Consider the following 71674-nt stretch of genomic DNA (forward strand, 5'->3'; position numbering starts at 1 on the left):
AAATAAGGGGTGTGAAGGAGTGTGTGTGTGTGTGTGTGTGTGTGTGTGTGTGTATAGGTGACGATAATTATGGGGCTTATTGGTGGGTAGGTGACAGTTGGTGGTGGGTGTGCTTGTATGAAAGGCTGATCAGTTCTGAGCAATGATGAAAAGATTTTACTGCGGAACTTTATATAACTATGAAGGTTTCTACACTTGATCTGAGCTCAGAATTTTAAAAAAAAGGTCAACAAACATTCACTGCAGTCAGTTCTTGTAGAGAATGATGTACCCAGAATATATATTACATATAAACAATTTTTCAAATCGTATAAGTAATAAAGTACTAGTTCACAACTAGCACGACAGAAGTCTTGGTGCACTGCGCCATGAAGAGTTGCTTCAGGGACTATTATTCACTCTCTCTCTCTCTCTCTCTCTCTCTCTCTCTATATATATATATATATATATATATAAATATATAAACTAAGATCCCGCATGCCACGAGGTGCAGCCAAAAAGTTAAAAAAAAAAAATGTTGACTCGCGGGATCTTAGTTCCCCCTGGAGGGGTTGAACCCCTGGGCCATCGCAATGAAAGTGTCAAGTCCTAACCACTGGTCCACCAGGGAATTCCCATCAAAATATATTTATCGCCTCCTATTTATCACTGTTCCAAGCATTTGTGACTGAATCATAAAGTTCAATTACTATAATTTAGACCTAAAGTCTGGGGAAAGTAGCACAGTAAAAATGGGTTTCCCTTCTGAAAAATAAAAGAAAAAATAAGTGTGAGAGCTAGTGACTCACAACAGTTCCACTTGCTATTACATACACACTCAAAAGAACTGGAAACAGATATTCAAACAGAAACATGTACACAGAAGTTCCTGGCAACACCATTCACAGCAGCCGAAAGGCGGAAACACCCCAGACACCTATCAAAGGATGGAAGATAAGCAGGTGTGCTCTATCCTTTCAATGGGATATTATTCAGCTGTAAACAGGAAGGAAGCACTGATTCCTGCTGCCACATGGATAAACCTTCAAAACGTGATGCTGAGACTTCCCTGGTGGTCCAGGGCTCCCGATGCAGGGGGCCCAGGTTCAATCCCTGATCAGGGCACTTGATCCCACGTGCTGCCACTAAGACCCTGTGCAGTCAAATAAATAAAATAATTACTTTTTTATAATAAAACTTTTTTTAAAAAAAGGTAATGGTGAGTGAAAGAAGCCAGACAAGAAGGTCTCATATCATATGATTCCACTTGTATGAAGTATCCAGAAGAGGAAAATGCATAGACACATATGTAGAGTTATTACTACTGATTTTCAGCATTTGGGATCAAGCTAAATAAGGATGGGGGGCTTCCAGGTGGCTCAGTGGTGAAACTCTGCCTGCCAACACAGAAGACACAGGTTCGACCCCTGGGTCAGGAAAATTCCCTGAAGTAGGAAATGGCAACCCACTCCAGTATTCTTGCCTGAAGAATCCCGTGGACAGAGGAGCCTGGTGGGCTACAGTCCATGGGGTCACAAAGAGACACGACTTAGTGAGTAAACAACAAATAAGGATGGACAGTGTTCTTACGGTTCCAAAGCCAAGATTAAGTGTCGCCAGTTTTGAACATGGAACAGAAACCATACAAATGGCATAAACTGAGAAGCGGAAGTGAGAGATGGGATGCGACAGACGGGGGAGCAGCATCTCATTATCGTCATGTTACAAAGAAGGGAGGCAAGAAAAACCACGTGTGAGGAAATAAAAACGAGACATCATCACTACTCGGGGTTCTGAAGGTCCAAGGAGAGTCGCTCTTCTCAACGGAAGCAGGTGCCGCCCCCGCGCATGGCCACATGGCGGCCATGTCCGAAGTGGGGAACCGGCTATGACATAGGGCATGCTATCAGCTACTTTCACTTGAATTTTTACCATTTTCTAATGCCACATGGCCTTCAGTTTCAAAGGCAAATTCAGCTTGGAACGACAGAGCAGCTGCCTGCTTTCCATGGGAAGAAAACGCATCATCTGAAGCCACATAATTCACGTCTCATCCCAACAAAGGAGCACCCACGTTTCCGCTTACCTGAGGACGGGCGCCACCTTGTGGCAATGTTTCCCTGACTGTCCATCCGTGCCGCCCTGAGATGGTAGAATTTCTGCTTCTGCAGGATTCACACTATTGGAAACTTGGTGTGTACAAGGGAACGCTTAACATGTATCCAAATCACAATGTTGGATTTGCATGATTCAAATTTGCATAAAATAAGACCTAGCCGTGTCTGCTGGGGTCCAGCTAGGAGGATGCTACTTCAGAAAATCTGTAAACTTCTCAAGCCCTGGCGTGGTTTATATTGCAGATGGAAGGAGGCCAATGAGCTGGCTGTGATTTATGATTATTTGTTTTATATTAAGGATCAGCAAAAAGCAATAAAAAGAGTCATTAAAGGATTCCATTTTCCAAATCGCTACACTCGCCTGCTCACCTTCAAAATCTAACCGATGATAGTAAGAGAGAGTTAACACAAGTTCAGCCAAAAGTTCAAGTCTTGCTGTCGATTCCTGACATCGCCTTTCAGCTTCCGGTTGATAAAACCATGGATCTTGTCGTGTTGCAGCTTTGTGCCCCGCGTCTGTCGGTCACATGATGATGGAAACTCCTTAACTAGCTAAGCAGCACCTCTGCAGCCTCTTCAGTCCCTGCCCTGGCAGAAAATTCTCCTAGTCAAGCGGATCCCACCTAATGATGGTGCCTGAAATGGGTCCTGCTGCCTTCAACCTCCAGAAGGTAGCTGGAAGGTAACACCAGGTGCAAACCCTCTGAGCTCCATGTACGAGTCTCAGATTGGATGACCCTTCTTCCAGGAAGCACCCCCCACCCCCCCCCCCCGCCCCGCACCCTCCTCACGGGGCTCAGATGCGCCAGTAAGTGAGGTCTTCCAGGAATTGGGACTCAAGTTCAACACAGCGGCATGAGCCGCCCCACAGAGTCTTAACTCACGCGGAGGCACATAGGTGCGTGCTCAGTCGTATCTGACCCTTTGTGACCCTCTTCAGGACTGTAGCCCGCCAGGCTCCTCTGTCCATGGGAATTTCCAGGCAAGAATCCTGGAGTGGGTCATTTCCTCCTCCAGAAGATCTTCCCCACCCTGGGATTGAACCCGAATCTCTGCATGGGCAGGCGGATTCTTTACCACTGAGCCACCCGGAAAGACACACTAGGAGGTCGCATCAGTGACTCAGTGACCAAGCGCCGGGATGGCCAGACGTCGAGTTCGGAGCTGAGGGTGTGACGTGAACATCAGTCCAAGCAGGCCAATCCTCTGCTCAGAGCCCCCAGTGACTCCCCATCGCGCTCAGAGCGGAAGCCGGATCCTTCCAGAGCCCAGCTGCCGGGCCCGCCCGCCGCCCGCGCCTCCTCCCTGTTCTGGAGGAACCCAGGGCCTTTGCACAGGCCACACTAGGCCAGATCTACCTCCGGAGGTTGCTGGCGGAGTCACCTGAGAAGGCGGGGTTCGGGGAGGAGGAGTGGGGAGGCGGGAGGACAGGAGACGGAGGCTCCCTGCATGGAGGACTGACCCCCCACCCCCTTGCCGAGATGACGGACGACCCTGGACCCTCCTGCCCACACCCTCGCGTAACCCGGGAGGCAGAGGCGCTCCTGTGCCGGTTCTCAGAAGCCAGCTCTGAGGCAAAGTGAGGAGACGATGCGGACCCGTCTCTTTCTTACTTTTTTAAAAATTAAACTGAGTTTGGCATTCCTGGAAAAAACAAACATTAAAACAGAAGCGTTGTCATTCTGCTCCCGGGTTACAGTCAGTAACTAATGAACGTAAAGCCCAGCTCATGGGGTGTTGGACTACAGAAATGTTAAGTATTTCAATTAAATCCCATTAATAGAGTCTCAGAGTTGCTACAGCATTTGCAATAACACAGATCATTATTGTTCTTAGAAATTTTGTTCCAAATAGTTGAATAGCAAAGCTGGTTAGCCGAGTAAATGAAGTTTGTTTACAAACAGCGCCACCTGATGGCGTAGCTTATTTAACACTTTCCAGTGTCGTCTGGTGGGCTTCCCTGGTGGTTCAGTGGGTAAAGCGTCTGCCTACAATGCGGGAGTCCCGGGTTCGATCCCTGGGTCAGGAATATTCCCCTGGAGAAGGAAATGGTCAACCCACTCCAGTAGGCTTGCCTGGAAAATCCCATGCACGGAGAAGCCTGGTATGGGGTCACAAAGAGTCGGACACGACTGAGCGACTTTCCCTTCACTTCAGTGTTAAGATATCTGGGGTTTGGCCAGTTCCACTGGGAGAACAATCTGTAATTATTCAAAGTGTTCAGTCATTGACTGTCTTTAAGAATGCACCTGTCACATACAATTTGACAAAATGTGCTCATCACCTTCCTCAGACTAGAGCCTGGTTTGGCTGTAAATATACTCAAATTCCAGGAATGGCATTAGCTTAATTCACAGAAACATTGACATTTCACAAAACTCTGTATAAACTGTAGCCAGCTACCTAGTTTTCTGTTAAAAGCACAGACCTGGCTCAGTCCCTTTACCAGCCAAGAGCAACTTACTGACTTCTCTGCACCTCAGCCTCACCATCCACACCACTGTTAAGATAATGCATGTAAAGTCCCTTAATTTGTTTTCTTTTCAAATGGTTTTTGACTCAGCAATCCCACTCCTAGATATACACTCAAGGAATCCTCTTATGTATTAATATATGTATTTTTTAATATTTATTTGATTGTTTGGGGTCTTAGCTTTCAGCATGTGGGATCTTCCTTGCGGCACATGGCTTTCACTTTCTACACTGTATGTAGATGGAGCTGTGCCGCGCTCAGTCACCCCGTCATGTCTGACTCTGTGGCCCCATGGACTGCAGCCCGCCAGGCTCCTCTGTTCCTAGAATTTCCCAGGCAAGAATACTGGAGTGGGTGGCCATTCCCTACTCCAGGGAATCTTCCTGACCCAGGGATCGAGCCCCCGTCTCTTGCATTGGCAGGTGGGTTCTTTACGATGTGAAAGTGAAAGCCGCTCAGTCATATCCAATTCTTTGGGACCCCAAGGACTGTCCATGGAATTCTCCAGGCCAGAATACTGGAGTGGGTTGCCTTTCTCCCTTCTGCGGGGGATCTTCCCAACCCAGGGATAGAAGCCAGGTCTCTCGCATTGCAGGCGGATTCCTTACCACAGAAATGACCATATGATGTCAACCTTTCCTACAACAAAGGATGCTTGGATTGGCAGCTTTTTCTGCACATGTTCTCAGTGACTTGTGAATCGCTAAGCCTCTCTATGTGAATATCCTTTTCCAAGCATATTCTTTTCTCTATAATCTCCTATAATCTGTTTATCAAATTCTTGCCCTCCGGCTATCTTCACGCCCTCCACCCCCACCCACATGCACACCCAGTAAAAGAAACAATCATTTAAGTTCAGTTCAGTCGCTCAGTTGTGTCCGACTCTTTGCGACCCCATGAATCACAGCACACCAGGCCTCCCTGTCCATCACCAACTCCCGGAGTTCACTCAGACTCACGTCCATCGAGTCGGTGATGCCATCCAGCCATATCATCCTCTGTCGTCCCCTCTTCCTTCTGCCCCCAATCCCTCCCAGCTTCAGAGTCTTTTCCAAGTCTTTTCAACTCTTTGCATCAGGTGGCCAAAGTACTGGAGTTTCAGCTTTAGCATCATTCCTTCCAAAGAAATCCCAGGGCTGATCTCCTTCAGAATGGACTGGTTGGATCTCCTTGCAGTCCAAGGGACTCTCAAGAGTCTTCTCCAACACCACACTTCAAAAGCATCAATTCTTTGGCGCTCAGCTTTCTTCACACTCCAACTCTCACATCCACACATGACCACTGGAAAAACCATAGCCTTGACTAGACAGACCTTTGTTGGCAAAGTAATGTCTCTGCTTTTCAATATGCTGTCTAGGTTGGTCATAACTTTTCTTCCAAGGAGTAAGCCTCTTTTAATTTCATGGCTGCAGTCACCACCTGCAGTGATTTTGGAGCCCCCCAAAATAAAGTCTGACACTGTTTCCCCATCTATTTGCCATGAAGTGATGGGACCAGATGCCATGATCTTCGTTTTCTGAATGTTGAGCTTTAAGCCCACTTTTTCCCTCTCCTCTTTCACTTTCATCATTTAAGTAGTCCATACCAAACCTCTCTCAATCCTGACTACCTTTTATTCCTCTAAAGTACCTGTGAATGAAGTGAGTGAGTGAAGTCAAGTCACTCAGTCGTGTCTGACTCTTTGCGACCCCATGGACTGTAGCCTAAGCAGGTTCCTCCGTCCGTGGGATTTTCCAGGCAAGAATACTGGAGTGGGTTGCCATTTCCTTCTCCAAAAGTACCTGTCCACCCACAATTATCCTCTATGTAAAACTCCTCTCACTCAATATATTGTATATAAGGAAGATAAGGGGGCGGGGAGCTTCCCTGGTGCTCAGCAGTAAAGAATCCCCTGCAATACGGGAGACCCGGGTTCAAATCCTGGGTCAGGAAAATCCCCTGGAGAAAGAAAAGGCAACCCACTCCAGGATTCTGGCCTGGAGAATCCCATGGACAGAGGAGGCTCATGGGCTACAGTCCATGGGGTCACAGAGAGTGGGACACGACTGAGCAACTAAGCACACACATAAGGAAAAGGAAACTAGCCAGCAGTGAGTGCGCAGCACATTTGTCGCCATGGAAATGCTTACGTTGAGAAAGTCCAAATAATTTCAAAGGCATAAGGTTATTGAGATAATTCCAAACACCTACCTGTCTTTCATGACTTGCTGGGTTAGAATAAACCACATATATTATTCATCCATCCATCCTACCAAAAAATATCCCAAGCTCTGCAGAAGCCCAGGGGATACACCGATAACAAATCTCTGCCCTCCCGGGGTTCACCTTCAGATGGGGAAGACCTATCAAACATGCACAGTGAGATGGGAGGCAGTGCTGAGTGCTGCGAAGAAAACCAGCACCAGATCCAGAGACGGAGGGGCTGGAGACCTGGGGGTCAGGGACGTATGAGCAGGTGAGTGTGGACTACCCGGACCACTGCGGAGTCTGCGAGGCTCCAGAAGGGAACCCGAGTCCCCTGTGGCTGCCGTAACCAACGGGAAGGGCTGGGAAAGCCGCTCAGGAAGAGAGCAGAGCGGCGGGCAGGCTTGGGTTTCATTCTGAGTCATGTGAGGTCACTGGTGGTTCGAGCAAGGACAGAGGCAGCACTGTCTCTCTTGGGAAAAGACGGGTGTGGCGGCACAGGGAGGCGAGGCTGAAGGGGAGAAGTTAAAGCGGGGAGGGGGCGGCTGGAAGGATGGCTTCGTCCGGGTGCGGCGGTGATGGGGGTGCCTGGAGCCGGCCCCGCGTCCGGTGTGTTCTGAAGGCAACAGAAGGAGCAGGTTTGCTCTTCGATTGGACGGGGAATGAAAGAGGGGCACAGGGGGACTGGGGGGACATCCCTGGGGGGCGGGGGGGCGGGGGGGACACAGGCCGCGACGGGCCGCCATCATGGGGTGCGTGCTGCGCTCAGATGCCAGCTGGGGGCTCCGGTGCAGACGTGCAGAGGCGGTGGGGACGGACACACCGGGGCCGGGGCGGGGCCGGGGCGGGGCCGGGGGCGGGGCCGGGGCGGGGCCGGGGCCGGGGCCGGGGGCGGGGCCGGGGCCAGCGTGGGGGCGGGGGCCAGCGTGGGGCGGGGCCAGCGTGGGGCGGGGCCAGCGTGGGCCGAGGCCTGAACCCGGGGATCCTGCTGCCTCCTACCGGGTCGGAGGCATGGAACTAGAAGATCCACCTGCTCTTGCTGGGGGTCCAAGTAAAAAGCCCTGGGATGCTGAGAATGTAATCAGTCCACTGGGCATGCCGCCTGTGAAGCAGGAAGCTCAGAGCTTTCTAACAATCGTCATGATGGGATCATGGCGTTGTCTCAGTTAGCGACAAGGTCAAGCGTTCGACCCCCATGTGGGCCACTCTTTGGTCACCTATGCAAGGAGGCTGCCCAGTTTTAGGGCTTCCCAGGTAGCTCTGCGGTTAAGAATCCGCCTGCCAATGCAGGAGCCGTGGGTTCCATCCCCGGGTCCTAAGATCCCCTGGAGTAGGAAACGGCAACCCACTCCAGTGTTCCTGCCTGGAAAATTCCACCGACAGAGGAGCCTGGTGGGCTGTGGTCCACGGGGTCACAGATTCGGACACGACTGAGGAGCCTGTGATGGGATCCCTGCTGCCCTTTCGAGGCTCTTTTTGGTCCCTCAGAATTCCAAACAGAGTGTCTAGGAGCCTTAGCTGACTTCTCGCTCTTTCAAGAGTCACCTGGTGTACTCAGGAGGCACTCACCTTTCTCCCTTCTTCTCCAGACTGCCCACCGAGCCTGCGGGACAGGGGCCTGGGGCCGTGTCAGACGATTCTGCCTGCTACAGCCTGTGGGGGCCACAGTCGTGCGGGAGTTTGATGTGTATACAAAGGTCACGAAATTTCGGTGACAAATAAGGCTAAACGGCAGAAAAGAGATGTGAATTTTTTTTTCCTTCTTTGGTATGACTTTTCACAAACTCAAGAGGTTGGAAATCTTTTGTCACATGAGTATGTCCCATTCATACTGAGAAGTAGGGACCTTCCCTGGAGGTCCAGTGGTTAAGACTTTGCCTTTCAATGCCATCTCTTCATGGCAAATAGATGGGGAAACAGTGGAAACAGTGGCTGACTTTATTTTGGGGGGCTCCAAAATCACTGCAGGTGGTGACTGCAGCCATGAAATTAAAAGACTCTTGCTCCTTGGAAGAAAAGCTATGACCAACCTAGACAGCATATTAAAAAGCAGAGACATTACTTTGCCAACAAAGGTCTGTCTAGTCAAAGCTATGGTTTTTCCAGTAGTCATGTGTGGATATAAGAGTTGGACTGTGAAGAAAGCTGAGTGCCGAAGAATTGATGCTTTTGAAGTGTGGTGTTGGAGAAGACTCTTGAGAGTCCCTTGGACTGCAAGGAGATCCAACCAGTCCATCCAAAAGGAAATCAGTCCTGAATATTCATTGGAAGGACTGATGCTGAGGCTGAAACTCCAATCCTTTGGCCACCTGATGCGAAGAACTGACTCACTGGAGAAGACCCTGATGCTGGGAAAGATTGAGGGCAGGAGGAAAAGGGGACGACAGAGGATGAGATGGTTGGATGGCATCACTGATGCTCAATGGACATTAAGTTTGAGTAAACTCCAGGAGTTGGTGAAGGACAGGGAGGCCTGGTGTGCTGCAGTCCACGGAGTCGAAGTCAGACACGACTGAGAGACTGAACTGAACTTCAATGCAGGGAGTGTGGATTCAAACCCTGGTCAGGGAGCCAAGATCCCACATGCCTTAAGGCCAAAAAACCAAAACATAAAACCGAAACAGTACTGCAACAAATTCAAAAAACAAAAACAAATCCAACAAATTCAACAAGCCCACATCCAATTAAAAACAGAAATCTAAGCATATATATATGCATATAACTGATAAGCAGAGTCTCACTAAATGGCCATACAATTGGATCGCCACCAGGGGCCCCAATCCCAGACACTGGCACAGACGTCAACCCCCCGGGCACCACAGTCTGCCCAGTGCTGAGCAAGGAGCAGACTCAGGTCTTGCCAAATCTGAAAACGCACCCAAGATGCTGTGCTTCTCTCCGACCCTGAGAAGGAGCGCAGACTGGGACAGGAGACCCAGCTGCTCCCTCTAACGCCCGGCAGAGCTGTCTGGCCTTGGGGACGCACATGGCCTTCTGGGGACCTTGGGCTCCTCTTCTGTCCAAGGAGAGGGTGCAGTCGCTGCGAAGTTCGGCTCTCTCACCCTCTTGACATTTCACAGCCATGGGGTGGGGAGGGCCCTTGCCTTATTTCTTTTTCAGCACTTGTCTGAGCTGGGGTAAAATATGGTCACTCTACCCACACTAAAAATTCTGAACTCTAGCCCACTGAGAAACTGTACAGAAAAAAAGGCTTGAATACACGGAGTAGCTACAGTCACACACTGTACGTGTCCAGGGGAGATGGGGGAGGAGGAAGCCCCCATCTCCCCAAACTGAGCTCAAAACCAGACCTCCGACCATTTACCCGCTTATAGGACCACATACAGAGGATGGAAAAACAGGTTAGATGAAACCGCAAGATCCAATAAACCCAAACACGAAGTGAGAATTTCTACAGGACAAATGACCCAGTTTCTTCAATAAATAAAACGCATGGCACCCCACTCCAGTATTCTTGCCTGGAGAATCCCAGGGACGGGGGAGCCTGGTGGGCTGCAGTCCATGGGGTCACTGAGAATCAGACATGACTGAGCGACTTCACTTTCACTTTTCACTTTCATGCACTGGAGAAGGAAATGGCAACCCACTCCAGTGTTCTTGCCTGGAGAATCCCAGGGACGAGGGAGCCTGGTGGGCTGCCGTCTATGGGATCGCACAGAGTCAGACATGACTGAAGTGACTTAGCAGCAGCAGCAAGTGTGCATGTGGGTGTCTAGGGGGAGGAGGTTAGGACTGAAGTGGATCTGAGTGAGTGGGTCTTGTTTGGATCCTGACTGCAACTTCACAGTCTTTAGAAGGCGTTTCTGACACCGGAAATGCAGCAATGGAGACCAGTTATGAGAAATCCTTGTCCGTTTAGTTAGATGTGATCGGAAAAAGCCCCTATCCGTTACAGATAGTCGCTGAAGCATTTGAGGAACGAAATTAAAACATGTTGAAGATTTGCTTTAAAAAGGAAGGAGGGCTGGGGAGTCACAGAGAGCCTGACAAAGTGCTGCTGGCGGGCCCACGGGGATCCAGTACGTGCATCTCTCTGTCACTGCGTATGTTTACAAACAGTTAACGTCAGAAACCAGGGACACAATGAAGACCAGAGCCCGAGACTGCAAAACACCAAATCTATATTTACATCCACATATAATAACATAACTTCAAGCTGAAATACATCATAAATAAAACAAGTAATGTCTACTGTTGGACAACTTAAGTATCAACAATTAAAATAAATCAAACTGGAATGAAATAAATACATAAACAAAAATCCAACAGATTGTACCTCTAGTATATGTACTGTTGTCTCAAAGGGAAAAAACATACAAAACCAGTAGTATCCCAATAATTAATACTGATGGACAAAAAAAGGAAAAAAACACAACATTCTGGAGTACAAGGGCTGTGGAAAGGAAAACAAAACTGTATTTTTAAGGGTTCAGAAATGTGGTTAAAAAGGAGAAATCTGAAAGGCCCCCAGATTTCAGCATAACATGAATTGACTTGTTTTCAAATAGATTTGGTGATTTTTTTTTAAATACAGATTTAAATTTCAGCCCTCTATCATCGTGTATATCCCCTTTTAAGATTTATATTTATCGTCACAGCAAGCTTTCTGTAACACTCATTGGATTAGGTAAGGATCAGGTCAATCATCTTTGTCAATGTGTTAATCTTCAAAAATAGGCTATAAAAGTGCAAAACTAGGAAAACAAAACTCTAGATTATGTACATATGGCTCAGCTTGTGAACAGAAAGAAAGGTCAATAGTGTACACTTTCCTGATACAAAGCACTTCATCACGATGCCAGCAGAGTCAGCTCAGAGAGGTCTCCCTTTCCACCTGGGAGTTAAGACTTTTCTATCAAGTCAGCGTCGTGTTGCATAATGAGAACAAACAAAAAAATCAGGATTCTTTGAGGACGCTACCCTTGTTCTAATGGAGAAGGGCAAGGCAAAAAAAATTAACAGTGCAAATTTATTTCTGAAACAGTTTTCTTAATAAAGTGTGTTGTGGTCACTAAACCTAGGTACTGCTGAAAACAATCAGCCATGGACAGTGGATTAAGGGAACACAAGTGTAATAAAACATTTAGTAAGCCAGCTGGTGGCTAGTCTCTCTTTAAAACCCAACTTGTCATGTACACTGAGAAAATGGTGCTGCCTCCAAACCACCAAAAACGGGAAGACAACCAAGGTCTCAAGACCAGTGACGTCCCCGGAGCACCAGGAGCCTCAGTCGGCACTCCTGCACAATTCGTGTGTCTGTAATTAACCTGAGTGTGTCCACAGTTAACCCAAGCGAAGCACCAGACACACCAAGACTACCAGAGGCAAACCTAAACTTTACCCCTCAACTTTCATTTCTTTTAAAAACTGCTTCCAATATATGTAATTCACATGTGTAATTTAGCCTTTGTGTTTTTATATAAATAATTCAGGAAACGCCAGAATTTCCCAACAAAAACGATTCACTGGGTAGAAAACTAAGTCACTCCGCAATTTGGTGTGTTTACTGAGTGTGTGGCTGGCCTAGAGGAAATGCTTCTCTATAGATAAACACACTTCAAAATCCCCCCACCAATCCCCTGAGAAGAGGATTATATGGGTCTGGGTCTTCCTCAGACGACCTACGAAAATTTGCAATAAAAGGGTACCAACTACAGAAAGGCTGATCTTGGTACACGCAGCACATATTCATAAAGGGTCAATATTTCCGTTAACAATTCCATTAAGACAATAGACTGCGGAAGATTTAACATAATACAAATCATTGAAATTAAAAAAAAAAAACCGTACATTTTAGATGAAAGAGGACAAATAGCAGAAAAGAGCTCAAAGTGATGAGCAACATGAGAGGAAAAGAATACACACAGTATTTAAACAAGCAGGTTTACAACATGTATTTACAAATTTTTTACCTGAGGTGCAAGCGTTATAGACTTTCTCCCCACCCCACCCCCCAACCCAAATGATTTCTTTTCAGCAGCGCTCAAGTATGCAAAAAAAAAAAAAAAAAAAAAAAAACCCTCCATTTGTTATTTGGTCAATTCTAAAAATCGTATTATTCGGGGCAAAATAGAGATGATGTCCAGTCTCCATTTGTGCACAACCCAAATCTTGCAACTGTAGTTTTTATTGCTATTTGGTACAAAAGTTAACAACTTTACAAAACCGTAGTGTTCCTCTGTTATATACACAGTACAATCACAGCTTATTTCAGTAGCTTTCAACATTTGCTTTTTCAAAGGATGAACTAATTTAATTTCATGGAGAGTACACATTTATATCCATCAAGACCTAAGGGGGGAAAAAAAGGTTTAAAACATGATTAGAATAAAACTAAATAGTTTACAAAATTTTTTAAAAGTGTAATAAATACACAGAACTAAAAGGGTCTAGAAATGCAATGGATTCCACTTAAGCTTAAATTTTTAACCAAGTCTCGGGAGTCTGAATAAATAAGCTGCACCATTTAGGAGATGCTCATGTACAATGAACAGTGATTTAATGAAGATGATTTAACCAACAACCAGAATTTACATCAGATACAGGTGTCAAGTCAACTGCCACCTATAGGAAACTCTGGAAATTTATACCTAATGAAAGGAAAATATATGGCACAAGACCATGGGTATTTAAGATAAGACTCAGAATAGAATAACCTCCTCCACGAGAAAGGACAGGGCATAAAACACGGCTAACACTGTTTGGCCAACGTCTATGGAGTTTTACAGCTGAAATTCCCAGCCCTGGGCCAGGCACCACGTTAGCACCGCTCAGGGTGGAAGTTGGGTGCAGAGCTCAGGTGGGCATAAAGGCATGAGCCACAGGGCAGCGAAGGCCCAGCTCCCCGCAAACGTGCTGCAGAATACATGAGCTTAAGCACCAGAACGGGAGGGTGTGGAAAGGACGTTCCAGAGTAGAGAGAAAGGCAAGCAGAGAAGCCCAGAGGCTGCAGGCAGAGGCGGCAGCGGGACACACACGCAGTCCCCACCTGCCGCTCCACAGTGCACACACACCCATGAACCGTGTTTGTGTCGCAAGGCAGAGTGCATCTAATCCCATTTCTGTGATGATGCCAGCCTCATACCACTGGCATCACCTGAGCGGGAGAGAAGGATGCAGACGGACAGGCCCGTGTGCCCCAGGGAAAACCAGGAGAGACTCTGCCCTGGTCCATGGGTCTCTATCTCTGAATCCAGATCTAGCAGGCATTGAGTCAAGAGTCTGCTCCTCGAGGATACGGTAGTGTTTAGCAGAACAAGAGCTGTCTGGGAGGGGATGAAATCTGCCCATGAGCCCGGGACTTTCCAGTCACTTTATTGTTAACTCTCACATAGATGCCATGCCCTCAGCCCAAACTTGGAAGTAACTAAATCAACATGTGCACGACTCCAAGAGCACCACCTGAAGCTTTTGGGTACCCACCACTAGATACATCTGCCGTGTGAACCAGAAAGTCAAAATAAACCTCCCTGCTCTGTCCCGCTCCTGCTCCTACTCTGATGATTTATAAAGGTTTTGAACAAGCACTTAAACTGGAGGGTTGCAGCACAGGCCTTGGATTTTGCAGACCGAGGACCAAAAAGCAGGCAGAGGAAGGTGCTAGGCAAGTTACATAAGCCTCAGTCTCCACATCTGTAAAGTGGGCACAGAGTCTCCTAACTCAGGGATCGGCAAACTTCCTATAACTGGCTAGACAGCTCTCGGCTTCACAGACCATGAAGTCCCTGTCACAACTACCCACTTCTGCTTTTGCGACCCCAGGCAGCCACAGACCATCTGTAAAGGAAAGAAAGTGGCTGTGTGCCAATAAAACTTTATTAACAAAAACTGATGGCAGGCAGTTGGCCTAAGGCTCTAAGAAGGATTAAACTAGCTCATGATGATAAACAATTCATTCAACCCCTAGCATGAAATAAACCCACAGTTAACTTTGAGTTGCTTTTGCTACTTTACCATGATCATCACCACTGATATCCAGAGACCCTGAGGGCTGTTTTAAAAACACTTCAAAATTCAAGTTAAAAGCAATTTTACTTTGTAATATTATACTGGATACATTAGATGGTTTGTTTTCAATTAGGTAAAATCAATACAGTGTATGTGCTCACCTTTCATTCCCAAAATAGGAAATCAAGTTTTTTTGTCATTTGGTCGATAATGTGCGTTCCCAATAAAATTCTCATAGTTCCTCTTTTGCAGCATGCTGCTAGATAAGTGTTGATAGGATACAGGCCTTTTTCCTGATTGGGGAAAAAAAAATAAATGGGCATTTAGAATTAAGCTCAACAATTAGCTAAGATGTGTGTGGGTTGTCAGAAGTCAATTTCCAAAATTCCTGATAATGTGACCACAACACATAAGATGCATATGTATTATAGGTACAAGGTAAAATATCTTTAATTGCCAGGAAGACATTTCTTAGCTTAGAATTTTAAGTCACTAAATGGTAAAATTATCTAAGTGCTGCTGCTGCTAAGTCACTTCAGTCGTGTCCAACTCTGTGCGACCCCATAGATGGCAGCCCACCAGGCTCCCCCGTCTCTGGGATTCTCCAGGCAAAAACACTGGAGTGGGTTGCCATTTCCTTCTCCAATGCATGAAAGTGAGAAGGGAAAGGGAAGTCGCTCAGTCGTGTCTGACTCTTCCTGACCCCGTGGACTACAGCCCACCAGGGTCCTCCGTCCATGGGATTTTCCAGGCAAAAGTATTGGAGTGGGGTGCCATCGCCTTCTCCATATCTAAGTGCTAGTAAAAATTAAAAGCCAAAATAGCAACATAAAGATTTTAAGCCTTTGTGTATCATGAACCAAAACTGTGTGGAGGAGGGGAAAAAAAAGACCAATTTACTCGCAACACAAAGTCTTTTCTCTTCAAGTAAAAGACACAGTTATGACTCATGTCCATTTTAAGTGCGGGGGGGGGGGGGGGGGGGGGGGGTACTTCCAATCCTAAGGGTGCAGAAATTATTTTTTCATCAAAATTTTTATAAAAGTCACTGGACTGTGTGAAAGCGACTGTTTTTTAATTAGCTATCCCCCGATCAACTGGCATCAAGCCATCTTTGATACAGAACTATCACCACCCAGAACCTTTCATTTCAAATTAATACAAACAGGGATGTTTAAAATGGATGTGTCCCTTTGGGCACAGAAACCTGCAGAGCTTATAACCAGGGAAGGCACTGAGGTTTCACCAAGTGGGACAGGTCCCCACCCACGCCTGTCTCACCTACTCTCACAGGCTCGGATGTGTGCTAGACACGTCCGAGGCAGCAGGGGCTTTAAAGCCGCCTCCGCGGGGACAAGGACCTTCAAGGTACCTGTGGGCATCGAGGGGGGCAACACGGGGGAGACTGTGCATTAAGATTCACTGAAGGCTGAGCCCCGGCCGAAGGTGGCAGCGCAGTTCCCTAGGTCTGGAGACCGAAGGGACCCAGCAGCCTGGGAGGGGCCCGGAGCGCACGGGTCGGGCAGGCTGAGCGCCCCGAAATGCATGTGGGCTAGCCGTCAGGGACACCTGACTCAGCACTGCGAGGGGGTGCAGCCCCTGGGCCCCGCTGCCTTCAGCCCAGCCCGGGAGAAGCTGGAAAAGGGGCCGCTGCTCCAGGGCCCCCCCCGCCCCTCTAGGGCCCCCCGAGGACGCCCACCTTCCAGCGCAGCGGCGGGCGCGCAGGGTAGCAGCGCGGCGAAGGCGGGCCCGGGCGCGGGGCGCGGGCGCGCGGGGGGCGCGGGCGGCGCGCAGGCGCACTCAGGCGGCAGCAGGGACGCCAGCCCGCGCACCACGCGGTACTGCGGCAGCTCGGGCGGCCGGCGGCACGGCGCACAGGGCGGCTCAGGCGGGACCCGCGGCCGCTTGGGCAGCGGCTCCCCCGGCTCAGCGCCGCCGCGGCCGCACGCGTAGTCCCTGGTGGGCACCCAGGGGCCGTCGCTCCTGGCGGCATCGGCGGGGGGCTGCGGCTCGGGCCGCCGCACCTTCTCCGGGCCCGCCTTGCAGGGCGGTGCTTCGGGCGGCGTGCGGGCGGGCCCGGGCCCCGAAACCCCGAGGCCGGGCGGTGGCAGCGGGCGCAGCGCCTTGAGGTTGCTGGGGGCTAAAGTGCTGTCGGCGCCCGCGGGCGGCGGGGGCGGCGGGGCTCTGCTGGGCCCCGGGGCGCCGGGCGCGGGCCGCTCGGCCGGCGCAGGCTTGGGCTGCGCCGGGGCGGCCGGCCGCGGTTTGGGCCTGAAGGCGCCGGGCAGCGGGGGCACGTCCTTGCCCAGCAGGGCCGGCGGGCAGCCCGTCCGCCGGCTGCGCAGCGCAGCCCTGCCCCGGCAGCTCTTGTGCGCGTCAGGGTGGTACTTGTGCTCCAGCCGCTGGTGCATGGTCAGCACCTCCGGGTAGAAGGTCTTGAAGGTGCAGAACGGGCAGGTGCTGCTGGCGGTCACGCTCCTGCCCAGAGGCGCCCCCGCACTCCCGTGCGGGGCGAGGGACAGGTTCAGGGGCTTCTCCTGGCAGCCTGCGTCCGCCGCCCGCTTCTCCCGGGGCCCGAGCTGCGCGTGGCGGGCTGCCGTGGCCGCCTCTGTCCTGCACACCAGGGGGCTGGCCTGAGGGTCCGCGGGCGGCCTCTTCTTCAAGGCGTCCAAGTAAGCGGGGCCGGGGGCCTTGCTCAGCTTCTCGGCACCGTCGTCCGCTGCATCCTTGCTGAAATCCTGAGTTTCCCTGTGCACTGGCGCGAGCACGGCGCCGCCCAGGACGCTCTGAGAGGCGGGGGCCATCCCCTTCAGTTGCTTTGCGGGTGGGCTGCCTTTAACATCTTTGGCACCGTCGAAACATCTTTTCAAATTTTTGGTTTGCGCACCGTCGGCGGTTAGCAGTGCATCTTCGGCCTCCGGGGGCCTCCCGTCGCTCTTGGCGTCTGCGGCAGCGTCCGTCTGCTTGTCCCTGTGGTGTCTCTCCAGGTGATACCGCAAGGAGGTCTTCTGCGCTGCAGCATAATCACAGAATTCACATTTGTATGGCTTTTCACCTACAACGAGAAGGGTCACTTTACTACACACGCTCACGGAAAGCATCAACACATGCAGAGAACAGTTCTTCCCTCTTCCCTTCTGGTCTGTGAATCTTCTCATCCAGAAGCTCTCAGGAGTTGTGGCTTTATCACTCTTTCTACCCCAAATATTTGAAAATGTGAACATGTGTCTTCCATTTAAAAACTTAAAAGCACACCTTAAAATGATCTAATTTAATCTTCATAACAGCCCTACACCAGTCAATATTATCCCACCTTTACAGCTAAGAAAATGAGAGCGCAGAAAAGTTAATCTGCCTATGGTCACACAGCCAGTGAGTGGAAGAGAAGCAGGTCCAAGTTCACAGGGCCTCCCAAACCACTGTTACCGCTGCTCCACAACCTCAAGAAAAGGTGACAGAATTCTCCGGGGGTCCAGTGGTTAGGGCTTCAAGCTCTCAGTGCCAAGATCATGCTTTTAATCACCTGCCGCGGGAACTAAGATCCCCCAAGCCAGGCAGAGTGGCCAAAAAGTAATAGTAATAAACATAGGTGTAATAATAGTAATAAACAAAGATGATTAAATATTAATTTCATTCTAAATCATAAAAATTAATAAAGCTGTGACATTTAAAAATATTAGAGACTTTAATAAAATGAGAGTAAGGATGAATCAGACATTAAACAAGAGACCAACTTCACAAGAAAACAGTTGAAGTTACAATAACACTAAAGGAAGCAAAACAACAGCTACAAATCAACAGGCTACACGTATATTCTTAAGATGTCCCATGGATCTAGAAGAGTATCTGGACAACAACAAAAATCAGACACAGAACTACATCACAATCCTCAGAGCTAATACATGCAGTAAACAAATGTAAGGAGTTCCTTACCTGTATGCGTTCTGAGATGAATATTGAGGTAATAATTTGAACGGAAAAACTTTCCACAATAACTACATTCTCTTGAGGATGTAAGATGCTTCATTTTCCCTCCATCATCATTTTTATCTTAAAACAGAAACAAAAATATTCACTTAAGAAGACAGTTCAAGGATGTGAACAGGGCAAGCTGACTTAAAGATTCTTGGTAGAACATTTTTGGAGAATCTAAAATACTTTTTATATTAGGTATTGGCTAAAAACAGCCAACTGCTGCTTTGAGGCTGTGTGCAGCATTAAAGCCTGTGTGCAACAGTTTTGTTTTCTGAGCACAGCAGAGCTCACTGTTGATGACTGCCTTCCTCATGGTTTCGGTCACAAGACCATTTAATAGACTGAAATGAACAGAGAGCTTTCTGCGCTCCCAGGCCTGAGACACACAGAATCTGGCAAACTTGAGCTGGACCTGCACACGGGCTGGAATAACCAGCTTCTTCAGAATAAGTAATTGAGAAAACCCAGCCAACACAAATGCCAACTTCCCAACCACCAGAGGGAAAGATTAACTGGCTTAAGATTAAGCCCGTTACCACTAGAGGGCAGCAGGCACAACTTAATCTTTAAAAGTTTGGCCCTGGGCAAACACCTAGGAAAGTTCGTCAAAATTTAGCAAAGCAGATTTTGGAAAGCAGATCATATTATTTGCGAGTGCTCACATGGGCAACCTTGACGAATCACAATCTGTCCCCAAGGAACAGCGGGTTAGACTTTAAGCCCCTCTGTCCACAATCAGGACAATGGAGCAGACACAGGCCCCCTGAGGCGGGCACAGGCCCTGGTCACGCCCCGGTTTGTCCAGCAGGACCCCGAGCTCAGGGTGAACCTCCTGTCACCGCTGGTCACGTCACACCCACCAGTGTGGCTGAAGCAGAAGACGGGGCATTTGTAAATTCAGCATAACTCATCCTTTTGCCTGGAAACTGGAATTTCCAACGGAAGGGCCTCTGCCTGGCTCTGTCCACATTCCGAAGTCTAGATTTATAGACTTCACTGATTTTAAAAAGAAGCTTATAAGAAACCTTGGTGAGCTCCCAGGTACCATAAAGACGGGAGTCAAGAGAATTCCCCAATGGTCCAGTGGTCAGGACCCCACACTATCATGGCCCAGGGACCAGGTTCAATCCCTGATGGGGGAACTAAAATCCCACAAGCCTTGGGGCATGACTTAAAAACAAAAGAGACAGGACCATATAATTTCTGTCACCCCTGAACTTCCATGAAGACAGCATGATGCTGCTGCTGCTGCTGCTGCTAAGTCACTTTAGTCATGTCCGACTCTGTGCGACCCCATGGACCACAGCCCACCAGGCGCCTCCATCCATGGGATTTTCCAAGCAAGAATACTGGAGTGGGTTGCCATTGCCTTCTCCAGAAAACAGTATAGCCACCTCCAAATACTGGAAGACAGGAGAGACAACCTTTGATCTAAAAAGGTGTCAAGAGGACTTAAAAAATCAACTTACATGAATCACTATTATTAATCCAGTTTATAAAAGTTGAAAACAATAAATCATTTACTTCGCTTTTTGATCGTGAAAGTAAATCTAAAGAAAGCCAGGCTAGAAAAAAAAAAGAAAGCCAGGCTGGCAGTAGATGACAGTAAGCTAAGTCTAGACCAGAAGGCCCATCACAGTGTGGGTTCAGGGGATCCAACCTCTCACAGAGCGCCCCGCTCTTCCTCTGACACTCACACCCAGCTCGCCAAGACTTCAGCTGAGCTTGCGTGTTACGGCAGTTTACTACTTCCAGCTGTGTCGGGATTTAGGGTGTGTTGCGTCACATCCAGAGTTACGAAATGCCTTTCCTCCAACACAAAGGACGTGAAATGTCCAGTCTACCAGGTTCCTGCTCCTCCAGCTTCACCCATGGTTCTGTTGTGCTGTCCTTTATAAAGGATTTTTTTTAAATAAATAGACAGCTAAAATCATCCTTGGGAGGTGGAAGATAAGGGTCGATGAACCAATTGTGTAAACAAGGAAATCAGGGCAAAGAAAGGTTAAGCAAGATATAACCAGACCCATCGCAAATCTTGGTGCTCCCAGCTATTACGGGCCATCCTAGCCGTCTGCCAACGGGGCCCAGGTTTTCCACTCGGTCCTGCCCACGCCACCTACGAGCAAATGCGACTGTCCGCTCACAGCTCCTGGGCATCGGGGCAGCTCTCTCACCACAAACGGCACAGCACTGCCACTGTTTCGAAGGAATCACTTAGAAGACTAGAAGGCTATGTTTAAAGTCATTTTTATGATGTCATTAAGACATCTAATGTATTTTCTAGATTTCTAAAACCTGAAGATTATAAGCATGCCAAGTGCTACGTTTCCTGTCTCCAAGGAAACTCAAAACACACTAAATATTTGCTATGAAAACTACCACCCTCACCCCCATCATGTGATCAGGACAGAAACTGGGCACCAGCTTGAGAGAAGACGTATTATCCGGTCACATTCCCCCTGGGTGTCATACAGGGGGCTCTTAAGAGACATCAACACAGCCAACTCACAACACAAGACGCCAGTGTATGTTTAAACCAAGACCATCTCTGTAAAGGATACTGTTTTTCTAAGACTAACTCATGTTCTCATCATTCCCCGGCTGATTTGGCAGGGGTTTATCAGCTGAGCTCCAACAGCAGAATCCTCTAGTCAATAAAAGATTACTAAACGGAGAGAAAAGCTGTGTGAAGAGGGGCACGACCTGAAGCACAGGTGGGACGCTCTGCCCTGGACGGTGCCCCCTGGACCGGAGAGACCCACCAACAGGCCCTCCGCAACGGCCTCCGTTTCCTCTGCTGCTGCTGCTAAGTCACTTCAGTCGTGTCCGACTCTGTGCAACCCCATAGACAGCATCCCACCAGGCTCCCCCATCCCTGGAATTCTCCAGGCAAAAACACTGGAGTGGGTTGCCATTTCCTTCTCCAATGCATGAAAGTGAAAAGTGAAAGTGAAGTCGCTCAGTCATGTCCGACTCCTAGCGACCCCATGGACTGCAGCCCACCAGCCCCCTCTGTCCATGGGATTTTCCAGGCAAGAGTACTGGAGTGGGGTGCCATCGCCTTCCCCGCCGTTTCCTCTAAGTGCCATCAAAACACTAGAATGGTGACTGAGCAGATTGGATCTTTCAATTAGCTTTGATGTGTTCATTCTGTATACTTTACCAGGTGCTGGAGTGACTGAGTTAACAAGTACCTGCCCCCAGACGCACAGATCGGGGGCCAGGCAGCACCCAGGGGCCTCCCAGTCACACCCTTTCTCATGGACGGTCACTCCCATCCTGATCTCTGCCCGCAGATACACACGTGCAGCACGTGTGTGCGAGCTGGCTCTTGACAGAAAGGCGAGTGTGCTGCCTTTCAGGGAACCCTGCTTTTACAGGCTAGGACTGGGGTGCTGGGATGTAAGTGGAGGCCCCGTCTCTCCCCTTGCAGACATCGGGGGCCGCCCTGGGCCCGGGGGCACGCAGCAGCACCCCAGGCCTCTGCCCCGCTGTGACACAGCACACGAGCCAGGTGAGCTAACGTGGGGCTTCTGTTAGCAAAGTATGACATCACGTCACTCTCAGAGCAGGAAGAAACCGCGACAGGCCTTTTAAGGCCACCCTACTGTTACAGAAAGGAGACGAAGGCCCTGAGAGCTTAGGGACTTTTACAACAGGGTGAGACCAGGAGCCAGCACCCAGACCCGCCCTCAGTGGGCCATGTCCTCCCTGCAGGACCAGGCGGGGGTCGGGGGTCGGGGGGCAGCTCACCCAGGTGCAGCCCGTCCGGGAGCCCGTCCTCGGAACCGTCTTCGGAGCCAGCCTCCCGGTCCAGGGCCCCGCTGTCCTCCAGGGTGGGCGGCAGCTCCGGGGAGCACGTCCTGGGCTGCCTGCCGTCCGCGGCGGCGGGGGGCGAGCCGGCGTCGGGCCTGCGCTCCTTCTTGTGCACGCGCGAGTGCAGCACCAGCTGGTGGTAGGTCCGGAAGGCTTTGCCACACTCGGCGCAGTGCGTCGGCTTGTCCTTACTACTGGCCAACTTGGGGTCCGCGTCCACAGAAGGCACTTCGCCATGGGGGTGTCTGGACTTCTCCTTGTCTTGGGAGAGGCCGGGGCAACCGCTTTTACTTGTCCTGGGCTTTCCAGAACCTTCGGGCTGGCTCTTGCTACCGCTCCAGATCTCCCCCGGCTCCTCCTTGTCGGAGCATGACTCATCATTGTCGGTGCTGCCCTCCTGGCCCGGCTGCTGCTCCTTCACCTCTCGGCACACAGCCACCTTGCCCTTGGTGGCCAGCTGCCAGGCCTGGTAGGTGGTGAACGGGTCCAGCTGAGGTATCCACTTGGCCGGCTTCTTGGCGATCTCGGCGGGGGACGTGGGTCTCAGATTCAGGAACTGCAGCAGCTCCGCCCCCGGCGACAGCATGCCTTCCTGTGGGGCTTCGATCTGCGGGCCACGGGGCCCGGAAGCAGCTTCTTTGGTGTGCATCTTCCGGTGATCGATGAGACTTTCTTTATTTGGAAACAGAAAGCCGCAGACCATGCATATCTTATACGGCGAGGAGACGCCCTCGGCCGCGGGCTCCTGCACCACCTCGTTGATGGTCGCCGGGCTCTCCAGGCCGGGCTGCAGCCTGCTCTTCGCCCCCGACTTGCCCGTGTGCGTCCGCATGTGATTCTTCAGAAACCAGGGCTCCTTGAACCGCCGGCCGCACATGTGACACCCGTACGTGAACGAGTCCTTGTGTTTCTTCATGTGGATCTCGACGTCGAAAGCCACGCGGAACGTCTGCCCGCACACTTCACAGCTCAGCTCTTCGTTCTCCTTGCAGCTCTTGTCCTTGGGAGGCTCGCTGCGCACCTGGACTTTATCCAGAGGGCTGAGATACTCCGCCTCGACGCGCAGGACGGCAGGCTCACAGAGGGTGGGCCGGTGCTGCAGGAGGACGTGCTTGCTGAGGTCCTCGGAGCGCGTGAAGCTCTGACTGCAGAACATGCAGTCCAGGGGCATGCACCCCTCCATCTGGGTGATGCTCTTCTCCTGCGCCGCTCGGAAGGGGACCGCGGCGGCCCCTTTGATCGTCATGGCGTCATCAAGCTCCATTTGGGTGCCAAGGGAATTGCCGATCACTTCCGGTCCATCCATATACACCAAGAGGGATTGGGTTGGCATGTTTCCTGTCTCCTGAGGATTGTATATAAAATTAGAATCTGCTTGAGGAATCTCTGGAGTTGGAATAAGGCCACTTATAAAAGACTTGTCACTTACACACCCAGCAGCCCGAGGCTTCAAAACTAGAGCAAATATTTGTTGTAAAAATTCAAAAGAAAGTGTGTATTCCTCTACCGTCGTCTCTTCACAAGTCCAGGAAGCTCAGTCACAACACCGATCGCTGGGTCTCTCTAGGACCAGGCACAGAGACTGCCCGGTGGTGGATGCAGAGCCGAGCCAGCACAAAGCATGAGTTCTGTCTTCACCGAGTGGCTGATCCAGCTGAGCAAGAAGTCACTTCCAGCAACCTGGAGACAAGGGACTTCCAAAACCTAGAGGAGAAAAAAAAAGGTGAGCTCCGTCAGAAAGGAGAGAAGGCGGGCCGATGACTCACTGGTCTTCCCCACGAAGCAGAGAAGGTCCCCGATTCAGTGGCTTTCCTTTTAGCTAGTATCACTGTGTACAGAGCATCCTGCTACGCATGCTCATTAATTAGACCATTAGCGTTTTATCCAATAAACCTTATCAAACCACAAGAAGTGCACAGTTAAACTGAAAACCTGGTGCTTCGATGATTTAAATCAAAAATGTCAAGTTTCAGAACAGAAATGATCAAATTCAGCTTAGTATGTTTTAACTGCCACTAAAGTGCATGATGTGTATCCTTACAATCTCTACGAGTCTACAGACTTGTAAAAAAAAAAAGAACAACTATGAAAGCATCTGAGGCAAAACTTTAAAAGCCAGAGTTTCACATTTTCTTACAGACAAATACACAAGAAACGCGAATGCTTAAAAGCACACTGGGATTACACATACCCTAATCACCAACATCACTGAAAAACAGGAACCTCTCCTAAAATCCCCACTCAAGAAACCCATTTTGGAACAGCTTCTCATCCTAGCCACGCAGAACCTTAATATATTTTGAACCACTGGACACTGTGCCCCTCATTCCACTGCCCAAACCCGTTTGCTTTTAACAACCTTCTGCCTTCAGTGGGCACCAGGGTAGGACTTCCTTGCCCAGACTACAAATAAGGAAATACAGACACAAAGCTACTCTGTGAATGCACACATTTTAAGTAACATCCTCAACACGGCTGGTTCAACATGGCCTAGGCTTCCATCAGAAAACAGACTTTCTCATTTCTAATTCACGTATGCATTGGCCAGGTGCAAAATGGATGACCTGATTGAACTGCAGGCTCTGAGCTGGAAGCGAATTTTCACACTTGCAGAAGGATTAACCTGTGAAGCCAACACCCTCCACCTTCAAGGTGAGCACAGGAACTGTTTTTACACAGTCCCAGCTACTTTAACTGAAGTCAGTCAAGTCCACCCAAGAAAACACAAAGACACGCAAGCTACTCCCACCAGAGTCAACAGTTCACACACACACACACACACACACACACACACACACACACACACACACACACACACACACCTTTCCTTTCCTTCTCTCCACTTCCTCAAAGAGCAGGAGCAGTGGGCTCAGAACAGGAGGAAACATTTCTTCCCCTTCTTCACACCCAGAAAAAGAAAATCCTCCTACTCCCTGTTGTCTTTTAGTTAGGAGTAAACTAGATCTTTAACGTTAAGCTCTTCTACCCAAGCCTGCAGATCAAAGTTTAGGGTAAAGAAAGAATGGACTGAAGTGTTTTATCTTTAGTTTCTTAGCCTTTTGTTGCAGTCACAATGGAGGAGAAACATGCAGACTGGGCTGCCAGCTGCTGGGCAGCACAGAGCACTCCAGAGGCCCGAGTTCCAGTCCTGGCTGAGTTACAGCCTTGAGGCTGTCACCACCACATACCCCATCTTCCTCCGTCTACTCAATGCAGGTGGTTAAATTACAGGACCACTTGCAGAGTTCAAAATATCCATGTCCTGGGGTTAGACACACTTCATGGGTAGACGTAACTCTGTGATCACGCTGATCAAGATGTGAGATGATACTTGGATTTGTTGAGTGATTCTTCAGGTTTCCGTGTAGTCATTTACTCATTCAGCAAATATTTACTGAACGTGAGTGTCCCAGGTAATACTGTAACTGAAGAAAGTCATAGCACACACTCTGGAAAAGCAGCTCTCAAACCCTGACGACACTTTTCACTGGCCGACAGCTGAGTGAGAAGTGAGAGAGGTGACTGCATGAGCAGTACGCACAGCTACAGGAATTCATCTCCATTTGAATAAAGCCTGCCCTTTATTTAAGACCCTTTCTACTTTTTGGGTGCCAAAGTACCCCTCTTATAAAATGAAAAGAGTGGCAATAGGAAAGGGTTTTGGGGTTTTTTTTTTTAATGTCCCAATTTGACAAAAATCAAAGTCCTGCATGTCAGACCTCAACTTTTTTTTAAAATCTGACAATAATCTGACATTTGTCAGCTTTGGGGAACTCCACTTTTCTGTAAATAATCTCTCCCCAAAGACACCAATCCTAAACTCCCAACAACTCTGGATGGAAGACAGCGATGTGGGTGCACTTCCCTCACGGGGTAACGGCATATACTGGAAATTCCTGTCTTCTGACAATTTAGTTTCAACTTTTATCTTTGAAATGTTCAAATATCTGGGTTAAGTAAGTCGTCATCAGCTTCCAACACAAGACCCAAAGGAGTGGTACAGGAGGACGCTGGAAAAAAGTCTTCAGAGAAAGAAGAGCTTCGGTTTTGCCCGAGAGGGTGAACAGGATGGGGCGGGAAGCTGGGGGATGGACGTCCCAGGCCGGGGGTCTTCTGGTGGCAAAACTTCCAGCCAAGGGACAGAGCCTGACAGTCACTAGCTGCGCCCAACTGCCCGCGGCCCAGGGTCACAGCAGTCCTTTCTGTCCTCTCAAAAGGCACCGAGACAGGCCGTGCCTCCAGCCGCCAGGGGCAGACCTCCTGCCTGCTGGCTCACTGCTGCCCCCCAGTGCCCAGAAAGGGCCGCAGGGTCAGCCTCTCAGGAAACGGGCTCAGCAGGACAGGTGTGCAGAAGGACTGTGCCGGTCTCTGGCCACTCACCAACCGTAACGGACTTGACACTAAGATTAACTTGAATGTTCATCAAGCCTTCTACATGGCTGTCTGTGGCTGCCACCTAATGACCATTTCCTACATTGTTAAGAAGATAATAAAAAGCGAATCGTATATAATCGTACCATAAAGTTGACGAGTAGAAGCAAAACTGCATCACTTGGACTTATAACCCCTTTTCTCACTGACCTGCCAAGCCTAAAATGCAAGGCCTCCCGGGGTCATCTCTCACAGCAAACGCCGTCAACTCCTTTCCATTTTACTTACTTATTTACTTTTGCCTAAGTCGTGCGGCGGCAGCACGTGGGACCTCAGCTCCCTGACCAGGGACGGAACCTGGGCCCCCGCCTCAGGAGTGCGGGGTCTTAAGCCCTGGACCCCCAGGAAGTCCCTGCCCTCAACTCTTGACAGACACTCAATGCAGACAAAACGCTTCCTTAAACTATAAACCAGTAACTACCAAGGCTAGACTGCTCACCAAAAATCAAAAATCTTTATATAGAGTGCCCCTACTCCCAAAGACCTGAATAACAACTTACGAAAAACAGACATTCTAACCTCCCTCCTGCTCATGGTGACAGAGCCCCAGCCCACCTGAGGGAAGTGTGAGCGCACAGACCCCCAGAATCCAACAGTAACCGATGGGGCTGAAGAGACCTGTCTGTCTCAACAAAGAACGGGAGATGGGGTGCAGGGGGAGACGTCATGAACCAACAGGCTCACTCTAAACGCTAGTTTGCAAAAGAGGTAGCCTTCTGAACACGCTAAGCTGAGCAAAAGGTGCTCAGCAAAAAAGTTTTCCAGTATCTAAATTTTTTTTAACTTTTCCTCAGGTTAAACGACAGCACTCAACTGTCAGCCATTTACTCCTCAGGCACCTGAAGCAACAGGTTATTCAGTATAACTTTCTACTTGGAGAGAAAACTAACCAAGTTATATTGTGATCACTTCAGTAGATACTTTTTTTTAAAATTTACCACAACACAAGCTTTGAAAAGAAAGAACCATACTGCTGTAACCACCTAAAATAAAATGCAAGTCTGGTGTTCTTTAAGCCATTTATTTTTTTAAAAAGCAGATACTCATCTGTGAGTAAAGTTACTATGAATTCTGCCAATGCCTACAGACCTGGAAATTAGCAACTACTACCCACTCTGTAACGCTCAATGAGAAGCACATAGTTTGTGCTTACGCACATACTCATAGAAATTACAGGTGAATGCCACCCTGCTGACCAAGTGACTTGGAAATACCGTTCTTTATGTACAGTTGTTCTCAAACCAGTGACCTCAAAGACAGCACACCCCAACTGAACAGGTTATCTGACATGGAAAATCTAGCATGGTGTGCAGCAATCAAGTATTCAAAGTCCTCAAAACCTGTTAAAAACACATAAAAATTCTATTTATAGCCAAGTAATTTGCAGTATTACAGCAAGTCATCCAAGCTACTAAGGTATCTAAATAGATGTTGAAACATTCAGTCTAAACAAACTGCTAGTCTCTGGCCGATTCATTTGTATCCTTTAAACTTCAAAATTATCTCCAAGATCTGGTTAGGAAACTGACAATTTTTCCACGGTTTTCCTTGTCTATTGGACACACACTATTTTTTCCTTAGTCTGACAAGTGAAGAGAACTCTTCATAGCAACCTACAGTGGTGATAAAACCCACCGACTAAATCCTTCAACACTATTTCAAGGAAATCACCAAGGTCACACCCACTGAGCAGATGGTCAACCTGACTTTCCTAATATAGCTGTGGAAGGATGTTTAAAAGTTAAAGAGAAAGAGTAAAATATTCAGCTTATATTCAACACCACAACCTATTCGAAAGTGAATGATTATTTAAAGGCAGAGCCTGAGAAGCTGTGACAAGACAGTTTCACTGTTGAAATTCAGTGTAGGTGCTCAGTTCTGCATGGGAGACCAAGATAGGATAGAAATATAGTCCTGCTAGCACATTTGCAGGTTATGACGACGAACTCAGCCTGATTCCTCCTAAATCAATTAAGACCAATAAAGGATCTTACTATAAACTTAAAGCATCACGTATTAGCTTTAGTTTCAGTAATATCAACATTAACAGATACTGTGGCCTGTAAACTGGCTTTTAAAAATTCCATCTTGATGTGAAAGAGAACTGTAAGGGAAATTAATTTTTTTATTTTTAATTAAGCAAGAAGCATTGCTATCAGTGAGTTTCTATTATTACCACTTAACCAGTATTACCTTAAGTATTTAGAAAAGATTTTGAAGAGGACTAAAGATAATTTCAACAACAACAACAAAAAAAGTGTATTTTTAACTATACAGAGAAAATGCTGCACACACAGATAACTGTGTATATAAATATATATATATTTGTATTTCTGTATGTACATGTCTACACACATAAACAAATCACCATAACCATTACACTACCCATTACCCCCTACACACACCTCTTTTTCCACAGAGCCAAGTGATGAGTGTTCTTAATTACACCCAACTTAACCCGACTTCAGATTACACATAAACAAGGGCAATGCCTTTTAAGGCACAAGACCTTTCTTTAGCCACATTTAAATATTCCCCTCCCTATCTGTTGAGTAAATACTAAAGCTGTACGTCTGGCTCTTTCAAATCACCTATTTGCTTTCAAAAAGAAGAAGAAGAAAAGTCTACCTTCAGTTAATATAATCACTGCTCAGTAGACTTACACACTGAACTGAACTTATCCGCCGACCTAAAAACACACAAAAATACTTCTTCTGGTGTAACTGAACAGTTCTGAGGTTATCCTGATTTGTTACAGGCAGGAAATACAGCAAGAAACAAGCGTTTCTCCTAAATGCTGACTGGGGAACAAAACATACCTGGACTCTCCCTCTCCAGCCCATAGACCCGTATGCTAAACTGAGGCTCCCTGACCCTGGCAGCGAGAGAGAGCACGGCCGGCTCTCTGGGAGCCCCCGAGACCCTGGCAGCTGACTGCAGGCCTGCTCTCCTGCAGAAGCAGGGGACCCTGCAGGCCAAAGGCCACAGGATTAAACTCCTTCTCTCGTACACAACTTATTCAGCTGTCTTTTCGGGTTTGGTAATTTTATTTCTCAACTTTATCATAAAATTACCAAACTAGCCCCAGATTTCCAGTAACTCAGTTATGCTGTGACCCTGGGCAGGAAGTAATGAGGCTGTTCAGAACAGCCCGCCAACAACGCTCTAACTTTCTAAGGGGTTCTGATGGGCGTTCCGGTGTAAAGGAGGGGTGCGTTGTGGCACCTGGCCGGCAGGGGTGCCCCTCCGTGTGTTGGGAAGATTTCTGTAAGAATTGAGCTTACTCACCATGAGCTGCAGATTTTAGGAAAGGATGGTTCTCTACCCACCCCCCCACAGCCCTCCCACTTCCTCAAAGTCAGATTTCTATCTGCCCTCACGGCCTCCATTCCAAATCCTCCGCCCTACATACCGCTGCAAATTTGCCTAACTATAGGAAAAAGCTGGAGCAAAGAATCCACATCACCTTCCTCCCCAAAGTCACCATTCCACCAGCATGTCGGAAGGGTTAACTCTGCCCCCTCAAAGTCAGGCTATTCAGCTGTAAGGCTCAAGCTTCCCTCCCCCAAATTTAAGAAATTTCCTGCAGTCTTTGTGCAACTCATCCTTTCTTCCACGTGCATTTAAGCCAGTCAGCACCCCTCCCCCAAAGACCTGGAGAGGAGGCAGCGAATCAGGACCCTTCCACGGTCACCACTTCCATTTACATGCTGTAACCAAACCCTTCACTAGTTAGAATATTTAATATGATTGGGATTCCTTCAATTCCACTTCAGTGGCTGTTCTGTAAATATCTTCCAGGCTGTTTTTTTTCATTTTGTAACACATCTCAGTAATTTGAAAACTACTCAGTGTATTCCACATGAAGTCATTTAACTTAAAGTCTTCTTATATTTATTTTATTCTAGTGGAACAAATACTCATCAGTTGATAACACTGTCTCCTGTGTTTCACTCTTGCTGTGTAATTCTTAGCCTGAAAATACACAGCCATTGTTCAGTTCTTTGACAGCACCTTTCCAATTCATCTATTAAACACACCACTACACAATTAAGCTAAAATAAGAAATTAGAAACGAACAATTTAAAACACAGGCAGTAGTGGCATCTGTGAGCTGGAACAATCTGAATTTTTTTTTAACCAAATGGAAACAAAGCTTCATGTAGAACATAAAAAAAAAAAAAAAAAGGTCCAATCCTTTACAGTCCTAAGAAAAGGCCTTTTTAAGTAGTAGATTTTAAGCAGTCAAGAGTCATTAAAACTACTCGAAAGTTCTTTCCAACCAATATCATGTCTGGAACAACTGTGAGAAGAGAATATAATTTTACAAAGTGGGAAAACAGCACATCTTTTGGGACCCCCGAGGCTCTAATCAAGCACAGCAGAATTAAGAGTGCTCCAGGGTTGGGCAGGCAACCCTGCTGTGGCAAAAACAGGCCATTTCATCATAAATGTTGTTAAAAGACAGAGAAGTGATTAGCATTTATCTGGAATGAGGAGACAGAGGGACCCTGGCCTTGCCAGGCCATTATATTCCTTAATTATTTCATCACTTTGTAAGTGACTTGATGACTGAGTTCTATTTTCAGATTTCCTCTGAAAAGGACCACTGGAAGGGGCTTTTATTAAAACAGGCCAAAAATGGAGGATTAGGAAGAGAACTCTGACCAGCCTCTGCTTAAACCTTTACTGGCAAAAGCTAACCCTAACCCTCCATCTTCCTCCCTTACCTGGGAGGCGGGGGATCAAGCTGTTATCTAAATCAATTCTTCAGGGTGACCGGGGCAATATTTTCTGCAAGCTTTATCTGAATGGTGTTATCAGTTCCTTTTTTTGATTAAGAAGTGAAAGGGAATAATATGAACCCAAGTACTAAACCTAGGTCTCACAAATTAAAAAAAAAAACCAGCAAAGGTCAAACAGCAGTGTTTGATGGTGTTGTGAAGAGAAAAGCACTGAGGTTGGACATGAAAGAAAAAAGTATGTGTCCTTTACCTAGAAAAGCCATGCTCTCCCCCACTTCCTCCTGCAGCACGCAAATGAACGTGCAGTTCTAAAGGAGCAGCCTCCCCCTTCTCACCAAATAATTAAAATTCCAGACAATGAAATTATAAACCCTCTTCTACCAAACAAGCCAAAAAATGGTCAATCTGGCTTGTAACTAACAACCACTGCATTTTTAAGTAAGTCACTGCCTCTTGATTTCAATACTTACATAACTGATTCAAAATGGCAGCAATTTGGGGTGGGGGTCGACTTCCACTAAAACACCAGGATTAAACACAAACACACACACACACATCACTACAGTCTTTAGAATATGAAACAAAACACTATTTAAAATAAATAGGACTTCTCAGAAAAAGTCAGCTACCATTAAGGACACACCTTAAGAAGTCCTTAGCACACATTAACTAAGCAGGCACAAACTAGGGGTTTGACTGTTATATTTTTCAGACAAAAAGCAATTAGGTTACCACTCTGCTCTTGTCACTAGGGCTCTAAAGGCTTTATGGAAAACCTAGGTCTATTACTCATTCTCAAAGTATTACCAAATTCATTGTTTTAAATCTTATTTGATTTCAATCAATCAAGGCAGTCCATCAGTCCCAGGAGGGGGAAAAAGTACACTACGGAACATTTTACACGTACTTCTTGACACATACAAAAGAGAAGGTGAAAGGCTTCCTTCCAGACCCCTACCTAGTGGCCAGGCCCGGCGGGCAGCTGCTGTCCCCCTGCCTTTTCTTTTGTTGAGCTTAATCTCATGTCAACTCATTCAACCAACTCAAAAGCGATGAAGACATTAATTGAATCAACCTGAACTAAATCAGACCTAGGGTTCTTAAAACATACAGCTTAATGTTTCCAAACGATCTAGAAAACTAGGAAACCAGCTAGCTTGCACGGGGCTCAGTAACACAGGCCCCCAGACCTGCCAAAGGATCACTGGACCCGCCATGTCTTCAATACACGTTAAGGAATGTTCAAGCTCAACACTCCAAGGCCTATAGGCTGATCCAGAAAGATAAATTGAGGCTCAAGGAATTTCAAAGGGGAACCAGCGCACCAAAGCCTCACACTCTGAAGTGACTATTCTTTTCTTGGAAAACACAACAAAAAGAGAAGAAAAGTTTACACTGCTCCAAGTGTGAACAGACTACTTGGGGGCCCAGAAGTGGCCAGTGATGGCCTTTTCCTGCTCCTGTTAATAAGCCTTGCTCGAAAACTTCCCCTCCCCAGCCCCGGCCCACCCCACCCCCACCCACCCGCCCAAGAATGCGGCTTCCCGTCCTCGGTGGCCCTACCCTGAATCCTAAAACGTGGGTTTCAACCCCGGACCTGGACATCTATCCCGACCCCGGGGCGCCGGTCCCGGCCTGTGCACCCCGCAGGCCAGGTCTGGCCCCCTCCGAGCAAGACCGCCCGGGCCGCCCCAAATCCAGCAGCCTCCCGGAGACCCCAGCAGCGCCCTCCCCTCTGGCCCCCTGCCCACCCCCTGGGGCTCGCCTTTTGGGGCCAAATCAAGAGTGAAGAGGGCTCTACATCTGAAACTGAGCGGTTTCGCCACTCAGCGCCTCCTGGCAGAAACTTCCCTTTTAAAAAAAAGAAAGAAACACTTTTAGGCTAACATTTCAATCCCTCCTGCCCTTTAGAGTTCCTACTTCTGCTTCCAGCTGGCTTTTCGCGTCCCACTAGAATTGAGTGATACAATCTTATAACGTTTAAGGGTTACTTTTTTTAAGCTGCTTTTTTTTTAATCTCTTAAAATTAAAAGGGAAAAAAAAAAAAAAACCGTATCACACACATCCAGGAAACGCGGCCCGGTGCACCGCCTGCTCTGGGATGGGCAAAAGCCGGGACTCCCGGAGACGGGTCTGGGGGCCCCCGGGGGCTGGCCGGGGTGCGCGCCCGGGTCTGCGGCGCGGCCAAGCCCCTCCCTCGGCCCGGTAGACGCGCCCTCCGCCGGCCCGTGCGCTCGGTCCCGGCCATTGTCTGCGGGGGACGCCTGTTAGGACGCACTGTTTTGCCCGTTCCCAACTTGCGCCGGCCCCTCCCGGGCCATCGCCGGGGACCCCGCGCCGGCCCGCCTCCCCCCGCCCGCCCGCCCGCCCCCCACGGCCAGGCCAGCCACCGTGGGGACCCGCCGGGCGGAGCCACCCAACTTTTCAGAGGAGCCCCCGCCCAGCCCCCCGCAGGGCCCCGGGCTCGCCCGCGACCCCGGCCGTGCTGAGGTCCCCCGGAGTGAGCGCGACGTCCACACCGCCGGTGCACACCCGGGGCTCCCCGGCACCGCGCCGGTGGGATCGCGCGCAGCCGGGCGGGGAGGGGGCGCCCGAGAGGGGCGGGGTGGAAGGCAGGGGTAGGGGGCGGGCTCGGGGGCGCGGCGCCCCTCTACCTGCGGCGGCCGGCGTCCGCGGGAGCAGGGGCGGGGAGGCCGGGGCGAGGGCCACGGCGAGCCCCCCCTCGGCCTTTTGTGCCGGTACCTCCGGGCCCCGCGCCCGCACGGGGCCCCTCGCCGGGCCAGAGCCCGCGGGCGAGACCGCCTGGGGACCCCGCACCGGGGAGCCCCCCCCACCGAAGGCGGCGGCCCCCACCCCAGCCCACCCCCGCCCGGAGAATTTGGGGGCCGGGCTCACCTCGGGCGCGGGGCTAAGGTGAGCGGGGCGGGGGTGCTCACGGGGGGCCGAGGCACGGGCGCCCCCTACTCGTCCGCGCGGGGACAGTGCAGGCGCGGGGGTCCCCAGGGCCGCAGGGCCGCGGCGCGTCCGGCGCACGGGGACTGTTGGGTCAGAAAGTGCTCGCGGAGCAGCTGTTGCGCCCGCCCTCGGCCCCGCGGCTCCGCTACGCCCCGCCCCGCCCCGCCGGCCGCCGGTCCCGCCCACAAGCCCGCCCCCGGGCCACGTGACGCGCGCGGCGCGCCCCCGCCCCGCCCCCCGGACGTGGGCGCGGGCGCGCGCCCGCGGACCCCGCGCCGCCGGCGCACGCGCGCGCCCTTGCCCGCCCCGCCCCCCTCCGCTCCCGCCATCCGGCCTCACGCGGCCCGCGCGCCGGCGGTTCAGTGACAGGTACGCGGGGCGGGGGCCGCTAGGGCCGCGCGCAGGCGCAGTGCCGCCGCCCCGCCCCCGCAAGGTGTGCCCGGACGCCGGGTCAGCGGCGCTGCCCCCGGCCAGGACGGGCCTTGACGCCCATCGGGGGGGTCAGGAGGCAGCTGTGCACGTTTTGTTCAGGTTTTCCTCAGGCATGAGAAAGGTCCATGAGATGAGATGATTAAATGTCTCTCAAATGTGCATCTGCACACAACTTTCTTTTAACTGTCACTGTTTTTCTGAAAGGGCTGAGCTTGCGCTGGTCCAACTTGAAATTTCTAAACTTGGCCTAGGTTCCAAGAATCATCTTGGCTTTGATAGAAATCCACATGGGTGAAATCAGACTTAAAGCTGGCGACCAAAAGCAAAATAAGCCTTCTCCCTCGCCTTAACTGAAAGCGTTTCCCAACTATTCTTTTTGTTCACACACACGCACAAAGGTTATGATTCCGAAGGCCAGGGATATTCCCCCCCAGTTTACGTAAATCCCAAGGAGGAACCACAGAAGCAGTAATCACATTCACCAAGTTCTCTGCCTCAAGATGCAAACGAATGCAAAAGTAAAAGCTATGCAAGTCCCCACAAACGAATAGCTAAGTGTGTTTTTTTATTGGCCTTCAATGTATCCAAAATGGAAAAACTTAAAACGTATCAAGAAAGGCCCTTCAAGTATATATTTAGTAAGTCAGTACCCCAAAAAGCCCTACCTAAATGCTCCGCTGGTGAGCAGTGCAATCCTTAATAAAATAGGAAATGGAATTTGAGAGACAGTTTCTTAGCAAAGGGGACAAATTTGCCCAAGTGTGATGTTTTGCTGTCATTTTATATATAACTACTAACCCCACATATGGTCTGGTTAGTCTTTTTTTAAAAGGAAGTGAACCAATTACTTTCTCATTCTTAGTTAATTAGCAGTGCCAGAAGTAGTCTTAAGCCAGAACTTTTTTTCGCTCAAGTACACTGATATTGATCACTTCATCACTTCCAGTACTAGAGTTCCTTTTCTCAGGAAAGATGAATATCATTCTTAAAAAATTTTTTAAAGTCTTGATAGTCACGTCCCAAAACACAGTCCAAAGACACACTCTTCCTAAACCAGAACCTTCATTTAACTTATCAAAACAAATGACTCTGGGCAGAACTACAAAACAAAGAAACAATGAGCAAGTGAAACCAAATTGAGTCCTCACCGAAGTGTAGCCTCACTCTACATGTTAATGGATAACCTTTGAACTCCGAAACCTTGAATGCTGTAAACACAATAGCACTGAGAGTTAAAACTCCTAGTGTCAAATGCAGCAAAAAGAAAAGTCCAAACTTTTCAGGAGGAATAGGGAAACGATCAAAATGTTGGACAAATCATCGTTTCACGAAGAACAATGAGGCTCTCGGCTCTCAGACCTTGTTGCTACTGAATTATTTTCTGAGCAAAAAAAAAAAATGGTGCTTTTTCCTATTCCCTCACAGAGCTGCTACTTTGTGAGCCTAATAGCATCATATGGTTTGTTAGTTACTGGTTTGTTAGTTACATCATATGGTTGTTACTCTCCCCTCCCCACACTCTGGCCTGGCCAAAACAACAACAAAAAACCTTATTATGCTGTGGCTTTTAAATTGAAAGATAATTGTATTAACTAAACTGTCCGCTAAGAGTTTTATAGGCGATCCTTATGTTTGAGCAAAGAATTACAAAGAACCTTGTTCCTGGAGACGTGCCAACAAAACTGGGAAGTCGTTGCAAAATTCTGCCAGTGTCTGAGAGCTGGGTTGCAAACACGTACTGTGTTTTTAAATGGACAACAGAGTGAGCTGAATGCGCTGTAAGGGCGTCTCGTGAGCCACATTCGTCCCTTATAGAAGGCGGAGACCCACACTTCAGATTTCCTTGGAAAGCATGTATGGTTAAAACAATTAAGAATGAAAACTCCAGAAGCAACAGGAGGACACTGGGAACACTCGGTTTTGTAGTAAAGCTAAGAACTCATTATTATCTTATGAAATGAAAATCGAAAATCGAGCGTTGGGCTCCATATACTTAGCTCCGCCCACGCGTAATCCTGTTTTGCCATCACCACCCCCCAGCTAGACTCTCTCTAAACGAGTCAGGTGCTGCAGAGACGCAGGCGACACAAACAATGGAGCCAGAAATGTCCCTTCCAATGTGAGCTGATGCTCCTGCTCACGCGTTATTCGGGGAGAGAGGGAAGACCCCACTTCACCCCTTCTTAATGCCACACACATCAGCTACACCTCCTTTTTCACAGTTATCCAAGCAGACCAGCCCTCCTTAAGATCTATTTCCCAATGTATGCTTATAAAATCGCACCATTATCTCTGATCTAATCCTCGTGATAGGAGCCCTCTGCCTTTAGCTAACTTCTGATTTTCTCTCCAGCTCCTCCTGCCTGCCACCGCATTCTCAGCTTTCTAACAAAACAAAACCAAACCCCTTCTGATTTGCTATGTTTAACGTCCACTGGCATCACCATTTGAGTTAGCCTTAATGAGAAGGAGAGAATGCCAGTACTATCTTACTTTCGCAAGTATTTGTTTCACTGTGGAACTATTACAGAGAAGCGATTTGGAAACTGTATGTAAATCCAGGGGCTGAAACGGTGCCAAGACAGACTTAAAAGAATTCAGTGTTCAGAGCAGGAAAACCTGAAAAACTGCAATGAGGAGTTAGCAGGAAAAGAAAATGAAAAAGTTAGGCAAACCCTTGCCAGCTCTGCAAACTACAAGGGACATTTGAGAAGGAAGCCGGGGCAGCTCTTTTAACAAGACTGAAGCCCTAAAGGAAGCAGGGATCACCAACCACTCCAGGGAACACGAAACTTCTCTTTTCTATGAAGTTTCTTGATCCCCTGAAGTCATCTCACAATTCTAAATGCCGTGTAAAACCTCACAGCAGTACATGATAGAAAACAAATAGCAGACATTACCTTTGAGAAGGGTAGACAGGGTCTGGAACCAGGGGGGGCCTCTTTCTCCCTGAGTTGGCCCCGTCCACCTGACTCGGAACAATACTGGAAGAGATGTGATTGCTGGTTTTTATAAGCAAACCAAAAAAGGGAGGAGCCACGAATAAGGCTCAATATAAATAGAGGTTAGATGCAATCCCGACTTGACTAACCAATCATGACTGGTAACTTGACTGAGGACCCTCCCCCACCCTACAAGCACAACTTATCCACAGCCCCCTCCACTATCCTGCACGATTGGTCCATGGAGGTCTCCACTCAAAGTGTCAATTAAACTTTCTTGACAAATTACACGGGTCACAAATAAAACAAACTAGAGGATATAGCAAAAAAAAAGAAACACTCAGATACAGACAAGGAGCTGGTGGTTATCAGTGCGGGACGGGGAGGGGCAGGGGAGAGGGGGAGGGGCAAGACGGGGGAGGAAGATGAGGGCTGCAAAGTACTCCACCGGGAAGTAAACAAGGTACAAGCATGTAGTGTACAAGCCAGAGGACAGGGCCGGCATTCTCCACCCACCATAAATGGGCTTAAAAGCTTTGAGTCACTTTGTATGCCTGAAACATACAATACGGTACATCAGCCATACCTCAAATATAGGTATTGACATATATATATAAACAGGTACGAGGGATGTAGTATGCACCACGATTGATCTAATTAACACGACTGATACAATTAACATGATTGATGTAGTTAATGTTATCTATGAAAGCAAAACAGTAAATCCTGAGTACTGGTCACAAGAGAAAATCTGCCTGTGTGTGTGTCCGTATGAGATGATGGGTGTTCACTAAACTTACTATGATCACTTCATGATCGTTTTCTAAGTCAACCATTACACTATACACCTTAACCTTACACAATGCTGTGCGTTGAATATATCACAATAAAACTAGAAGAAAAATAAATTACATGGGTCACATAACATTTGGAGCACCTCTTTAAAGCTTGTCCTCATCGAATATTCTAGATGGGGACCCATGGGGTGAGGAGGGGGTGCCAATAGGAGAGGAAGGTAACTGGCATGTCCTGAAATCCAGTTTTCATCATCATCTCAAAACAGGGAACCATCTTCTATCTGCCCACTTATGCCAAAATCTAGAAATCAAACTGTGGTATTTCATCTCCATCCCCCCTACACACACACCCCGCCTTTATCCATCAGCAGGGCCTGTAGCTTCCACCTTAATATATCTCAAACCTGCCCACGGACCTTCATCTCCAACACAAGGCTGCCCCACAGCACCGAGAGCGCTCACTCCTGCCAGTACACCATGGTGTCTGCAAACTTCTTCCTTTCTAGGTTTGCCTTAATATGTTCTCCACCCATAGCCCAAGAGATCTTTTTACAGTGTAAATCAGATGGTGTCACCACCCTGCTTAACAGCTTCCTACTGCCTCAGGAAAAAAGAACAAGCTCCAGGGCCTGCCTGCCAGCCCCGCCGATCTGGGCCCTGCCTGACTCTCCAGCCTCAAGTCTTGGCAAGCCCGTCACTCAGAGCTCTAAGCTTCAGCCTTCTCTCTGACCCAGAGTCTCCAGCCCTGTGGTTCCCTTCGCCTAGTTCTCTCTCCCGAGCCTTTCAAAAAATCAGCTTCTGTTCCTCCTGAGAGGTTTAAACTCTCTCTGGGCAGGGAGCTGTGGCAAGATGTTGGAATGTCTTCTCTCCAGTAATCCAATCTTGGGCTCAAAATATTCCTGTTTCAACCTCTAGACAGTTGGATTAATCCTAGAATACTATTTCATCGCCATGGGTTTCCATTCCTGATCCATAAAATGGTGTGACGGAGGGAGAGAGGGGGAAGTAAATCTTAAAAAAAAAATTTTTTTTTTAAATTGACGTATAATTAAGGAATTCCCTGGCAGTCCAGTGCTTAGGAGCCAGAGCTTTCACTACAGTGGCCCAGGGTTCAATCCCTGGTTGGGGAACTAAGACCCTCCCCCAAAAAAGTATAATTAATTTACAATACTATGTTAGTTTCAGGGGTATAGAGCACAGTGATGCAACATTTTTATAGGTTATGTGTGTCTGTGTGTGTCCGTTCAGTCACTCAGTCACGTCCACTCCATTTAAAGTTTTGTGATTTTGGCTAGAGTCTTGTAGAAGTAGACCCTTCTCATCACAAGGAAAAAATATTTGTAACTATGTGAAATGGTACGTGTTAATTAAACTTATTGTGGTCATCATGTCTAAAATATGTACATATATCAAATTACTATATTGTACAATTTAGGCTTATACAATGCTATAATGGTAATCATTTGGGCTTCCTGGGTGGTTCAGTGGTTAAAAAAAAAACCTTCCTGCCAATACAAGAGGCGCAGGTTTGACCCCTGGGTCAGGAGGATCCTCTGGAGAAGGAAAGGCGTCCCACTCCAGTATTCTTGCCTGGAGAATTCCATGGACAGAGGAGCCTGGAGAGCTAAGGTCCGTGGGGTCGCAAAGCGTCAGACACAGCTGTGTGCCTGAGCACAAAATAAAACTGGAAGAATTATATAATAATATCATCATTTATATAAATATTTCTGTTCATATGAGACTTGAGAGAGTTGAGACTGCATGAAGCTTGTAAGCCCAAAGTCTGGCGGGCCTGGCACCATCGCGGGCACCGGAGCCCGAGCTCACAGTAAGCAAAGCAGACGGAGCTCTTGCCCCTTTGGAGCTTGCTTTCTTGAGGGAGGCAGACAACACAGGCTCCGTGGAGACGGAAAGAGCTTGCTGGTTTTTGGACTGGGGCTCCTTGAGGAGCAGACCCCGCCAGCAAAGCTTTCTAAGATGAGGCGCAGAAGGTGAAAAGGCTCAGGGCGGAGGACGGGCTCCCTGGGGAGGCCACTGCAAGGGGCCCAGCGAGTGAGAACAGGGAAGCAAGGAAATAATGAGACAGAGGCAAGGACTGGCTTCTGTGGGGTTTTTTGGTGGCACTGGGTAGCATGGAGGACCTTAGTTCCTGGACCAGGGATCGAACTCGTGCCCCCTGCAGTGGAGATGCCGAGCCCTAACCACTGGACCACCAGGGAAGCTGCAAGGCCTGGTTTTTGGACCTGGTAGCAAGAGATCAAAGATGGTCAATTCTCTGGTCTTGCTTTACTTTATCTCATCTGCAGTCCCTGACAGAGTCAACCCCTTCCTCCAAACACCTTCTCCTCTGATTCAGGACACAGCCTGTCCTCCTGATTTCCACCAGTCCTCACTGGCGGCTCCTTCTCCATGCCCTCGCTAGCTCTGTTGCCCTGACTCCAGATTCTGAAGTGTTCCAGGATCCAACACAGGAGCCTGGTCTTTTTCCTAGTCATTCTCCAAGTATTTCATCCTGTCCAATGGCTCAAAATACCATCTACAAGGCGCCTAAATTTGTATATTTCCCACCCAGACTTCTCCCCTCAAACCCCAAAATATATTTCCAGCTGTCTACTCCAGCTCCATTTAGATGTCCAGGAATTATTTCTGGATTTCAACTCTCAGACCTTCGCCCACAATCCCCCACCACTAACGTATCCATAAGACCATAGAATCGTATGAGGCTCTCCGGGAAGGGAATGCAGATGGAGAAGAAAGGTCCCGTAGTGAGATGGGTCAGCCGCTGACACTGACACTGGATCACGAATCCCTGTCAGGTGCCCCCCAGCTCAAATCGATGCCCTCATACTCACCATTATAGCAATTATTCCTTCCTCGCCCCTTCCTACTACAGCCTAAACTCCATAAAAATACATGACACTGTGATTTGTTCTCTGCTGACATCTAAGTCTCAGTATGATGTCTGTCTACAGCAGCAATCAATAAATGCATTCCAGACAAATGAATATAGAAATAAAATTAATGTACAGAACTCACATGATTCAAAGAGATGACTCACTGGAAAAGACCCTGATGATAGGAAAGATTCAGGGCAGGAGGAGAAGGGGACGACAGAAGATGAAATGGTTGGATGGCATCACCTACTCAATGGACATGAGTTTGAACAAACTCCAGGAGACAGTGAAAAACAGGAGAGCCTGGCATGCTGCAGTGCATGGGGTCGCAAAGAGTGAGACAGGACGCAGCAACCGAACAGCAGAACTCAGCTGCAGTAAGATCCAGCCAAAAGGGACCTGAAATTTGAGTGTTTAGGCCACTCACAGGGGTCTGGGCTGTTTCCTCATATGTACAAGGCGGCTTCTAATCTCTATTCATCCTGCCTAGCTCGATGGTTGGGTTGCCCTCCATCATACCAGAGGGAATCTATAACAGCAAAGGATTGCTACCATAACTCTTATCTTGACTGCTCAGTATCAGCTCGGCAGGGGGCTCCGCTTTTGTCTGGACTCGACTCTGAATATTCTTGGAACTCAGCCCCCTTGATGACCTTTTGTTGTTCAGTCGCTAAGTCCTGTCCTACTCTTTGCGACCCCATGGACTGTGGCACCAGGCTCCTCTGGCCTCCACTATCTCCCGGAGTTTGCTTAAACTCACGTCCATTTGACCTGAAACCCGACAGGTCCTGTACTTTGCTAGAAGAGCATTCGGAGGCTCTGAACTCACTTTTCTCTGGTTTGGATGAGATGATTGGTGTAGTAAATGGTTTATATAGTTGGTTGGTTATGAATTTTATTTTCTTTTATGTTTTTGGTCTGAATCAGACTGTTAACTCCATCAAAATGGGGACTTGTCCAAACTCACTGCCAGCAGAGCCTCCTGCACGTCTCTGCCATGGGATGGGCTGTGTGGACTAAACCACCAAGCCTTAAAAAGCTTCGTGCCAGAAACGGGCCAACCTGCCGAGAAGCGCTAGCGTTAACAGGGTTCACATGTGCTTCTCACTTTGTAACTCATTTAATCCACCTAACAATTCTGCAAGGCAGGGCCTGTGCTTTCCCATTTGTATAGACAAAGAACCTGGGCACCCAGCGATTAAATAGCTGGTAATAAGCAGCAGAGCCAGGTGCCTACATTCAGCACCCACCACCCCTAGGGCCTCTGTCCTCATCCACAGACACGGGGCCTCCCTCATCGTGGGGTCCCCTGCCTGGGCCTCCCCCTCAGCGCCTCTCTCCCCTGCCCCTCACCCCAGTGTCCTTCATCACAATGGCCTCCTTTTCCTGTGCAGACACCAGCGAGGCCTCACCCAGCACCTCATGGTATCCCCCCGGGACCCTGCGGATGTACTACGAGCACAGAGTAGATGTTCACTAAACGCCAGATGCCAACTGAGGACGAGTGCTGTGTGCCAGGCACTTGCCACCTACTGTCTCACTACGCTCTCCCAGGAACACAATGAAACGTTGACTTCACTGATTTCAGTACAGACGTGTAACACGTATTCAGCCAACGGCACACACACCTACTGTGAGCCGCGCGTTCTCCCCGCGTGCTGGGGAACAACTGTCAGGGAAGTGGACGCCGACAAGCACATCTCTGCCACACCCCAAGCTCCTTACGACTCCAAAGTCCAGTCTGGGGAGTTCCCTGGTGGTCCAGTGGCTAAGATGCCAGGCTCCCAGGGCAGGGGGCCCAGGTTCAATCCCTGGTCTGGGAACTAAATCCTGCAAAGTGCAACAAAGAGTTGGCACACCGTAACGAGACCCAGCACAGCCAAAAAAATAAATAAATATATTTTCTTTAAAGTCAGATCTGATCATATCCGGGCCCTGCCCCGAAATCCCAGTGTCTCGAAGACAGACAGAATTTCTGGTAAGGCCTAGTGGGCCCTCTGAAGACTTTGGACTTTGTTCTGAGAGCACTAGTCTGCCACTGAAAAAAAAAAGTGAGACTGAAAGAACTATCAAACTTCAAGTGTTTCTTCCTCGAGAGATTATCTCCCAAAGGATCTCATCCCACTTAAAAAAAGAAGCATGGCAAAAAGCAAAGAAGTTACAGTCCTCTTACTTCAAGACCACATTCTCCTCCCCTTGAGGGTAGGAGCTCAGGCTCAGCCCTGCCGCCCTGATCACCACACCTGGCACCGGCTGTAATCTGATCAATCTTCACCCCTTGAGTTATTACTGCCTTTCCTTTTTTCTTCTCCATTGCCTTTTTTTTTTAAATTATCAGATAGATGCTCTATTTATAAAAATAAAATTTTATTTTTACATAACACTGAGCAGAGTTCCTGTATGATACAGTAAATCCTTATTACTTAACCATCTTATGCCTTTCTTTTAAAAAAGAGGAAACTGAGGCTCAGGAGCCTTGAGCAGGCTGTCTGAGGTCACACAGCTAACAGCCTGATTCCCCATCTTCCAGATGAAGGTCAGTGGACCATTTGAACCCAATGTCAAACCTCAGCTCTGTCACCAACCTAAAGCTCCTAAAAATGAACCCTGATGCACACTGTTGACACTTATCTCCTGAATGTTCAGCCCTGAGCAGCTCTGGGGCAAGGTTGAAGCCTCCTCGCCCAGCCAGCTTCCCCGCCCCCGTCCTGGACCGGCCTCCTTTCGCCGGCTGCCCCGGGCTGCTCCCCTCCCACCGCCGTCACTCCCTGGCCTTCCCTTGTCCCCAGCGTAGCTCCCCTAACAGTCTGCAAGTCTCCTGTGAAGGTACTGAAGGTAAGGAGGAAAGGTCATGCAAATCACGTCCCAGCAGCAATTAGCAGAGTGCTTTTCGCAGAGCTGGGAGGCAGTATATGTTTGTAAGATGAAGTCTCAAACTTCCATGCCTCCCCTTTACACTGCCTGTCAGAGCTGATCAGTGCGGAAGTCTTACAACTCCTACCATCTCAGAATCTCTCAAACGCACCCTTTTCCTTTTTTATTTCCACAGTCCTTGCTGCTTGGCTCATTCTGATCTGTGTAGCAGTCTCATAACCGATCCTCTTGTCCCTGTCTTCTTAACCCAGATCACCTGTTCCTGAGCCCCACCAATAACCCCTGCCACTGCCCTGTGCAGTGGAGATGCGGTAAAATCTCCAGTTTTACCAAAATAAACCATAGTTCCCTCTCTCAGGGAACAAAACTACACGCGGCCCCAGCCGACCTTTCGGCCAGGTGCCTTCCATAAGTATCTATTTGGGAGCACTCCTCGGTCCCAGGCACTTAGCTAGACAGTACTTAAGCAGTGAGATACAAAACGGACTGGATTCCTACCCTTGTGGATCTTACATTTTAACAGGAGAAATCGTAAACAGATTAATACATAAGCAGAAAAGCATGGAATTAGAATACCCGCTCTAGAGAAATAACCCCTCAGTTACATAAAGAAGCATGCCCAAGGATGTTCACTGCAGTATTGTTTATAGGAGTGAAACACTGGAAACAACCCGTGTCCATCAAAAGGAAAACAGCTGCGTGCGCTGTGCTCTATCCGAACTGAAGAATGCGGATAGCAGCTGGGAAGAATGAAGCAGTACGGTCAGGTCGCCAAGACGTGGTGGAATCAAAGGACAAAGCTGCTACCTGTGGCTGAGTTATGCTGATGTTTGACAGAAAACAACAACGTTCTGTACAGCAACTATTCTTCAATTAAAAATTAAAATTTTTTTTTAAAGTTGCAAAAAGTAATGCCATACTTTTTTAAGAAACATATACACAGTAATGTATTTTCCAAAGGAAATACATGTATATTGTATATTTATGTGTATTATATAAATACGTATGTTTATATTTATATATATATTTACATATACATAAATACACACATCCACATATACAGTATATATTTAACAATGTACATTTATATGTATTACGTTATGTATATGTACACATGTGTATACATATACACACGCATATTTGTGTGTGTGTGATGTAAATATATTTATGAACACACACATCATAAGACATATCCATGCTGATCATTTCTCAATATACATAAATAACCAAATCATTATCTTGTACAACCTGAAACTAATACAATGTTACACATCCTTATATCTCAATAAACAAATATATAAAAAAAAAACAAATATATATATATGCAAATACACCAAATTTGGCTAATTCTCAAAAATGGGCAAGGATCCAGGGCACTTGGGTGAGAGCTAAAATTTTAATCTCTTTTCATGTAAAGCATACACATATGCCTACTAACAAAAAATTCCAAATTGTGTGGAATAACCTCAGAAATTAAAAAAAAAAAAAACCAGGAGATAAAATGTTTAGTACCCCCACCTACCGCCGTTTCATGAACAGGAGAGGCAGCGCTCTCTGCTTACCCGCCTCCCTACTCCGGCCGCCTGCCTGTCAGCCTGAATGTCTCCAAACGCACGCGCCACCCGTGTGCACAAGGCCCCCACAGCCCCTGCCCACCCCCAGGGCCGCTCCAGAGGCCTCCACCCTCTTTGTTCAGTCACCTTCAGCCCCTCCTTTGTGACACCGGCTGGACCAGGCTGAGCCCGCCTGTGTAAACTGCAAGCCCCTTGAAGGGAAGGCCAGTTTCCTCCATGTCGCAGTTGCTGGCACACAGGAAGTGGCTCAGTATTTAGCTGTTCTATTTAATTAAACCCTGGAAAAGGAAATGGCAACCCACCCCAGTATTCTTGCCTGGAAAACCCCATGGAGAGAGGAGCCTGACTCCATAGGGTGGCAAAGAGTCAGACATGACTAAAGCGACTTAGCACATTGCACATTTAATTAAAAGAACGTGCTCTTAGCTGTACTATTTAACTAAATAAACATGCTCCCTAGGCTCCTTCATTCACGCGTGCATTTTCTCTCCTGCTCAACAAACGTTTATTAAGCACCTACTGTGTACCAGGCACTGTTCCAGGTGCTTGGAATGCAGCTGGAAAGCAAACCAGTCAAAACGCCTATCGTCACAGAGTTAGCATTTAAAGTTCTACCGTGTTCCATTAAGTGCCGGGACTCCCCTGGCGGGCCGGTGGTTAAGGCTCTTCACTTCCTATGCAGGGATGCAGATTTGATTCCTGGGCAGGGAATTAAGCCCCCATGTGCCTTGTGGCGTGGAGAAAAATAAGGGAAGAAGCGGTCAGGAGATGAAGGGGGGAGGGGGTGTTAAATAAAGAGTCTGGAATGACTTCATGGGGGCAGGCATCTGGGTAAGGATCTGAACAGGGTGGCAGTGGGAGCCATGCGCACCCCTGGGGAAAGAGTCTAAAAGGCCGGCCCTGCAATGACCTTAAAGGGTATGTGATTCAAGGAGTAGAAAGAGACAAATCAGAAAATGAGAGCGGTGGTGGCGATGATATCAGTTGCCTGGGGCCTTTGGGGTTTTAAGAAGATAGGATTTTATCTGAATGTGCCTGAGAGCCATTGAATGGTTTGAGCAGAGGAATGATTACCGGGTACTAAGAAGCTTATTAAAGAGATGGTAAAAATGAAGAACACTCCTAAAATAGTCAAGCAGATAGTCTCCTTTGCCAAAAGCACTCAGATATTTGTGTGTTCATATTTTCAGGCGACTTTGATGACAACGATAGTAATAGAAGACATAAGAAGGATAAGAAGACAGGAAAAAATCAAACAATTTATTGAGCCCCTGCTACGTGCCAGTCTTAACACCACACCTAATGTGCCCATTCGGGCTGTTACTGAGTTCTCCTGATAACCTATCTATATTTATGTAATTATACATGAGTTTACATATAAATTAAGTATATTTAAATTCATTTGCCAGATGAGGAAACTGGAGCCAGCAGAGGTTTGCTTTCTGACTTACTAGCTTAACTTCCTTGAGGTTCAAAAAGAATAAAATGAAATTATAGCCCGATTTGATTCCAAAGCCCACGCTGCCACATGCCATTCTTTCTTATCCTAAATTGTTGACCTTGGCCTTGGGAGAACAGAGGATAATACCAAGGCTCGCTGACGGAGCACTTACTCCGGTGCCAGTGCACTGTATGCACCACATTTGGACACCCAGGCCGACTTAGTGCCCCCTTCACACACACTAGAGACCTGCCACTGAGCCGTCACGTGGACGGTGGTTAAAGGGCTGAGCTCATGAAGCTGGGTTCACAGCGAGACTCTGCACGACCCAGCTGTGCATCCTGTCACCTCATTTGAACTTTCTTTGCCTCTTCTCCCCATTTTACAGATGGAGGTGAGAATACCCAGTGACAAGCGTATTTAAGAGAAATGAACAAATCCTCCCCTGTAAAAAGCTTTGGAGACAATGTGTCACACAGCGGGCTTCCCAGGTGGCTCAGCAGTAACGAACCCGCTGGCCAATGCAGGAGGCGCGGGTTGGATCCCTGGGTGAGGAAGACCCCCAGGAGGAGGTAATGGCTACCCACTCCAGTATCCTTGCCTGGGGAATCCCATGGACAGAGCATCCTGGCAGGCTACAGTCCATGCGGTCTCCAAGAGTCGGACACGACTGAGCCACTGAACTGGACTGAACTGAATATTATAAAGATTATCGCCTATGGCCACAGAAGCTCAGCCACTGCAGAACCCTGCTAAGGCGCTTCTCCACGGGTTAGAGAAGCAAGCGTATTCATAGCAGGTGAGGGAGAGAAAAGGCTTTGGACCCGGACTGCTCTCTCCAGAACTGAGTCGCTTTCAATCATCTTTAGTCCACCCAACATGGACTAAGCAAGTGAAATCCTGTGAAAAATCAGAAGGATACCTTAATCTGGGCGATCTCTCCGGGGTTCAGAGACAGTCTCTCAGTATCCCCTGGGCATCTTCTCCCAGCGGAAGGTCAAGGAGGCCCCCTGAAGGACAAGCTGGGAGGTGAGGGGCAGTGGGGAGGGATGCAAACAGCAGCCTCCAGACTGTAGGTGCGCTCTCTCAGGCCACGCCGCCAGCAGGGCAGTGGGAAATGCTGGAGAGGAGATTAGGGCCAGGGCCACACCCTAGAGAGGCACAGAGTAGCCAAAAAATCCCTGAGTCTAGACGAGGGATCACACAGCTGCCCTAAACCTCTGGAGCTGGTTAATCCCGCCCCAAAGCCTTCACCACTTCACTTTCAGCAGCTCCCAGCACCAACGCTGCAAGTTTCCCCCAGAAACCGGAACTGAATCAAATGCCGTCCCAGAGCCTTCCTGGACCCACATCCTGACTGCACTGCCCAGAGACCTCAGCCCGATGGCTTAGCCTCCCTGTCTCATCTGTAAAATGGGAATAATGAGTCCCCAGTGCTCCGGATACCTTTAAGGCTTAAAGGAGCTGATGGCAATGGGACCTTAAAAACCTTAAAAGTAACTCAGTAAACGTCAGCCAGAATGACAGGAGTCATCCTTCTCCCTGTCCTAATCAGCTCTTCAACTGAACTAATCCCCTTGGCCTCTTTGACAACTTTTTTTTTTCAAATGTGGTTAGCACATTTTGTTGACATATTTTTACAAATACCAAGCCTGCATGTCCTCTTAAAAATATTTTAGGAGATTATGTTTTGTTCCCACTTGTGGCTTCAGCAAGTGGGATGAAAACAGTGTAAAAGTAAATGAGGAAAAAAGGACCATCTTTTCTGAATTTTTACAAAAAGAAAGAAAAGAAAAGAATGAAAGATTCAGATGCTCTTAAAGACTATCTTGCTATTTTCTTATCAAGATCCTTTTCTCTTTTTTTTTCCTCCCCCATTAACACAACAGTAATGACATAGCCTTTCTTTCTTCCCTGTTTAAATTTAAAAATCTGACACATAAATTTCTCCAAACTAATACAATTGAATTTTCTATAACGATTTGTAACTACTATGCTATGTCCTTTAAATAATGCTGCAAACAGAAATAAACAAGTTTCTCAAGCACTTGTGCCTGAAGTCAAGGAATAAGAACAACGTGTCCCCAAGGAAACAAAGTAGAATTTGGACTCCAGGCTAAAATGGCTCTGCCTTAATCCTCTGTTACCCGGTACCACGGGGCTGCGTTTACAGGAAGCGCCTGCCACCAGAAGTTTTCTGCTAGTTTCCAACCCGATTTCAACCGTATTTTTGCATCATCCCCTCAGCCATATGGAAACAAAAACACTGAGCTTAAAAAAAAAAAAAAAAAAAAACCGTAAAGATCGCTGACCTGTTCCTTTCTGCCTTCTCCAGGATGGGTACAGGCAGGAAGAAACGCCGGGCGCCCCTCCCCCTCCACGGCTGGCTTCCCGGCCGGTAGAGACTATCTCATTACCACATTTTCAACAAGCAGCCCGGTTTCCTCGTTTAATCAAAGTTAGTTTGCGCTTGTTTGGCAGTCTGCGCATGCCAGCTTTTTATGGCTATAGAAAATGTGTATTTATTTATTTTGAGATGGCTCTGACCATATGACACAGGAGTCAGCCCCAGCCTATGATTTATAAGAGCTCTGAAAAGCATTGCCTTTAAACATTTTAATAGAGGCTCCCTCATCCTTTGTAAGTGGAAGTGTAACTTGGTACAGTCCTTTTGTGAACAACTCGGTGGCACAAGTCAAGGGTCTTACAAACGTTCATACACGTGGATGCAGCAACAACACTCCCGAAATAAACCCAGAGGCAACAGCCCCATCAAGGAAAAGGTGTCACGAACAAAGACATGCATGGCAACAAGATTCACTATAAGGAGAGGAGCAGTACACACACACTCTCTCCATGCCCATGTGGAAACACACAGGAATAGCTAATCATCCAAATTGTGCCCCACTTTTGCACATAGCCATTTTGAAACCAGAAAGTTTTGAAAAATAATGCCATTGGGAAATAGTTAAAATACCAAATGGAAAAAATCAAGATGCAAAATCATATTTTTCATAAACTATGTCTTTTTCTTAGTAAGCAAATAGCACATAAGAATACATAAAACTGTTAAAATTGGTTTTCTTATCAGGGAAATTTGAGCATGGACTGTACATTATGTGATAGCGAGGACTTATTGTTCATTCATTCGCTGTGATAATGGCATCTTGAGTTACTAGGAAAAAATGTACACTTTTTTAGAGACATATATTGAAGAGTATAGGAGGAGAATGGCATGATATATTGGAATTTATAATGCTTTAGCAAATTTCAAATAGGAGAGAACTGAAGCAAATGTGGTTCACATCTTGAAACTGCAGAACTGATTCTCTCTATTGCTATGTTCATTTCAAAATTTCTTGGTATTTCCCTGGCAGTCCAGAGGTTGAGACTTTGCCTTTCAGTGCGGGGGGTACGCGTTCAATCCCTAGTCGGGGAACTAAGGTCCCACATGCCTTGTGGCCAAAAAAACAAAACAGAAAACAGAAGCACTACTGCAATAAATTAAAGACTTTTAAAATGGCCCACATCAAAAAATTTCTTGGAAAATTTTTCTATTACACATTTTTTTAACGGTTATTTTTTGATCACGGGCTGTGGATGAACTTTTCCTACCTCCTCTTTTTCTCAAATTATTTTTCTCTTATATGCCTGTATAACCTTTGGAAAAAAACAAATTAACATTTATTTTACCAAAAAGAAATTACAAAGAGTTGACAGTCCCACAGAGATGTTTTTATTGCTGTGCAGTAGTCGTGAATCGTCAGAATACTCCGATAAGCCTAGGCACCTTAAAATGCGACCTCATAAATCGTCCAATTCCTCTCTGTGGGTTGCACCATCTGAGACGATGCTGTAAATATGATCAGCTGATAACAAGGCCAGCTGCAGAGAACCATTTTTAAGATTAGGAACCATTTACACACACACACACCACCTCCTGCCTCTTAAGCGTTAAGAGGCAAGACATTCTGGTTTTATTTCCAAAGTTTCATGCAAGAGTCATGTAAGCAGCAAGCAGCCCAGAGTTCCACATGCCGCCAAGCTGACTCAGAAGGAAGGGTTCCACATTCCTTAATTAGCAGCATCAGAAAAGCACCACTTCCTGCAGTGGAGTTTCCCGTTTCACCAAGCTACTCACGGCTCAACACACCCCACCAGTTCACAGGCAGGATTTCCATAAAGTCTGGAAACACAGTGTTATTTCTTTTACTTTAATGTACTTACTCTTTTTTGTTTTGTTACTTGATTGTACCATTCTATCAGTCTATTCTGTTGTATTCTTAATTTTTTTTGCAGATTGAAGAGGGTTCAAGATGTTATTATGCGTTTCCTTCTGTTTCTAGACTTTACACTCTGTAAATACTGAGATCAAAGCTGGGAGCAGAATAGATGAGCAACACACCAGCTTGAAAATACAGTTCTCTTGGTTATTAATAGTCCAAAGATTCAAAGTACTGAGCCAGAAGTTTCTCTTTTAGTACCGTTTACTTAAATTAAGTTTCTGATTTGTATTAAAGTTCTCTGGCAGATCTCTTACTGGGGGCAAGAGCATGAGAGAGGGTTCCAAACAAGATTACTGGGTTTTCCAATGTGATATATTTGATCATCTTTGAAAAGGCAGGGGTAACACTATTGCAAGCTTAACTGAAGTGTCAAAACCTCAGGAAATGGTCTCCTTGTAAATACTGGATTTAACTGTTGTAACAATTATTTACTCTGAACTTCAGAGATCTTGAAGAAGTGGGAAGTAACCTTAAGCAGGTAATTGACAGATTTGACAGACACTTAAAAAACTATTTGGAAAACATTATTTTGCACTTTGAAGGATCCTAAATCTGCTCTATGACATCGTATTCCATTTTTCTCTTTCAGACCTCTCTTTCCTAAACTGTATCTTTTCAAAGATTTCTCCTTGCCCACCAGTTTGATAGATTTATATTTCATTTTTAATTAAGTACCTTAGCTGTAAATAAGAAGACACATAAGAAAAGCTCACAGTCTTAGAATCCAAAATAAAGCAGGTGATTGCCTTCATGGCAAATCTGCCTTCTCAGGGGTCTAAAAGGGAGCAAAGAAGGCCTACTTAGGAGTTTTATTTCTTCTGAAGGCATCTCTCGGCATTTGAGAATGTCTGAGGCTATTTAGTGGGTAAACTAACCTTTGATTGGGTCTCTTAAGAATGAAAGCCTTTGTTTCTGGCCTCGAAGAACAATGAATTACTTCTAACACTATATGATAAACTGGATGAAAACTATTTTTTAAAATTCATGTGCTTCAAATAACCATGACATCAAGTTGAGTTGAGAGAGTCAAGGACACGGGCTTCAATTAAATAAGACTTTGGGCTTTTGGTTCTTGGATCATGTAAGAGCTGCAGTTTTGACTCCATCCCTGACCTAGTTCTCCTCCTTATATCACAAGACACTGGAGGGGTGCATGAAAAATGCCCAAGACTGTCACACTGTCTTCTATTTTTTTGACCACACCACATGGCTCGCATGGTTTTGATCTTAGTTTACTGACCAGGGATCGAACCCCTGCCCCCTGCAGTGGCATTATGGAATCTTAACCACTGGACTGCCCGGGAGTTCCCATATTGTCTTTTTGGAGACATCAAGGTGTCATAGATTATTTTTTTTTGTCTTGAAAATAATGTTTGTAAACACAGTACTTTGTAAGAGAATCCCAAACCCAAGAAGCTGTCTCACCTTTAAGGAAATCAAAATTGATATAAAACTGTTCTTATAAACATTTTAGGGATTTTATTTTTATCTGAGAGTTCTGCTTGTGAAAAAAGATGACACTCAAGTTTTGTCTCCCTCCATCTCTGTGTGTTAAAAAGCAATTTCTGCCCTTCTCTGCACTTTTCCAAGTTACCACAGATGTTATGTCTTTCTAAGTTTTCAAGTATGCAGCTCAACACTGAAAATTCATCAGAGAAACCCTGGAATTTCAACCTGTAATGGTTCAAAGCTGCTACTCGGAAACAGGGCACCCACCATTCACCCATATGCTACTGTGTTCTGGTCGCGGAGAATCCAGTGTGAATGGTCTCTCCCTGAAGTTGTTCAATGGGCCGAGATAATCTTCGCAAACGTGCGATGCTTTCGGTACAACCACTGCCCCTCATCAGCCCGCTGGGCCGTCTGCAGTGCCACCGTCAGACAGTGACTTAGGAGGCCTCCTGGCCTGTTGATATTTCTCTGCCTATCAGCGGATCATAAGTCAGAGTATTCCCTTAGTCATACAGACTGCCGTTTATTGGGATGTTTGCAGTGGGAACTACAGTTGAAGATAACAAAATTAAACATAATGTGAAAAAATAGATATTCTTTTTTTCTCGGGGGTGTACGATTGGTTTTGCTATTTTCTGATTCTTAAACTGTTAGTTGTTTTTAGGAGTAGAGATCTAATTTTTTTTTTTTTAACTCTTGAGTGTTTGAGTTTTTTTTAAATATTTACATTTTCTGACCCAGCCTGCATGATATCTTCTATGGTTCCTAAGATGAAGAAAATAAGAGAAAACTAAAGAGATGTGGCAAGCAAGTCTGTAATAACCTGGCAAAGGAATTCTTGAGCAAGAGTATATGGGTTTGAGTTTATTGGAACATTTGAAACCAATTAAAATTATCCCCCTCCCAAGCTTATTTTTGTCCTTTTTACTTTAAACCCACACAGGCATACAACTGAAAAATAACATTACAGTATAAATGAAACATGAAGCTGATCAAGCCGAGATGCTACACCTGCATCTAGAAACATGAGCTGGAGTGTCTGTAATCCATTCTCAGGTGTAAAGACCAACGCTTTAAGAAAGGCTGACCAGATCTTCAGTATTCAAGTTTAATTTCTCTTTGTTGACCTGATACAGACTATCTTGAATAGTGTTAAAAATACCAACTTCCAAACTGCAGGGATAACTGCTGAAATGCTGTCTCTGGTAAAAGTCTCTGTAATGTACGTTGAACAAATGTGACTAGGAGACGGAGCCCACAGGAGATGAATCAGAATTATTCAGGATAACCCCACAAGACGCTAGAAGAATGCTGTTACTAAGTCATGCACCTGCCATACTTTAAATATAGGAGTTCTCAAATTTTACAGTATCACTGAGAAAATACTAGAGGATACATTCTAGACACAACATGGAATACATAAAAGATACTTTTGAATGTTTATGATTGGAAAGACTTACTGTTCACGATAGGAAATTTGAAAGTGGAAGAAAACACCCATAAACCCAACACATGACCCTCAGAAACAACCATGGTTCCTAAATTGGAGGGTTTCCTGGCAGCTTCTGAAAAACGGCACGGTACTTGGTTTTCTTCTGCTTTTCTTCCCCTGATCCTTTACCATGATGATTTTTCTCATATGTCCAAAATGTTAACTTCTTATCTCACGCCTTGCTTTCTCTTAAAAAGATTTTAAAAATGCAAATGCTGTACAGAACACCCCCCTCCCCGCACCCCACCTCCAATGCCTTTTGGTCTGTAGAATGGGGCAGAACATCAGGGGAAACGGAATAAAGGGCCTCACTGATAGTTGAATTAAAACCCTAATAGGTAAAGCCTATCATACCACGGAAACTCTTTTATTTCCCTTCGTATGTTAAGATATTCCAGAGCAAATTATCCAGGAATAAATGCCACAAAAGAGGTATTTACACTGTAAAGGAAAACCAAATCGGCAGGGTAATTATCTCCTTCGAAAAATCTTCACTCTGGTCATGGTGGTGACCTCCAAGGAGGGGACATAGTAAAAGGGGGCGGGGTGGGGTGGGGGTGGGGACAGGCTTTTTCCTGTGCCTCCCTGTGCGTCCTGAATTTGACATCAGAGGCAGGTATTAGAATGGGACAAAATGCAAACTGTGGATTTTTTAAGTCCAGGAATACATGTGTCTGCATTACAATCTGCGGGCACCAAGCTCCGCAAACAGGCACACCACCTCTGCGTCTCAGGACCTAAGATTCTTACCACTGCTCCTGTTTCTCGCTTTCCACTTCAGAATCACACTTTGGGGTGGGAGGGGCACAGCAGCTAAAACTACGACACCGGCTTCATCCTGTCCACGAGTAAACCCTCAGAACAGCCTCGACAACGCCCCCAAAGCCAGATTGTCTAATTGTATAAAACAGAAATCCCTAAGGGCGATTGTGAAGTGAATCTTCACAGCATTTGTGTTTGTTTCCAGTCTGGGGCGTTTTTCACCCGTCTCTCCAGCACTCCGTGGTCGAAGGCGGTAAACCCGCCCCTGGAGGTGAAGATGCGCAGGAGCCGGGCGGTCTGTCTTGGGCGCCACCCGTCCAGGCCACCTGTGATGCGCTCTTCCCGGCCCACCCTGCTCCACCGTGGGTGTGAGTCACTCAGCCACGTTCTGCAGCTTGAAATCCATTCTCTTCCTGAGTCAGTATGAACTTTGCCCAGTCTGTTTCCTTGCAGTATTTCCACCGGCACATGGAAGAGGAATTGCATGCGAGCGCGTTTCTTCCGGAGCACGAAGTGGCTCACATGTGCTCACACAGATGGACAAAGATGGACAGGTTGAGCTTTTCTTGCAGAATGAGGACGAGTGATTCTGGCTTGAATGCCCAGCATCAAACGTGGCAAGATTTGTGATTTACTGTACAGCCTGGGACTCTGCCACGGGGCCCCTCTCCTGTTTTGTCCTCTTTGCCCTTCTGCTGGAATGGAGTCTCTCTCTCTGGCCTGGGGAACTAGCCAGGGACCCACGCAATGATGAGTCCACAGGCTGAGCAGGGCACCTGTGACCACAGTAGCCACAGAATCAGCCCCAGTTGAACCCACCAGACATGAGTGACAAAAGCAAGTTTGATGGTGGAATCTTCTCCGTAAGGTGTCCTGAGGCTAGTGCCTTTTTTGCCTTCTACATTCTAGAAAATGTTTCTAATGTGTAGCATTCTTCCTCATTAAGTACTTTTTCCTTTCTCTCTTTTTTTTTTGCTGGTTAATGGGGCCTGAGCTGTGGCGCCTTATTATAAGCTTACGCTTTGAGAACATGTGGTGAAAGTCAGGATTTTTCCTCTCCCTCCTCTTTTTTTTTTTTTCTTACTGCTTTAAAAACAAGATAAGCCTGTATGCAAATAGAGTCCACAGTAACCACAGTAACATTCTCAACCGTATTTATTGAATTGCAGAGTCCTCCTTCGCCGATTAAGCTCTATTTGCATACCTTTAACATTAGAAACATTTATTCCAGTAATGAGTCATTGGAGACATCTTCTGGGTTTATAACTCTGAAGCTGGATTCTACAGTACTAATGCCAGAAAAATGGGTGTCTTCTGTGTTAAAACTTCAGGATTTTTTCTGTGTTGAGACAGACAGAAAGAGAGAGAGGTTTTTGTTGTTTTGGGTTTTTTTATTCTAAAACTGAAATGTGCCCAAAAGAATTAAACATAATATCTGAAACATATTTTGTTATTTACTTCATACACTAAAGAGATATACTGTTTGACTTCCTCGTTCTGTGAAGAGATAAAGAACTTGCTAGTCTCTTCTTGTCTGAATAGAATTAGTCTTATAAAGAAGGGTAATAGCTCTATATTTTGAAATTTGTTTCCCAGTCCATAGAGGTATAACTGACAAAGAAGATAATGTAAGTTTAAATTCTACAACGTGTTAATTGGTACTTCATATTTTGCATTTTTAAATGAAAAAAAAAAGGAAAGAAAGAAAGAAAAAGACAACTTCAATGCTTTTCTCAGAAAGAACAGGAAGCCTGAAGGAGGAAGTTTGTGACAGTTTATTTTTCAACAAGTCCACGTTATCAAGTGAATGAAATTCCTCTGGAAGCTATAAAAATGAAGATTGGAGGATGGTTGTGTTCAGATAGCACAAAGGGCTCCTGGACATTTAGAACCTTTTTTTTTTTTTTTTTTCATTTTAGCTAAGTTATTAATGACTGTCAATTATTGCACTTTTCCAAAAGGAAACACTGAGTCATTCATGAAATGATCTAAGATTTCGAAACTTGCTTACAGCATTTTTTTCTCTCCTTTCCTACCTTGCCAAAAGCAGACTCAGAAAAGCCAACCAGTAACCATGGCCTACATCCAAGGAGCCAACACCAAATTAGCACAACACTGCTGTAATTTCACAAAGGCTCCTGCTGCCCCCAAGGGTTACTGCCCCACCAGAACGGCCTCTGCAGCCCGCCCAGGTCCAGGCTGGAGGGGCTCTGGCCCCCTCCGCTGCCCTGGAGGGCCTGAGATTAACTCATTCTGGCACAGTCATTATTTGGCCATAGCCTGGCCCGCCTCCAAGTTTCGTGTGGAGCAGCAGATGGGCGTGGGCCTGCAGATAGGCAGGCCCGTGTTCCTAGGAGGCATTACATATTTATGGCCGGAGCCCTACAGAATTTGGCCAGAGATGGGGTACAGATGAGAATGTGTTTGGCGAGGAAATACTGCCTTCTTGATCCATTTATCAAGAGCGCTTCAGCTTAGGCCATTAAATGGTGTCCAAAAACAGTCAACAAATGTTCAGTCAGGAATAAACTGTGAGTGAGGTGGTTTTAACCTCGGGACAGCTGAGGAAGCATATTTCTAGATACTTATTTTTAAAAACATGACTTTAGATAAATGTGCACAGAATTAAACCACCAGAATTTCTGAACAGGCCCTGGGGAGCCAACTCATTTCATCTTTACAAACAACTGGAAGTCCATGTAGGTAAATAGTGTAGACAAGGAAATAATGCTTTGATCCAAACAATACAAAGCAGCTTGGAATTGTGCCTTCTTAACAGTCTGCTTGCATTGTACTACTGAAGGGATTTTTCAGATACATTATCTTAATATGACTCTGCAAGGGAGAAAAAGGAAGTGTATGGTCCCATTTCACAGATTAGGAAACAGTACCTCAGAGAGACTTTGACCTTTCTAAGGTCACCAAGTTAGTTAATTGCAGAGCTCAAACTCAAATCCAGGACTTCTGGCAAAGAGAACTGGCCTCCTCTGACACACCCTGTCCCTTGGAACTTGGCTCTGCACGTCCAGTTCTGTACAGACAGAGTCTGTCAGCTCCTGTGCCCACTGCTGTTACATTAAACCTGTGCTTTTCAACTCCTAGGATTCCTAAGGAATTTTCTTGTTTCTGCTCCCTGCCTTGAAGATTCTGCTCCCATTTCACAATGAGGAGGATGCACCTATTTGAAAAGGAAGTGGTCTCCCATTCTGGCATTTGTGTAGAATAGCTTCCTCTTTTTCTCCCTAAATTTATTTTGGTCTTATTTTACCCCCACACCTAAAAAAAAAAAAATCCCACATACGAGGGATCTTTTAAAAAAATCCTTTCTCCTCCACTAAGATGTTATTAATAATCACCAGTAATTTTTAATTTCCTCTCTGTATGGGTGTTTATTTGTCACATTTTTTAAAACAGTGATCACTTTTTTGGTTATTTAGAGAAAAATCATTTTTAAAAACTATCTTATCATTTTTGTGTAACTCACATGGTGTAATTCACACAATGGATGTTTACGGCTAACACCAGGAGAAAAAGGAGTTCAGAGCTTCGTGACAAACCATTAAACAGCTGTTTGGGTTTCACTTAGAATATGCCCGGTGAGCACTGGCTAGAAATTGATGATCAGGGGGCAACCTTTCTCAAGTGATTTTTGTAAAATACCTAGGAGACCTTGAACATTCTGTTTTACGATCCCGGGGAGGGTGGAGGGTGGTGTTCGTGAGGAATATTACTTTATTACTCAGCTAAAAGTCCCTGTGGCTCTAAAAGTCCCTCCTTCCTGATGCCACAGGCTGGAAGAAGTCCGTTTTCTCTTCTTTACTGTCTTCTGTGAAGGATCCCATTTTCAAAATACATAAAAGAAAACTTTGTTCTTGTAGCTGATGCCTCTCCCCCCCGTGGGTACAGATCGCTCCCTCCTGAGTACACTCTTATTTGCTAAGCTGTAGCCTTTGGGCGATTGGAGAAGGAAATGGCAACCTACTCCAGTGTTCTTGCCTGGAGAATCCCAGGGACGGGGGAGCCTGGTGGGCTGCCGTCTATGGGGTCACACAGAGTCGGACACGACTGAAGCGACTTAGCAGTAGCAGCAGCAGCAGCCTTTGGGTGGGGAGGGGATCATCACCAACTCACACCCCATTAACGCAAACAGTTTGATACAGCTCACCCCCACGTCTGAAAGTGCTGTTCTGAGCATTCTATGTCTGGGCTTTGTGGAGCCTTCCTACTGCCCTAGGTGGGGCAGTACCATCTTGTAGAGGGGGGAAGAGGCACAGAAAGGTCAGTTCACAGACGCCCTAGATCACACAGCCAGGTGCCAGGCTCAGAACCATTACCCCTAGCTGCCTTCAGGCGTTAAAGCAGCCTGCAGACCTTCAATGAAGTTAGCTTGTTGACCTTTGTCCCAGAGACAGATTTTTTTTTTCCCCTGAAGTCAAAGGAGTGTAGGTGAAAGGTGGGGAAATCTTACTCCGGAGTCTGGGATTCAGTCGAGCGCTGCGACCCACTGAGAAGAGCAGGGCTATGGCATGGATGTGCAGCAACACTTTATTTCTACCCATTCATATCCCCTTTAAACGCTTGAGTCAATCATTTTGTTGCAACATCAGTCAGTTGTGGTTCCCTAGCAAAGTCAGATTGGCTAGCAAATAAGACCTATCTAGGGAGCACGAGATACCTTAGCTTTGAACAAGCAGATGCATTTAAATTCACTTTAAATGCTTATGAAGCAAACTGTCGAATGTTAAAACATAGAGGATTTTATTCACTAGCTGAAGAACTCAGAGTTAACTATCTTAAAAAAGAAAACAAGCGATCAACAAGCAAACTAGAAAGAAACCAGAAGGAAACAAACACGACCAAGCAAACAGCAAATTCAATCTTGCCGAAATGCTTGAGAAAATACAGAAGTTGTTTAATTATGTTCTCCAGTTACTCAGATGTCCACAAATAAAAGCTTTGTTTCAGATTTTATATATTCTAAATACATACTAGAATATATTTATATGTATATAAATAAGTATTTCTTATACATTTTTAAATGTACAGGAAATATTTTCCAGTCTTTAAACATGTGTAGTACAGGAAATACGACATCTTTTATGAAAGAAGTTTGGATATCAATAAAATAAACCACAGTAGAAAGAAAGAATTGTGGATAATCCCTAATTCTTCAGTAATTCTTCAATACTTTCATTCTGAATTGACTAATCATTCATGATGAAATAGAGGTGTCTTAACTTTTACCTACATGGACTTCACAGCATTCCCTGGAAACTTCTTTTTTTGGACCAGATTCCTAATATGAGTTCTGTTCTCATGATTTATCTCTTCCTCCTTCTAAAGGGGAAGTGAAAAAAAAAAAGGTCTCCATTTTTACACACACACACACACACTTTAAGTGCAGAACCCTCTTTATGGATATTGCAGTGCAATTTTAACAACAGGAAGAAATGCTATCTCAGGGACTCAATTGAAATATACAGAATTTATACGGGTCATTAAAACTTATTATTATCAAGTTGCTAACCATTAAAGAACACACACAAAGGCTATGACAAGTGTAACTGAATTAATCTGTGGTTAATGAAAAGACCTGAAGATTCTCATCCTAAAGTGAACTCAATGTAAATCCCACAGAGAAAGCTGAAATGATTTTATTGCATGAAAGAGCTCAGTGAAGTTTTACATTTATTCACATGAGACAGTTACACTGCTAAAGCCAAACACTGTGAACGCAAAAGGCTGTGTCAATCCCTTCTCTGTGGAGAAGGAGCCTTCTTTCTCTCTACCATACGCAGGATGTTTCTCATTCACCCAAACCGCAAGTAAAAGAAAATACAGTAAGCACGTTCAGCCAAGTGAATCACCTGTGTGAAATCCACGGATTTCCTATGTCTCTGGCATCACAGACCTCAAGCTCAAATAGATAAAGGAGACATTTACGGGACTTCTGTGGAGGTCCAGTGGCTAACACGCCACACTCTCAGTGCAGGGAGACTGAGATGGCACACGACGAGGCCAAAAAGGAAAGAGGAGAGAGACTGATGAAATGACGATCTGTAATCTGGGTGAAAGCATGCAGTGTGCGATGGGTCAAATTTTACACCCCTGGACTACCATTCGCTAGGTCATCTACTGTAGACCCATTCTGCCAGGCCGTGTTTTAGGGGAAGGAGGTACTCTGATAGATCAGGCTCACGGGTCCTTGAAAACAGAGGTACCTTCCTACAACCAAGGCAAAATGGGAGCCTCGTGAAATATGTCCAGGTACATTTTTTTTCCCTCAGTCATTGAACATTTATGGAACACCTACTATGTACTGGGACCTGTGCTGGTACACAGCTGCACACACACAAAAGGGTCCCAACTGGATTCAAAACTTTAGCCAGGCTGACAGACCTAAGGGCTCCTCCGGTGGCTCAGACGGTAACGACTCTGCCTGCATTGCGCAAGACCTGGGTTCGATCCCTGGGTCGGGAAGGTCCCCTGGAGAAGCGCATGGCAACTCACTGCAGTATTCTTGCCTGGAGAACCCCATGGACAGAGGAGCCTGGAGGGCCACGGTCTGGGGTCACAAAGAGTCCGACACGGCTGCGAGACTAGGCACAAGCACCCAACAGCCTTACACAGTGAGCTGCAGCGGGTCTCAGTCATTCGTGAGCGTTAGCATGACCACAGGCTTGATGAAAAATGCAGGGGGGGCTTGGCCCCCTGAGAAGGCCCTTCCCTGGGGCACTAGAGGTCTCACACTCCGCATGCGACCCCCCGGGGGATCAGATGCAGGTGTTCTGTGTTTTGTTTTTTTGGCCCCAAGGCTTGGGGACCTGAGTTCCCTGACAAGGGATCAAACCAGGGCCCTCAGCAATGCAAGTGCAGCGTTCTGACCACTGGACCACCGGGAAGTCAGAGATGTACGCTTCTTAGTCTGCACCTCACAGAACAGCTAACAGCTGGGATACGCGCGCAATAGAAAACTTACACCTTTGCCGTGAAGGCCAGATCCTCAGTGTGGAATAGGGTGCAGCACCCGGGGCCTATGATGCTTTTAGGAGCCCACAAACACGTCCCTATTGCCACTTCTTTTAAAGTCAGAAGAAAACAAATGAATATAATCATGAATATATCAGAATCAGTCCAGCCTGGATTACCTTCAACTTTATTCATTTATATATCTGAAGTTGCAAAATACAACTTTTAACATCCTTTTATGGAAGAAGTGAGCCACACAGGCAAAAATACATCGGACCCACTACAATCATGATTCAGTTCAGCCCTGGCACTCTGGGAATATATAGATAGATAGATAGATACATAGATAGATGTGAGAGTTGGACCATAAAGAAGGCTGAGTGCCGAAGAATTGATGCTTTCTAACTGTGGTGCTGGAGAAGACTCTTCAGAGTCCCTTGGACTGCAAGGACATCCAACCAGTCTATCCTAAAGGAAATCAACCCTGAATATTCATTGGAAGGACTGATGCTGAAGCTGAAGCTCCAATACTTTGGCCACCTGATGCGAAGAACTGATTCACTGGAAAAGACACTGATGCTAGGAAAGATTGAAGGCGGGAAGAGAAGGGGAACGACAGAGGATGAGACAGCTGGATGGCATCACCGACTCATGGGCATGAGTTTGAACAAGCTCTGGGAGTTGGTGATGGACAGGGAGGCCTGGCGTGCCGCAGTCCTTGGGGTCGCAAAGAGTCTGACATGACTGAGTGACTGAACAACAGCTGTATACATACATATGTACACAAACACACGCCCTGGAGGTGGTGGAAGTTGGAAACCGGTTAAGGCTTCCACGTAGGAAGGATAGTTGAGCTGAGACCCGCAGCGTGAATAGAAATCCTCTATATTAAAGTCAGAGTTGGGAGGAATAGACAGGGCGGCGTTAGAAAAAGGAAGAGATTCTAAGAAAAGGGACTCTGTGGTGCAAAGACTCTGGGGTAGGGAAGAGCATGAAAATAGGAGGAGCCAAAAGATGACGGTGGGTCAGGGAGACTCTGGTGTGGGGAGGATGGTGGGCACGGTGGCGGGGCCAGTCATGCCAGGCATGGACGGCAAAGACACGCCCCCACCGCGCTCCCCTACGCACCCCACCCCCCACCCCCTCTTCGCCTAATTCCTGGTCTGCACCCAAGAGGATGTAAACCTTTCACATGCATTGATTTTCGTCTTACTGATTTGCAAAGTGTGCATGCGTGTCTATTTTTAATTATTACCTCTTTGAATTCTATGCATTTACTTTTGGCTGTGCGGGGTCTCCTTTGCTGCTCGGGCTTCTCTCCGGTTGCGGAGCTCGGACTTCTCGCCGCGGCTTTCCTTGTGAGGGGCAGGCGCTCCGGGGTGCAGGCGCTTCGGCGGCTGCGATGTCCGGGCCCTAGAGCACAGGCTCAGGCGTTGTGGGCACTGGGCTTAGTGGCTCTGCCGCGTGTGGCATCTTCCCAGATCAGGGATGGAACCTGTGTCTCCTAAATTCTTTACCACTGAGCCACCAGAGAAGCCCCTAATTATTATTTTTCAATGTTAAATAGTCCTCTAGATTTTTGTTGTTAGGGGTTGGGGGTTCCTTTGAAAAAAGAAGAAAATAAAAAAAAAAAAGAAGAAGAAAATAGTCCTGTTTTCTGCGCATAGAATGAAGCAGCTTCTTTGTCTTCTGGAGGTCTCCTGGATACTGTGATGGCGAGGCAGGACAGCCAGGTCGTCATTACTGGTGCTACAGCTTGGAAAGCTCTCAAAAGCTTTCCGTCAGATTCTAAGAATATTCCAGAAGATTTGGGTTTCAAAATCTCGGCTGCTCTGGTAACTGGGAGGAGAGAGAGAAGTAAGACCGTGAGCCCTGTGATGTTCGCACGGGGCGCGGGGCGTCGCAGGGGCCGCCTGCAACCATGCTCCCCTGTAATGGGGGCTTGGAGGCGGGCAGCCCTGTGCAGTATCTGCCGGATGCCGAGGGGTGGACATGCTGCTCTAATGTTGATGAATATTCCGCTTTTGAATACTGGTGAATGAACCGCTTTTGGTTCTGAAAGGAACCAAATATCTGAGTTTTTACTTGATATTTGTGAAGTCTCTCAACTTTCTAAACACCACTGGAGTGGGTTGCCATTCCCTTCTCCAGGGCATCTTCCCGACCCTGGGATCGAACCTGAGTCTCCTACATTGCAGGCAGATTCTTTACCATCTGAGCCACCAGGGAAGCCCACTAAACACCTCATACCAACCAATATGCATCTCCAGCCACATTCAGCCTGTGAGCCTCAAGTTCAGGGTCACGGCAGTGGGTTTACACAACTCCAGGGGGCGCCATTCGTAGAGCCGTGCGTTGGTGGTGTGCGACATGGCAGCCTTGCCTCCCAATCACAGCTGACTCTTTCTTCACATCCTCTAGAATCTAGGCCCCAGGCTTGCTCCATGCTCACCCTGAATGGTATCCGACCCACAGCAAGCACTCGACAAATATTTGTTGGATGAATCAAGATCTTGTCTTCTTTACAGATTTGCCAGCTAACCGTAGCTTCTTCTCTCCTTCTGAAACCTTCCTAATCAATACCATCTGTCTGTCCTCTCTCCCAGTTTATAAGCTGTCTGACCCTGGACAAGTTACTTGGCGTCTCTGGGCTTCTGTTTTCTCAGTTGTAAATGGGAGTGATAATAACTCTCAGTCTTGTTTTGAGGACTAAACGCATGTAAAGTGCTTAGGGCAATATCTGGCACACAAGAAGTAATCGACAGGCGCTAACTAGTAATGACTATTTAATCAGATCTTAACTGGGACTTCCCAGATGGTGCAGTGGTAAAGAATCCGCCAGTGTAGATGCAAGAGAGATGAGTTCAATCCTTAGGTTGGGAAACTCCCCTGGAGAAGGGAATGGCTACCCGCTCCAGTATTCTGGCCTGGGAAGTCCCATGGACAGAGGAGCCTGGTGGGCTATAGTCCACAGGGTCACAAAGGGTCAGACATGACTGAGCAACTGAGCATGCATGCATATCTTAATTAATCATCTTATATTTTGTGTACCTTTCTCTCAATTAAATTGAATTTACAACTTTTACCTTGTTTCTCTCACAGCAATTAACATGATACAACCTACAAAGTAAGTAGCAAATATTAGGGACTTTAAAACTATTAATTATATTAATTAGGTATATTAATATTATATTAATTAACTATATTAATTAGGATCAGAACTAGTTCTGAACACCAGAAAACACGGGGTAAGAGCTTTGTTCTCCTTCATGAAAAGTAAACTTGGAAGTAGTCTAGGGCTGTGTGGCACTCCATCATGCCAGGAGATGGACTCTATCTTATTCTTCCACCATTCTTTCATGAAGTGTCTGACTCAAGATCCAACGTGGCTGCTCAGGCTCCAGCCATCAGAACACATTCCAACAAGCAGGAAGTGGAGGGGAGATCCGAAAAAGAGACATACCTCTTTAAAGATATTTCTGGGAAGTCGTGTATACCATTTCCCTTTAAAAACCTTTGGTCAGAATGTAGTCACACAACTATCCTCAGGTGTAAAGGAAGCTAGGAAAATGTTCTTTTGCCTGGATGGCCATGTGCCGACTAAAAGTTGGACATTTCATCGCTGACAGAGAAAGGGATACAGATACTGAGGCAAGCAGGGGCTCCGTCCTAGCCTGTCTGTTTGACATGAGAATATCACAAAGAAAAGAATACAAGTGATCTCAGGCCTCTTGAAGGAAGCTGGTAACTTGGGCTTAACTGTGAGTTTTATAAAAAGCCCGACCCTATCTTCTACTTAAAACTCTTTAATAATAATTTTAGAATGGATGGCTTTTCATTTATAAATGTCAGTATTCACGTATAATGGAGCTCCCTAAGGAAGAAAGACATACACATAAAAACCAATTGATTAAGTGGTTTTTATGGCATTTTTCTTTACTATGGACAATGCCAAGCAAATATCAGGTAGAGAAAAGAGAATAAGGGACCTCCATCTTCCCGTTATACAGCTTCCACACCGATCAAGCTTCCACTGAGGGACCACTTACATCATCTGCACGCCACTCCCTCCACTACGTTATGATAAAAATTCTAGGTATCATGTAACTTCATCTACTGATACTTTAGTATCTCTAAAAGATAAGGACTTCTTAGAAAGCTTAACCACAGCGTCATTATCACAATTAGCAATGTCTCTAATACCACCACAGTTTTTGTCAGTGTTTAAGTTGTCTCATAGATTTCTATTCTTGAAGGTTCATTTGTTTGACTAAGAATCTAACCAGAGTGTTTGCAATGCAGCTGCTAACATGCCTCTCAGTCCCTTTATTTTTATTTATTTTAAAATCTTTATTGGAGTATAGTTGATTCACAGTGTTGTTAGTCTCTTGTATAATAAAGCGACTCAGCTCTATACACATACACACATCCCCTCTTTGTTAGACCCTTTTCCCATCTAGGCATTACAGAGTACTGAGCACAGCTCCTTGTGTTATGAAGCAAGTCCTTACGAGTTATCTGTTTATACCCAGCAACGTGTATGCATCAGTCCCAGTCTCCCATTTTATCCCCCACCAGCCCCTTTTAATCTATAGTTGCACAGCTCCGCATGGTAGCCACCAGCCACACAAGGCTATTTAAATTTAAATTAAAAATTCAGTCCTTTGGCTGCCTCACAAGTGTGAAACAGCCACACGTACAGAACGCCCAGAACGCTGCCATCAACACAGAGAGCTCTGCTGGAGCGCTCTGCTCCCTGCGATGCTCCTGACCTTTTACCCCAGCACTGTATTTAGGGAAGAAACGGGGGTGTTTGTCCTGCAGACATGTCCACAGTTCAGACTCTGCTGATTCCAACCCCCTTGTCGACAAGTTTAACTTGCTTCTTTGTTCTCTGGACTCTCTGTAAGCCAGGAGTTAGACTTAGAACCTTGATCAGAGAGTTGATTCCTTGGTGCTGTTTAAGACGACAGGCAAACCAGTTCTCCGTACTGTGTTAAAAAGCACACAGGGAGATCAGAATCTAGAAGGAAGTACACCAGGAAAAAAAAAAAATTCTTATCTGTAGTTATTTTGGGGAAGTGGAATGACCTTATTCTCTGTCTTATTTTTGCTCATCCATATCTCATTATTTATTCCCCCCATGAGGATGCCTTTCTCATGAAAAGTAAATAAGAGCTGGTCTTTATTGCAAACATGTGCCAAGCACCGTGCAGACAGATTGGCTCGCCTGAGCTCATGGAGCCCTCGTGACAATTCCATGAGGTAATTACGGTCCCCACGCCATAGTGAACACTCAGGAAGATTAAGTGACTCGTCCAAGGTCATTTGGTCAGTATTTGGTGGAGTCTGGATTTAATCTCCCAACTGCCTGTCTCTCAAGGGATTAGAATTTTGGTGAGCATAGCCTGCGGCCGGAGAGACTCCACTTCTGGCAAAGTCTGTCGGGTTATTCGGAGGCAGATCCGGGTCGGGAACCGAAGTCCACGCCTGCTCACCGCCCCCCGTCGTGGTCGCCCGCAAACATCTGGTCTCCCGCGCCAAGCCCTCCTCTCAGCCGGAAGGTGTTCCACGTGGCATCGGGAGGAAACCTGCGCCCCGTGCCTGCGCAGAGCGTGTGCTTAACAAAGGCGGCCTCCACCCCCTGCCCCTGGGACCCCCGTGGGAGTCCGCTCGCCTCCAGTCCACGGCCTCGCCCTGAGCCCCCCGTACAGGCCAGGACCTCCGGGATGTCGGGAGACATCGGTGTGCCAAACAAACAAAAATCCCTGCCCTCATGGAGCTTGTAGGTGGAGGTTTAGGAGGAGAGACTACAAAATAATAACCATAAACAAGATAGTAAGTTAAATATAGAGAAAACCAGATGGTGATAAGCTAGTAAGAGAGAAGGCTACGAAGAAAAGGGTGTGTGTGTGTGTGTGTGTGTGTGTGTGTGTGGCAGGGTGCGTGCCTAGCATTTTGGGGAGGTTGGGCAGGGAAGTCATCTCTGAGGCGGGTGGATGCACCAGGAATGAGGGCCACTCCAGCCCACTGACTGTTTTTATACAGCTGTGAGCGAAGAACGGCTCTTCCATTTTTAACTTGTTGGAATAAAAATCAAAAGAAGAGCAACATGTGGGAACACATGAAAATCGTATGAAGCTCCATCTCACTGTCCATAAATACAGTTTTACTGCATTATCTGTTTACTGTCCATGTCCCTGCTGCACGGCATTGGCCCGAGTTCTGTCACCAAGAGCCCGTGTGTCCCACAGGGCCTAATACTGACCGCCTGGCTTTTTACAGAAGAGAAAGACCTGAAGTAGGTGAAAGAGCAAGTCACGCATTGCTCCGAGGGAGGAGCCAAGTCGCTGTCACAGCACAAGCAAAGGCCCTGAGGTGGGACCACGGCAGGACAAGGGACCCGTTGTGACTGAGCTGAGCAGATGAACTCACGGGTCGCGGCGTGAGCAGTACCCCAAGGACCTTAGCCCCCAGCCTGAGCGAGATGGGAGCCAGGGCTGCTTGGTGGTGAGGAGTGATGTGGTCTGTTTCAACAGAGTTTCTATTTTAAGAGTAAAGTGGGCGTGGTGGGGGGGGGTAGGGCAAGAAGGAAAACATTGAAAGCTTCAGGTCATTGTAACAATCTGGGTTAGGGATGATGAGCTGCTGAACCAAGGAAGAGAGAATGGCTGAGGTTTATCTAGTAGGTTCTGAGTAAATGTTGAAGGCAGAGCCAACAGGATTTGCTCAGGAGTAGAAACAGTAGCTGAGTGAAGGGAGAAGTCAGGGCAGATTCCCAGGTTTAGGCCAGAGCCAACAGAAGCCTGGAATTTTCTTTAACAGAGCTGGGGTAAACTTTGGGAACAGTAGGGTGAGTGGAGAGAAGACGAAGCGCTCTGCTTGGGTTCTGCTAAATCTGAGATTATTTCACTTTTATTTATTTTTTGGCCGTACTGCAGGACCTGTAGTATCTTAGCGCCCTGGTCAGGGATGGAAACTGGGCCCTCAGCAGTGGGAGTGCGGAGTCCTAACCACTGGACCACCAGGGGATGCCCAAAAGTAATGCTACCTTTTTTTTTTTCTCTTTCTTTCCTTCTTTTTTTTTTTTTTTTTGGCTTACAGTAAAGTGCAGACTCCTAACCACTACACCCCCAGGGAGTTACTTGAGATGGTTTTAAACACTTTGGGGGAGATGTCAAGGGAAGAGCTGGATCAGGGAGGCAGGAGCCAGGGGGAAAGCTGGGGTTCAGGACACCTGTTTGGGTGTCAGCAGGCTGTGGTTACTGTGAAGTCTGGATGAGACAGAAGAGATCTAACAGGACTCGTGTGCTCTCCACCCCCCTGAACCCCATGCCATCCAGTGACAGCCTCCCCAGCAGGCTCTTATCTTTTTTCATAATAAAATCCTAAATTCTTAGAGAGCCAACGCTTTCTGAATGATACTCCTATCAGCTTTCTCCTCTTCCATCAGCTCTAATTGCATCGTTCTTACCTTTGTTCCAGAAGATCCAGCCTATGCAGTCTAGTAGAGGTGATGGAATTCCAGGTGAGCTATTCCAAATCCTGAAAGATGATGCTGTGAAACTGCTGCATTCAATATGCCAGCAAATTTGGAAAACTCAGCAGTAGCCACAGGACTGGAAAAGGTCAGTTTTCATTCCAATCCCAAAGAAAGGCAATGCCAAAGAATGCTCAAACTACCGCACAATTGCACTCATCTCACACTCTAGTAAAGTAATGCTTAAAATTCTCCAAGCCAGGCTCCAGCAATACGTGAACCGGGAACTTCCAGATGTTCAAGCTGGATTTAGAAAAGGCAGAGGAACCAGAGATCAAATTGCCAACATCCGCTGGATCATGGAAAAAGCAAGAGAGTTCCAGAAAAACATCTATTTCTGCTTTATTTACTATGCCAAAGCCTTTGACTGTGTGGATCACAATAAACTATGGAAAATTCTGAAAGAGATGGGAATACCAGACCACCTGACCTGCCTCTTGAGAAATCTGTATGCGGGTCAAGAAGCAACAGTTAGAACTGGACATGGAACAACAGACTGGTTCCAAATAGGAAAAGGAGTATGTCAAGGCTGTATATTGTCACCCTGTTTATTTAACTTATATGCAGAGTACATTATGAGAAACGCTGGGCTGGAAGAAGCACAAGCTGGAATCAAGATTGCCGGGAGAAATATCAATAACCTAAGATATGCAGATGACACCACCCTATGGCAGAAAGTGAAGAGGAACTGAAGAGCCTCTTGATGAAAGTGAAAGAAGAGAGTGAAAAAGTTGGCTTAACGCTCAACATTCAGAAAATGAAGATCATGGCATCTGGTCCCATCACTTCATGGCAAATAGATGGAGAAACCGTGGCTGACTTTATTTTTTTGGGCTCCAAAATCACTGCAGATGGTGACTGCAGCCATGAAATTAAAAGACGTTTACTCCCTGGAAGGAAAATTATGACCAACCTAGACAACATATTAAAAAGCAGAGACGTTACTTTGCTAACAAAGATCCATCTAGTCAAGGCTATGGTTTTTCCAGTGGTCATGTATGGATGTGAGAGTTGGACTATAAAGAAAGCTGAGTGCCAAAGAATTGATGCTTTTGAACTATGGTGTTGGAGAAGACTCTTGAGAGTCCCTTGGACTGCAAGGACATCCAACCAGTCCATCCTAAAAGAGATCAGTCCTGGGTGTTCATTGGAAGGACTGATGCTGAAGCTGAATTGAAGCTCCAATACTTTGGCCACCTGATGCGAAGAGCTAACTCATTGGAAAAGACCCTGATGCTGGGAAAGCTTGAAGGCAGGAGGAGAAGGGGACGACAGAGGATGAGATGGCTGGATGGCATCACCGACTCGATGGACATGAGTTTGAGTAAACTCCGGGAGTTGGTGATAGACAGGGAGGGCTGGTGTGCTGCAGTCCGTGGGATCGCAGAGTGGAACACGAATGAGCGACTGAACTGACTGACTGATGCAGTCGCCGGCCCCGTCTGCTCCCCCTTCTCCCTGGAATTCTCCATTTGCAGACTTTTGCACGCCTGCCGGCCCACTTCATTCACAGCTCCACAAAATACCAGCTCTGCAGGAACCGTCCCTGACTCACTTAACCAAATAGCTCCCTACTCAC

General features: G+C 47.0%; 1 protein-coding gene and 1 non-coding gene across 5 annotated transcripts; one reads left to right on the top strand and one right to left on the bottom strand.

Moving 5' to 3' along the window:
- Window positions 1-137: 137 nt before the first annotated feature.
- On the top strand, window positions 138-209 carry LOC139186669 (small nucleolar RNA U2-30). The gene has a single exon (XR_011570344.1). It is a non-coding gene; the product is annotated as a small nucleolar RNA U2-30 (small nucleolar RNA).
- Window positions 210-10878: 10669 nt separating this feature from the next.
- Window positions 10879-49985, bottom strand: ZNF217 (zinc finger protein 217). Of its 4 annotated transcripts, none has more exons than XM_070801907.1 (6): window positions 49907-49985; window positions 22447-24213; window positions 18652-18768; window positions 16421-17773; window positions 14883-15014; window positions 10879-13065 (listed from the first exon to the last, which is right to left on the bottom strand). In XM_070801907.1, the coding sequence occupies exons 2-5, from the start codon at window positions 23840-23842 to the stop codon at window positions 14905-14907; spliced, it is 2976 nt and encodes a 991-aa protein (XP_070658008.1). In that variant the 5' UTR covers window positions 23843-24213; window positions 49907-49985; the 3' UTR covers window positions 10879-13065; window positions 14883-14904. The 4 variants fall into 4 exon arrangements, with proteins under 4 accessions (XP_070658008.1, XP_070658009.1, XP_070658007.1 ...); XM_070801908.1 differs by lacking the exon at window positions 49907-49985 and adding an exon at window positions 48517-48539; XM_070801906.1 differs by lacking the exon at window positions 49907-49985 and adding an exon at window positions 37973-38103.
- Between the last annotated feature and the right edge of the window lie 21689 nt (window positions 49986-71674).

This window comes from Bos indicus, chromosome 13, assembly GCF_029378745.1.
Source record: "Bos indicus isolate NIAB-ARS_2022 breed Sahiwal x Tharparkar chromosome 13, NIAB-ARS_B.indTharparkar_mat_pri_1.0, whole genome shotgun sequence".
Lineage (NCBI taxonomy): Eukaryota > Metazoa > Chordata > Mammalia > Artiodactyla > Bovidae > Bos > Bos indicus.

What these genes read in the sequence shown, in the direction of transcription:
- ZNF217 (XM_070801907.1), bottom strand. Translation starts at nt 23,842, where the DNA reads ATGCCAACCCAATCCCTCTTGGTGTATATGGATGGACCGGAAGTGATC. An exon ending in CCCGGACGGGCTGCACCTGG is followed by an intron (nt 18,769 to 22,446) that starts GTGAGCTGCCCC and finishes TTCTGTTTTAAG; the next exon opens with ATAAAAATGATGATGGAGGG. An exon ending in GCCCGCCGCTGCGCTGGAAG is followed by an intron (nt 15,015 to 16,420) that starts GTGGGCGTCCTC and finishes TTCCCCAATCAG; the next exon opens with GAAAAAGGCCTGTATCCTAT.